General features: G+C 41.8%; 3 protein-coding genes across 3 annotated transcripts; 1 reads left to right on the forward strand and 2 right to left on the reverse strand.

Annotated features, from left to right (window-relative positions):
• The first annotated feature begins 3,181 nt into the window (after positions 1 to 3,181).
• Positions 3,182 to 22,868, forward strand: LOC125764522 (LIM/homeobox protein Lhx2-like). Its single transcript, XM_049428867.1, has 6 exons — positions 3,182 to 3,894; positions 4,009 to 4,143; positions 11,344 to 11,544; positions 11,987 to 12,267; positions 18,804 to 19,042; positions 19,615 to 22,868. The coding sequence occupies exons 1-6, from the start codon at positions 3,818 to 3,820 to the stop codon at positions 19,846 to 19,848; spliced, it is 1,167 nt and encodes a 388-aa protein (XP_049284824.1). The 5' UTR covers positions 3,182 to 3,817; the 3' UTR covers positions 19,849 to 22,868.
• Positions 22,869 to 38,096: 15,228 nt separating this feature from the next.
• On the reverse strand, positions 38,097 to 44,780 carry LOC125764476 (G-protein-signaling modulator 2). The gene is made up of 7 exons (XM_049428785.1): positions 44,021 to 44,780; positions 42,915 to 43,654; positions 42,193 to 42,754; positions 41,422 to 41,616; positions 41,272 to 41,357; positions 40,983 to 41,205; positions 38,097 to 40,911 (listed from the first exon to the last, which is right to left on the reverse strand). The coding sequence occupies exons 1-7, from the start codon at positions 44,063 to 44,065 to the stop codon at positions 40,504 to 40,506; spliced, it is 2,259 nt and encodes a 752-aa protein (XP_049284742.1). The 5' UTR covers positions 44,066 to 44,780; the 3' UTR covers positions 38,097 to 40,503.
• Positions 44,781 to 44,916: 136 nt separating this feature from the next.
• LOC125764528 (S-adenosylmethionine sensor upstream of mTORC1) lies at positions 44,917 to 46,178 on the reverse strand. Its single transcript, XM_049428881.1, has one exon. The coding sequence runs from the start codon at positions 45,949 to 45,951 to the stop codon at positions 44,947 to 44,949; it is 1,005 nt and encodes a 334-aa protein (XP_049284838.1). The 5' UTR covers positions 45,952 to 46,178; the 3' UTR covers positions 44,917 to 44,946.
• Positions 46,179 to 65,468: the final 19,290 nt, after the last annotated feature.

Consider the following 65,468-nt stretch of genomic DNA (forward strand, 5'->3'; position numbering starts at 1 on the left):
TATGATTTACATGTCATGCTAATATAATGAATCATAATTTATTAAACAAAAAAGGATGCATTTCTGACCAGAGTGTTCAAGCTGTGTCATTTGTGTATCGAATTCTTACCCCTATCGATCATTGCATACTGCAAAAGCACTTCTTGAATGTTTGCAGGGGGAAAAAACCTTCTGGCAAAAAAAAACCGCAATCAGTGGTTATCATCTGGACACCCCAGATCGAGCGTTCAAGAACAGCAAATATACGAAGAAGAAATAATTTATGATTTTTAATTGAACGACGTACACTACCGTACGATGCATAACACCGAACGATCTACCGATCCTTCTCCTTCGCAGTGGCAGAGGAAGAGGTTTTTTGTTTGCTTAATTGGCCACAAACATATCACCCCGAAAAACGGGTTTCGGCGGTTTGTTTTTCTTCGGTTTTGCGACTTCCCATAGCAATAAGGGCACCTTTGTGGTAAAGCCGGAAAGCAAACACATATATAAAAAAATGTTCTTTTGCTCTGCTTGTTCCATGTAACAGAACAGTCGTCGTCGATTTACAAGTGTCAAACCCCGTAGGTTCGAAAGATGGCAGCTTCCTAGGCGCCACCTGGCATCATGGCGTGGAAACTCGATGGGAACGCAGCGTGCCATACTAAAACGCGCTGGCAGTGTTGCTCTTTTCCCGATACTGCACAATCTTAATTGATTTAATCTTAACGGTGCAGATACAGTCTCGTGCAGTTCATTCCGTTTCACAGTTTCCACGCTGGCGCCATACGATGCCGTTTTGCGATCGATGGCGCCCCGGGTCCGGTTTTTCCTCTCCCTCCCCATGGGAGGGTTTGTTGGGTAAGTGTTGGTGTTTATAAACACTCTGCGCACATTTTACCGTTCCGGACTGTCGTCGACACTGTGGTTTCATTCATTAATGCCCGGCCACGATCAACTACTGCCAGCCGCGCTCAAGGGGTGTGGGAAATTTGCATTAAATTAGCATAAACGGCTTGCCACTCGTTGCGTCTTCGAGGAAGGAAAGGATGCTGCTGCATCGCGCCGTGGTGGTGGGATTTCTGCAAAGGTGGGAAAAGATAATTCAATTACTCTACTCACCCTTGGGCTGCTCGGGCTGCTGTTTGAAGCTTGGCCAGGGGTAACAGAAACGCCAACCGAGTGTTGTTAAACGTTATAATTTAATAAAAGCTCCCACTCCATACTGCAGCGTGACAAACGAGCTCCATCGAGGGTGGTTCGGGTGCGTTTAGATTAAACGCCGTGTACGTGTTGGGGGTTGGGTTTTTGGTGGAAGTGTCGGTTGATAAAGCGCTTGCAGGCAGGCCACTTTGCACGAGAACATGCACTCGTACTAACCTTCCACCGGCACGCAAATCGATGTGCAAACCATTTAAACGCGACACTGATCGTATGGGTTTGATAGGTTTTGAGGGATTTTTTCTTCCTTTCGGTGTTTTCTTTTGCAAACTAGCACTGTTTCGTTGCATCGTGAATGTATCTTATCATATGTATGACCCTGGGGAAGAATAAGCCTTTCAACCATGATCGGTTTGTATCGATTTGGCATACCGAAAACCCCGTCCAATGCCAATTATTATCTCAATCGATGTCAAACCACTTCGGATGGTTGGTGCGGACCAAAGGTGCGCCTTAAGATCTGCTTTGTCGGATGCATCGTTTTCCTACATATATGCCGCTCGCAATTGACGGATCGAATTGTGCGATCGATCAATCGAGCCTGCCGTACCACTCTGTTCGGCACGTCAACCGGATGGATGGATCGTGAATAGGGGTTTCTGTGCGGTGAATGCTTTTCCGATGCCGCCATCAATGCTGATGGGTCCCCATCCCAAATGGCCCCCAAAGAGTGCCTCCGACTTGTACTCCACCTTGGCTACACTAGTGACAGTTAGTGAATGATTTATCTATTTTCCGTTTTCGTCGTTCCGAAACCATTTTACCAAGCATTCCTGAGAGAGGGAGGGGGGAGGGGGAGGGAATCGGGGACATATTTTCACCACCCTAGCCAAATCACTGCCGATGATTGTCAACGTACGCATTTTATGTTGCAAGCTGAAGTGACGTTTGAATAAAACATTCGCCCCACTTGGAGGAGGGTAGGGACACCTGGGTGTCGTTAGGGAAGGTGCGTCTCGAGTGCTTTCGATTATCGATTTTGATGCACAATGAACATCCACAAGAGAGTGTACGATTTACTGAACTCTGGACTGAGTCCGTACAGAGTGATAAATGTGCATAATGTTGTGGAGAAGTTCGTTAGAAATCGAAGATCACTTTAAGTTGAATAATTTTCAGTACCTACTTATTTATTATTGAATATTGATCATAGAAATTGTTGTGCACTCGCGAATTTCACACCAATTTCAAGCACTCCGATCGAATTTAACAAAGGATTGTTAGACATCAGGATACAATTTCCGTCTGTCTGTCAAATACCAGGAATAGTTCAATAAACAACAGTTCAATAAAAAAATTAAGGATTGTTTGACATCAGGATAGAATTTCATTCTGTCTATCAAATACCGGGAATAGTTAAATAAACCGTCGACTAAATGTTCAATTTGACAAAACATTGTACGGACTCTAAACCTAATCCAAGAATTTACTAGTTCAGTTTAGAGACGAGAAGGAAGTCAAAGTTGAATATAATCGGTGAAATTTATTGAGTTTTTGGCAAAAAGCGCCGACAATTTGGGAAGGATATTCAATTCTATTGGAATGAGTCGAGCATACGCTCTTTTCATGATAAATTTAGTATGTAAAACATTACGAAGCGTTTCGTGAGATACTCTGAAGTCTTGTGACATTTCCTTTAAACTCCAGTGACGGTATACAAACTCCTTGAGCAACAAATTAATGCAAATCCATAAAGATTTCTTGAGCTTTTGTAAACTTTCCATATTTCCATATCCGTTGAAAACATATTCTTCTTCTTCTTCATGGCTTGACAGCATCTAAGATCATGCCGGCTATTTCTGGGATACTTAGTAATCAGTTAGTCGGTCCAGTCGGACAGTCCTTCTGTCGTGTAGAACCGGCGCTGTATATCATAGTTTAACATTTCTAAATAAAAATTCCTAATAATTCCTATCGTGAATCGCCAAAGACTTCTTGACTTATCAATATTATTGAATGTCAGATGATGTACGTTGGTGTTGGACAGAGTCCATACAGAAAAAATATTTCCCTTTTCAAAATGAACAATTTCTGATACTTTCTGGACTTAATGTATATCTGATATTGTTATTGGAGTCAATCGTTGGCGATACTTGGACTGACGGTAGAAGAAAACGAATCAAGCTGTTACAACACGTTAATTTACTATAACAGACCGCCGTAACTTTACCAATTTATTAATCAGTTATCCCAAAACTCCTCTAGTTACCCTTTTATGACCATGTTAACATAGATCAAAAAGACTTCACGCGATTGATTGTCTGGTGTCATTCTAATATCTAAACTTCCTGATTTCGGGCAATAAAGAACACTTCTTTTGACGACTCTTCAGTACACCCAAAAAACCGTTTCTAATTACACCAAATTTATTCCCAAACACTTCAACAGCAGCTGTGTTTTGCAACGGAAACCAAATGACCTATATTACGTGTGCTTGCGCCTACATGCGGTAATTAATTAACCGATCCTGACGGTGTCGGTGTCTGTGCGTGTGTTTGTGTGATAATTAAAAAAAACCTCCAACAAAGTGTGTGACCGCACGTGTAACCGCGCAGCGGCAAAGAAAGTGACAAAACCAAAGCGGAAGTGCAAACACCCTGTTTAACGTGATCGAATCATGCTGAAGGACCTCATCGCCGCCGAAACGGTGGCGCCTGAAAAATGTGCCGGATGTGGCATTTCCATTCGTGACCGGTAAGCAGCAAGTAAACTGAATTTTTGTTTTGTTTTTGCTCTCTCTCTCTCTCGCTTTACCTTCAACCTATTGACTGGAAATTCTTTTTCGAAATAAAATTTCAAAAATTCCAGATACTACCTCCTAGTGGCGGACCGTGCCTGGCACAACCAATGTTTACGGTGCTGCAAATGTCTACACAACCTCGAAGCGGAACTGAGCTGCTACTCACGTGAAGGAAACATTTACTGCAAGGACGATTACTATAGGTACGATGGGGCCATTTTTATTTGCAATTGAAGATGCACCGCGCAAAAGATGCTCATTATGTGGCGAAATATTTTAACCACCAGCAGGAATAAGGAAAGCAAACGAACACAGTTTGTGACAGTGGTTCCGTTTTTTTTTTGTTCTTTCTTTGCCGCGAACCACTTCTTAACTTAACGGACGCATTTTCATGCACCATTTGCACGCGCCTTGCAATTAACGGTAATTACCACATCGCGCGGTCCGCGGTTGGTCAGCGATGCAGGCGAATTTTTATCAAACAGTTTAAAGTAATGGGATTGTTTGCTGCTTTTCGGTGGAAACAAAAACGTATTAAACAAAAAAAAGGGGAGAAACAGTTTTACGACACACAGCAAGTGGAGTTGAACTTAATTTGAAACAGTAATTAGGACAAAATGGTACATTTTGTTCTTTAAGACCACGGGGAGTAACGGTCGAAGGAAAAAAGTGTTCCCAAATTTTGCCCTTAAAGAGCTGTTCCACTCGTGCCTAATGGAAAGGTTGGAGAATTTAAGCTATTCTTGTTTTGTTTTGCTAAAATTCCATAAGTTTTTAATTTTATTTTATATTCTATTACTTATTTATTAAATCTTACTTCTTATGAAGCTTCAAAATAAGATCATAATTTATTTGCTTTGAATGAAACATGAATTCACAGAATATAAGACATTGTTAATGTGAAATTCAACTGTACAATAGGGGAGAATAATTTCTGTATAAAGATCAAACAATTACTTCGTATTTCTGGACGAAGACATCCTTTTTTTCAGTTTCGAGTTCCGCACACATCCATCATAAAGTTCAATTAACTATGCCTATATTCATGCCCGCCGGGGCCACCTCCATTCAATCACAACATTTGTTGCTATCGTAAACCAAACTTATCGTAACTTTTTCTTGTTGTTCGCTTTGAAAAGAAATCCTTTGCCGTTGCTTGTGTCAGTGGAATGAAGATGTTGTTTGGATGAAATAAGAAAAAAAACTAATGAGAAGATTCAAGAGTAGCAAAGAAATGAAACCGTTACAATAATGAAAGTAAAATATGCTTTTACCTGTCGTCCTGTTTTGCTTTCCCCTTCTTTTTTACATCTCGTTTTTGCTGTTTTTTTGTGTGTGTGCTCCTTTTGTCCATCATCAAGCTCAATTCAATCAGTTTTCTTTACCCAACCGAAACGCCAAACCAACTCTTGTTGGCAAACGATTCACCCAACTGCAGACAGAGTTCCCTCCACCCCCCCCAAAAAAAAGGGAAGCGTCCCAGGCTGAATCCATAGAATGCAAATAGCTGTTTGCGTAATGCGGCAGGGATAATGGTGGAAGTGGTGAATACTTCGGAGTACAAATAAATCCGAAAAGAAAATGGAATACCGTGGCTTCATCGTTCGTTCGTTTGCGTTTCATTCTTTCCCGGAGCTACATAAACGCACCCAAAACCCGAAGGCTGGTGAAGTGGACAGAGGACGGCGATGGGAAATATATTATGTGCATATCTTATTTGTTGTTTGGCTTGTCGCGACAGCCACCGTACAGTAATACTCACTGCCTCTTACCGGATCTTACATCGCATCCGAGCCCGGTCCCGAACAACCAAGGATGTGAAAGATTCTTCAAGTTTTGAGTGTATTAAACAAGGGAAAAAAGGAAGTAAAGAGTATGCAAAAAAGAAAAGTTCACCAGGCAAACAATTTACTTCGCATTTTCTTAGTTGTTTTCCTCTCTTTTGCCGTCCATCACACTTGACAACGTGTGTCTTGGTTTGTTGAACCGCGTTTTTGTTTGTGCTGTTGCGTCTAAAGATATCTTTTGGTGTGAGCAATAAAATCCTTCCATTAGGTAATAGGTCACATACAAAAAAAACACCTTTATTTGATGAACTCGTTTTCCACTCCGTAAAACACAATCAAACGTTTATTTGGATTTCTTCAAAAAAAAAATAAGTAATGCATTCAGATACTTTCTATTACATATTTTAATATAAAAATATAATATAAATGTAGCATTTTTTTGCATACTTCAAATTTATATCTTCACACGAACAACCGTATTCAAATAACCAATCTGTAAAAGTGTGCTCAACAACAGCATGGAGACGCCTGGTGGTCCAACCACATACCACACAGGAAGACTCTCTCTCACACACTCTCTGCTCCCGGGTGTCTTTGGCGTCAATTTGCATGCATGAGTTCCTTCGGCATCAGCATCGCGTGAGGATATCGTAGGCGGGTTTTCTGGTAACGATTTGCACCTTCGCAACGATACGATACGCCATCCATTTTTCCGGTGGGCGGTTGATTCATGCCCAACCATTACAGCACCTCCCGTGGTGGGAAGGTTGGGGCTGAACCATCATCGCAATCTTTCATCAGTCCTTCAAACTGTACGACTAACCAAAGCTAGCCCGATTCCGTGCTGCATCGGGCAAAGTACATCATCATCCACCGAAACAGCCACAAGGCGACGGCCACTAGCATCCGGTCGGGGGCTACACGAACGCAAACCAACGGCTGCCAGGACGACAGCGCAAGATGTGTGACCCAGATACAAGGGTGGTACGTGACAAATGAGAGAAAAACGCAAACAGCGATTGCGGACTTTGGTTGAATGCTAACACGGGCCGGGAAAAGCATGGTGGCCTGGTGGTCATCCCATGCTTCACATCCCATTGCATGCAAACGGTTGATAGTTTTGCAGTTGAAGTTACCCGGCATTCACACTCCGGAGGTCTACGGGCAGAGATGAGCCACGAATGATATCCACGAACAGAAGGCGAATGCATGACTGAATATTAATCCGGTGGTTCTGTTCGCAAAACACGGTAGGCAATTGTTTCCGTTTGCGAAACCAGCCTATGATTATCGCACAAAACCACCACGACAGTTGCTGGCTGAACTGGTTAAGGCCGAGTGGCTTAAGCCACCCATACAGACGGATGGCCACCATGCTCTTAAAACCCCCCAGCCCCACGGGTCCAAAAAAACCGGGTGGTTGCACGTGCTCTGCCGGTTGTTACCGTGCCGTCGCGTTCGCGGAAGCGTCGGGATTACCATAAAATTGCACTCGAAAGGTTCTTTTGTGTCGGTGACGATACTCGGTCGGTGACGATTTGCCAGCAAAAGCGGTATGGCGGGATTCCAGGACGGTGCCGTAGTGCGAACCACGTACGCGTACGCGGATCGTCGGAACGCGCAATCGGATGCGTGGCTGCGTGCGCACCATGGCCATTTAAATCATTCGTGGAATAGTTGCCGTTACTCACGCAATGTGCGAGCGTAAGAAATTCGAGCAGTGATCGCATGTGATCACATGGGAAAGGGAGATCGAGTGCTTAGTGGGGCTGAGGTAAAGCTACTAAGAACGATACACTTGATCCATTTGGAATACTTTTGCTGCAACGAGTTACAATATTTTAAGTTAATTTTTCTGATTATTTTATTTCGTTCGTACCTTGTTGTAGCAAGCAACTAAAATTATTGAAAGAAAATATATATTAAGTGTGTTAAAAAATTGATTTCAATTAAAAAAAGATTGAAAAGAAAAACCTTTACATAAAAAAATATGTAATTGTTTAGTTGAATAGTCATATCTATACACCAATGAGGAAAAAATTAAAAAAAAAAACATTGTAAAAGAGACAAGAAATAAATATTTCAAATAATATTTTTATAAATCCTCCCTGATTAATCCCTTCCTGATTAATATACGAGTGATTTAATATTTACCTTTATAAGCCAAAAAAGGCTGCATATTGGATATGAAATATTTTCGCGAGAAAATCACGAGGAAATACACTTTAATGTGTGTTGTTGGAAAAACTCAAATTTGTTTCATTTTATTCGCCTTTAATTGAAGGTTCGAGGAGTTGTACTTTGCGCTATTGACTATATCCACTTGTTTAATAAATCAATTGGTTTTTAAGTTTATTTTTTGTTTTTGTAATTTAATGTATTGTTGATATACTGATTTACAGTTATTTTAAGATGTTTAATGTAATTATAATAAAGTATCTATAAGAGTACCTTTTTAAATGAATTTTCTTTATTTACGTAAGTTAAGGTGTTTTCAAATTCATATTTCAAGTTCAAAGTAAGAAGTACATTGCAAGACTACAAGGCAATTGAAAAACTTTAAATTTATAATGGAAATCATTAAAAATGATTCCAATGTATGGTCAATACAAAATACAAACCCTGTTAAAATAATAAAAATATAAAAATGTTCAAGAAATACAAATATTTTAAAATTTAAAAAAATCTTTAACTTTCCACCAAAACCTCACGAAATAAAGTTTTGTAAAACATTCGAATACGTTTACACATGCTTTTTCGCATTTTGTTGCCTCCTCTTATTTTTATCCTCCACCAGCATCAACTATTCGGTGACCATCGCGGGACGACGACGAACGACAGTCATGTTTCACGATCGATTTTACGCCACCAACGTGCCATCATCACCAACTACCGCCAACCGGTTTTTGCACACGGTACATCGATCGACAAAAACTGATTCTCGTAACCGTATAAATTTGGAAAACAATAAAATAAAATTGTTAAAAAATTCATACCAGCCACCGTGCGGCTCTGTTCGCACACTGGAAACTCAGGCCAAGGATGTCAAACCTTTCGCATCACAAAACCACCCCACCGTACGATTTGGGGCGCTGAAGAAACAGATGGAGTTTGGCGTGGAACGACGACAGCGTTCGGGCAACGAAAAGGGACTCCCAACGGGATGTTACAGCGAGGCAGCACAATTCCATTCAATCCGATACCGGTAAAATGTTACTTCGCTCGCGGTGGTTTGAAGGTATCCGCGAAAGGATACAACCTGGGGAAAGGAAAAAGAAGATGCCACTTTATTCGTTGGCATGACATTTTTGGATTTCTGTTTTTTGTTCTCCCTCTGTGTGTGTGTTTTTTGAATGAGTTTCAATGTTTTACTGGAGTTGCAGTAGAGGAGGAAAAGTTAGCAGACGAACAACAACAAAAAATCGTCCTTTGCCTCGGATCCGGATTGCAATCGCGACAAAACGTTTTTCATTGCCGTTGCTCGTTCGCTTCCTCCAAAGCTGCCTTCCGTAAGCATGAATAGCAGCCAGCAGTCATCCTTTCCTCTGTCTGTCTTCTGATACGGTTTGACCCGAGTTGGCACCGTTTGTGCCCGCACTTGTAGGCTCAACCCCGTCGGTTCGGATCGGAAGTGATTGTTGGAAGAAACAACATGAATACTACGGGCTCCGTGCTTTTTCCGCCCGGCGGAGAATACTTTAGTCTTCATCAAGAAGGAAGAAAGACCAACCATTCGGGTTGCATCCGAACGCATTCGGATACCGTTTCGCTCGGTTAGCTGAGACAGAAGCATGGCCTGCCACAGTGTCCACATGGCTAAGGTGACATCTTCGCAACCATGTAGATCATGTGCGCGGTTGGTGTGTGTCTGTGCGGTGGTTCGCGAAACGATCGTTTGTGTCCAAAAAAGGAAAACTCTCCTGATCGTGCAGTCGCACCCGTGCGAAGCCATTTGCACCGGTCCGATCGTACCCATTGTTTGCAAAACAAGTCGTTCCCGAAACGGGGCTCAAGGAACGACCAAGAATGTCGATTGCGGCATCGACATGCACGTAAAACACACGGTGGCACGACAACCGACACAGTGTCGGGGGTAGCGAGAATGTGAGGAAAAGGAAGCTGCACCAGCGTGTTACGAATACAATGGCGAAAATTTCGCGGAAATCTGAATTGTCCTTCCCTCTTTGGGATGGACCCTCCCCCCTTTTACCGGCCGCACCCCAAAAGCATATCAGCTGGAAAACCGGGTCCAACCAACAGAGATATTCGACAACGCGACAGGCATCGGAGCTCGTTTTTTTTTGTTCATTGGTTTTGTTTCTCCCGTTTGACGTTTTACCTTGGAATCGATTGAATGGACATGCATGATTTATCGGGAATTTTGTAGCAAGTTGGAAACGGGATAAATGGTTTGGTGCTTTTTTCATATTAGTGTACGTTTGGTTGGTTTTTTTGCCTTCCAAAACAAGGGAAATAAAAACATTCAACGAAAAAGCCTTTTCGATTCAACATGGCGGAGGTCACGTTCATGTTTTCAAGCAAAAGACATCTTGAGTGTGTCTGTGTGTCGTTTGATTTTTTGCTACTTCCCTTATTGAATTCGATCGATCGAGTTTCGTTTTTGGTTGGGAGTCGATTTCCTCAGGGATACATGAATCATTCGATTCGAACCACCATTTCCTTCACTCGTTCCCTTTTTTGGTCGGATAGAGAACGTTGACTGGAATGTTGGGCTTTTTGGCTTCCGGAAGTGGCCAGTGACCAGTAGCCTCTAGATGACTGTACAGAGCACTAGCGGTGAGTTTGTCGGTGGTCGTGGTCATAAATGTTTCAACACTTTCAACCGGTTCGATTCCATTTAGGGAAATGTGTACAGTAACGCTTATATCTTACAGAAGAAATCGCGCTTCTGTTGCTCATCCGGGAAAGTCCATGATAAACTGTGACCCAAAACTTATGGAATTCATGATGTGTGCAAAATGTTCCGGATTAAACTTTTAAGAATTGTCGATACAGCAATTCTTATACAGGGACTTACTATCTACATATCCATCTAGATAAGAATCTTCTTCAAAAATCTTTTAAGAAGAACTGATAAAATCGGCATCGTCCTCAAGCTAAAACATTCAGAATTCTAATACAAATCCTAGACGATATTGATATCCTCAGGATGTATCGAAAATGGTGGTAAATCAGCTAGAAACAAGCAATCTATCTGATCAAGGGATTAGACCAAAAGAATCGACGAACTGGATTGTCCGGTTCAAATATTATAACATTCATCAGTACACCAGAACTTCGTCGATAATTTCGTCGATTATGGCAGATATTAATACAGGTACTGGAACTTTGAATATGTGTTCCAAAGACACGAAACAATCGTTGAACTACAGATACAATTTCGTCAATTATCTAAGATACTCATGGAAGTACTGGAACTTTGAATATTGGGACGTCGCAACTTCTTCACTGATTAAATAAATTTATTATTTATTCAAAAGACTCGAAACAAGCACCAGGATAAACGCTTGCTTACTAAAAACATACTATGTGACCTGTTACAGTAATAGCAATTCTAACCAACCATTATCCATCTTCAATTTCCCCTCATTGTAGGCATTTCTCAGTCCGAAGATGTGCTCGGTGTGGCAACGGGATCAGCGCCTCGGATCTAGTAATGCGGGCAAAGGATCTCATCTTTCACGTCAATTGCTTCTCCTGTCTCGTTTGTGGACAATTGCTGCGCGGCGGTGATACCGCTGGGATTCGCGACGGTCGTGTATTTTGCGGCGATCATTACGAGTCCGAAGTGTTAAGGTGAGTATGGACGGAAATTGTACGATCGTGTTTGGTGCATGTGCTAGTTAAGAAAAATGATGATCTTGCTGTAGAGTTAATCGAAACCCTTTCAATCTCACTTTCTTTTCTATCTATTTCTGATTTTTTTGTGTCTCATTTCTTTATCTCCCCCATGCTCTCTAATCTCAACTGTTGCGCTTAAACTTTTCTGAAACTTTTTCTTTAATTTCCCTATTCAATTTAACCCCAATCACCACATAAAACTCGCAACAAAAATTTAAAAAAACCACAATAAAAAATATGATCGATCGACTCGCAAAATACAACCCTCAACTCCCAACACGCGTGTCGTCCAAACTATGTACACGAAAACAATGGACAAATGGCGGCCTCCCGAAACGCTAATGTAATGTACCTTGCTTCACACATTGCCACTGCAACCAACACGAACACCAACCAGTGAACCCGAAACCATTTCACCGCAGTTTTTCCCCGTAACGACGGCCGGCGGTATGGTGGTACAGTCGTCACAGAAAGGACGACCCAGGAAGCGAAAACTCGCCACCCCGCAACCACCGGGACTGCTAGACCCTATCGGTGGTACGGCGCAGCATCCCACCACCAACTGCCCGTCGCTCCAGTCGACGCCAACGCAACCGCAAGCACCTCAACTGCAGACACAACAAACGACACCACCACAGCCGCTCGAGGCACTCGATGCTGGTACGCCTCTACGTTTAGGTAAGTCAATCCCCTCACCCCAAAAAACCCGGTGCCAACCCCCAATGTACCTAAGTTCCACGACGTGTACGCGTATGCTCACGTTTTTCGCCCACCTCACCGGTTGCCGCACTCGATTCGCTTACTCTTATCAAACGTAACCTTCAGCCGTTGTGGTCCGTGCTTTCGTACAGATTCGTACCACATCCCACGGGGGTCAGATTTCGTCACCATCGGGACGAACATTGTTTACCCTTTGCTGTGCGTGAGCAAGCGAGTGCCGTTGTTGCTGTCACGCTCAAGTGGCTCTGTTTTAATAAAAGGATGTTTTTCTTTATTCCTTTCATGCATGTTTATATGTTGCTAAAATACGGGCAGCATGATTGCGCACCATCTTGAAGAGTGCCTGTGTACAAGAGTGCCACAACACTTACGTGACTTTTTGGCAGATAAGTTGCGCGCGATAAAGTGGAACTGAACGAGATTTTATGCGATTCATTGCGGTTTTTGGGGTTGAGGCTCAACAGTACCTCGAATGTATGGGAGAATGTCTGCATGGGACTTGGGATGCCTGCATGAGAGTCAAACATGTTGTGTGTCAAACAATTTTAAATTTTATCTGTTTTAATTTTTATACAAATTGCCCGCTGTTTGTGTACTCCAATCAATCCGTGGAGCGTCATTCATGCAGGTGAAATTCTAGGGATATCCTTGGAAACTGCATTGTCCAATAATGTAAGACTATGTATTTAGGAAAAAAGGTTTAGAGAAAGAGAGAGAGAGAGAGAGAGAGAGAAAGAGAGAGATAGTTTTTAGCTTAAATGGCAAAGTTGCTGCCCTTTCTGGATTCTGTTCAAGTTGAACTGGAATATAGCGAGGAAAGCTATAGAATGCCTTCCACTTCTGCAAGTTTAAACCGATTTATGTTCCAAGCTTTTCCAAATGATGTACTGCAAAATTTGTAAAAAATATGTTAAATAGTAAGACTTTTACCAAGAGACGCAAAAAGTTAAAAGGATTCTAGTTTAACTTGAACAGAATCCAGTAATGGCTTCAACGTTTAAAAAATAGTTTGACACACCTGCACCCAAGGACTTCCACAAGACGATCTGTTCGTCTCCACAAGACTGTCGTGTCGTTCGTGTCCATTTTTCAATGAGCTTCCGATTGTTTCCTTCTTCTACCTTTCCCCCCAGACCATCATATACGTGCCCCGAAAGTCGAGTAGAACGTGTCATTTTTGGTTCTGCCAGCGAAGATGAATCACATTTCGCTTCGGCTTGCGGCCACTCTGGAGCCATTTTTTCTCAACAGCAAACCGTTTTTTTGCTCGAGGCCAGCTTCTAGGTGGCCCACGAGTTCACTTTAACAGGAAAAATCGTAACCCACCCCACCCGGTCCCATAAGCGGTCCCGGTGGAATTGCTTTGGAGTAGCCACCCGCGTAGTACGGTCATATATCTACGAGGTGGCGCCAATCCTCCTGGGAGGCAATCAACGCACGGTTTATTGCAGTGGGGCTTTGCCGAGGTTGCCAGTTTTCTTTGGCATTTCAATCACGTGTCAATCCCCAAGCTCATATCCGGAGCTCAACCGCCCATCGCTGTGCGCCAAACATGGACACATGTTGGTTGGCTTACGAGGAGATTCCACTTTTTCTCCACTGTGTCCGTGCGTTGTCTAGGTGAAGACGATTTCTACAAACTACCGGATGTTGCATGCACCAGGTTACAGGCTATTTGGTAGAGCAATTACAACAACAAAAAGACGCCAGCAACAAAAGCACATTTTACGTTGTCTCGGCTACAAAGCAGAATCTTCCCTCGGGGAAAACCGTTTTGGTGTGTATGAGTGCGTGTTCGGTGTATTATCAAGCGCTAAATATACGGCCCGAGGCGTGATGGTTTCCGGCAATCAGGGGACGCGGTCCGGCTGGAATAGTTCACCCTCAGGGCAACACATCCTTTTGCGGACGGATGACCATTGGCGATCCTTTGGGGATGATCGGAAAGTTAAGTTGTAAGGTAACGCGCTAAGCAGATTCCACGATGGTACGCCGTGCGGTTTCTCTCTATTTGATGCCTTGCTTGGGCATGCAACGATTGGTTTTGAGTACAAGGACCTTTGGCCGTTGTAAAAAAAAGAAGTTCAAAAAAAAGGTCATGCAATGAAATTTTACTGCAGTTTCATCTAAAAGCAAATGAGATATTAAATTCAAACTATAACAAAATTAATGAAAGATTCAAAGGTTCAAATATGGAAGAATTTAAGAATTTAAAATTATGAAAAGTAAAAGAAAATTTTATCAAAAATAGAACAAAATATAATTGTTTCATTGAAGCTCATATTTTTAATGTAATTTTTTGATCATTTTATTGTAAAAATATGAACATTGTTTTTTAGCAATAAACAAGATTTTTGTTTTGTTCATTTTATTACAAAAATGATCATTTTAATATTGGATCTCGTCAGACACATTATGGAGAGGTAACGGACATGTATGATGTTGTTTTGCTTTAAATGTTCAGATTATTTTTTTCTATATTGTAACGGTGTAAACAAATTTTATCTATATTTATTAAGAAATTATATTTATTTTAAGCTTCCTTTAAAAGGGGTTTTCCTTACTAACCATTTCTTACTTTTACTTTCTATGAGTAATCAGCTCCTGTACTAATGTATCAATTTTCACAGGATTTTTTTGGTGAAAAATATATACTTTCTTCACAATGTTATTCAACACATTCTCAAATGACTTTTGAGGAAAAATCTGTTAGGTAATAAGCCTTTAAACAATAACAATTATGATCTTTTACATATGAACATAATTAAATAATTTCCACCTAACTAAATACTGGTTAATCATACGCTGATTATTGTGAAACATAAAATTTAACTACAACCGAGTTAAACCCACGCTGCATTAATGTGATGATCACTTTAAAACGAATAAAAATTCAGCTCCATTTGTATGTCCTTAAACAACGCATCTGATTTACATGACTAATTAGTTTGTTTTGCACTGTTCGTTGCGCGAATGAAAATCGATAGTGTTGAGTAATTGACTTAATATCGGCTCGTCGCCATCACCGGATGTTTCGCTGGCTGCAGCTTCGGAGTTCCAAACCCGATTGCTGCCCAGTGCCCCGACACGCTCGTATCAGTAGCAAATGGCCAATTATGAGTACCCTCTGGGTCATGAACCGAAGCCCCCCAGAAGGAGTCCGCTTCCTTGCGCTTTCCAAATTATTTCTGCTACCTATCGGATGTTAGTGCCAGTGCCAGTTCGTTAGCATTTTGCTTCAAGCGCAAGCTTTTTGCCGTAGCGCTGTGGATGTTGTTCGCGTGCCCAGCACCTTTCAGGGTGCTCCATCAGCTCCAGTGCACGATCCGAGTGCATGTCAGAAAACGGAACACAACACAAGCTCGGGAAGGATGCCCTTTTTGCAAAAGAAAGGCGAAAGAAAACAAAAACACCGAGCGGAACTTTCCGGTGGGAGAAGAAAGAGTTTGCAGAAAGCAAACAACTCCGAACCCGACCGAGCGGTGGAACAACGGAGTGGTTTCATCATTAAATTAAAATAAATCACTCATACTTCCTATTATGCTAATGATTCGTGTATATTCATTCCGGTCATAATTAGCTACGGAGTGCTTTCGGTGCGCCTCCGGGATGCAATTTTTGTTATGCAAAAAACGAACTCAAATAGACGGGGAGGAAGCACCCATGCACAATTTCGACACCACATATATCAAATCACCGACCAGGCGCCCTTTTTTTTGCGATGCTAATGGAGAGGTTGATCGGGATTTATAAAAAACCCAAAACAACAAAACATTATCAAAATACCATTCACTAGAATGAAGAGAACGTGTACTGGTGGCGGGAAAATATTGGCATTGGTATAATGGCAAAAAATCAAGCGAGAAACCGGTAGCGCAAAACTGAACGAAACCTCGGGCAAGCTTTCCTGGAAGTAGCAAAACGGTTTTGCTGAATGTGAATATTGGGTAGCATAGTTTTGCAAAGGCCCTATATCTCCACTGGGGCCCCCCTCGACCTGATGAGACTTATTGGTGGGATGTTTTTGGGCGTCCCACGACCGGGTGGGCGGCCTGGGCACGATCCTCTCTTCGCGTCGGTCGTGAAATCATCATCATCAGGGTAAATGGGGAGATCGTGCTAAAATTATGACCGGGGTCGAGCACGATGGTACAACTTCATTAAAAGGAAATAAATAAATATGAGCTCGTACCGATCCTCATCTCGACGACGTTCTGTGAGTGGATGGATGAAGACGTGATCCAGGGAAACGTCGTGTGGGTGTTATTAAATTTTCCCTTTATGCTGTGGATGCATTAGGTGTATGGAAAATTCAGGAAAATATCAAATTTAATATTATTGTTCACAATATTAGCATGAAAATGGCCAATGTGTTTGAGTTTAATGAGTTTAATTTTGAGTGATTTAAAAACAAATGTTTTTAGTAAAAGCCATCAATGGAACATTTGCAAATGAAAATTAAAAATAAGCATATTTTAACAGCTTACCCATGAGTAAAAACGAAAAATTATGCATGCTTGCAAATCATTAAAAGGAAAGGAGAATAAAAAAACACTATTCCCGTCATAAAACCGACACCCTTTTCGGTCATAACGAACTCCGGTTGGGTGGAATTTTGATGCAAAGATTATTTAACTAGGTAGCACACATCATTATTTTGCATTTTGCAGACTGGTAGAAGACCTTTTTTTCCCTTCATACCTTCCTATACATTTGCACTTAACTAGGTACAGTAATAAGCCACTTCCAAGTGCCCCTCCCATTTGCAATGATGCATTTGCATGCTACTGATGCATGTTGTGCATATTCTGCTCCAAAAACAAAACAAAAAAACACGTTTACATGAAAAGCGCCTAATCACTTCGAACCTTAAGGAAGATAAAGAAAAAATCCCCACGGAGGTAAAAGGCAAACCACCAACCGAGAGAAATCACCACACAAACGGTGGGAGAACAAAAGTATAAAACAAAAAAAAAATTGGTTTAAAAAAATGATCATCTTCGTTGCCGATTCCAAGAACTTTATACTGAGCTTCGCTAAACGGTTTTTGAACCACCGAATGGTACCGAATGCTTCCACCATAGTGAGAAACCCTCTAATTCCGTACGCTAAACAAGCACCCAGAACTCGGTGGCCGAGATGCAATCGCGCGCGGGGGGAGCAATTTTTTTCTCCTCTGTTAACAGAGCCAGCGTGCAGCATAACAAACGCTAATTTTCGATAAATATGACCACGCCAGCATAAACCCCGGACAAACACAGGGGAGCACAAAACAACAAAACAACCAGAGAGGTGGACGTAAAAAACATGCCGCTGCAGCCAATCAATGCAAATCTACGAGGTGCAGTTTTGCCACCCCCGTAAAACGCCATGCTGCAGTGCTATAATGGCACTGCAAACCGGCCTGAAGTTATAGCATCTCGTTTCTTATGGTGGAGATTGTTCGTTTACCGGCCGTTTTCTGAGAATATTGAACGAATGAAATGGAATTAAAAAATAGTTTTTTTATCTACCCTTTTAGAGTGTAAGTAAGAAAGAGAGAAAGAGAGAGAGCTTAAAAAGCTACCCTTAAAGAAGGGAAAATCGTTCGTCTTGCGCTCTCTGTTTTCTTGCTTGCATATGCATCGTAATGTGCACAAGTTAAACTTCACTCAAGATGCACAATGCAACATATTTGTATGTAAAGTATGTTTGCTTCAATACCTCCACCGCCCCTTTTTCCCATTTCCTCCTCGCCATCAAAATTTGAACCATTTTCTAGAACGAAACAATAGATATGTTAGTGGGGGGAAACCGATTTTTCTCGTCAAACCGATGGTGAAAAGCGAGCAACAATTAAAACAAACTTGCAAATAAACAAAACCCACCACAAGAGAAAGCACTGGGCTATAAAAGGCGTAAGGGAAGAGGAGAATAAAAGGGGGTGATTTGCACATCCACCCTCCCCCCCGGGAGTGGGCAAAAGCCTCCCAATCAAACAAAACAGACCGCCGCTGTGCGGTCTGTCAATGCGGTCGTAAATTTTTGCATTTTCCGCGCAAATCAGCAATTATTTAGCAGCATGCCAGTTCAGCTGCCACCCCCCGTTGCACCATTACCATCCCAGTTTGAGGTTTAGTTGTCGGAAAGTATGTTAAACACATGCTCCGGTCGTGAAGGGAACGAGTGACAGCGTGGAAATAAATCGTTTTGTTGTCTCGCGCCTTGCATTTCCGCGCCGAACTGCATACGGGCGAACATTACAAAAGTTGGGTTGGCGGAACACGGAGACGGAGCAGTGGAGTGTGGCTTTTCACTTTAACCGTAGCGAAGATGTAGTGGGTGACGAAGTACGAGTTGTTGGAAAATTAGTCGTACGAGCGAAAAATTTACGTTCCGGGTTCCGCAAAACGTACACAGAAAGGGTAGCCGATTTATAAGCGATCGTATGTAAACGTGATGGTGATCATAATTTTTACCATACTTGTTTTCTTTTCTACCACTCCCACAAACAGAACTGCTGCACAAGGAGCTGAGCGTGAACAGTTTGGATCTGTCCACGTACGACGGTAGCCAGTCGCCCGGATCGGGCGGTGCACTAACGCCGAACTGTCGCACGAAGCGAATGCGTACCTCGTTCAAGCATCATCAGCTGCGCACGATGAAGTCGTACTTTGCCATCAATCAGAACCCGGACGCGAAGGACCTGAAGCAGTTGGCGCAGAAGACGGGCCTATCGAAGCGTGTGCTGCAGGTGAGTTCTCTTTTATAGGTTTAAGTGAAATAATCCTTTTTTTATTAACATTTACTCTCGGATCAACATCGAGACATCAACACGAGAGGTCCTTAGGTTACTAAAGAAATCTTGATTTTTTTTAACCTTTGGAGATCGTGTGCTACAATTCTTATGATGTCCAGACTTCGTTCTAATCTCCAAAGTCCTTCAATTACACGATTTGAACCTTCTTCTATGGGATTGCGTGAAGTAAAAGACTGCAAGACACTTTTTCTGTGACACAGATAGAAATATATGAAGATCCTTTGGTACTTCGATTCGTGACCGTTTAGGGAGTTCATAATGAGAATCCTTAGATGTTTGAAGTTTTGGATAGAATATTGCACTACACACTCCACTGAACACAGAAAATCCTAAAAATCCTGGAGAATGATGGACAAGACCTTTTGACAGGAAAGGCCTCGCTATCCCTGAGAAGACTAAGATCAGATCCCGACAGTATCCTATATTTAGTCACTTATAGCTGTTACCCAATTCTTTTATCATGCTTACTCATTTGTTGCTCTTTCTACATAATTTCTCTCAACCAGGTTTGGTTTCAAAATGCACGCGCGAAATGGCGCCGAAACGTGATGCGCCAGGATGTGGGAATGGGCAATCCAGGTCAAACGTTGGGCGGCCTACCATCGATCGGTGCCGTCACGCTTCACCACCACAGTGCCAATGGGCCGAACGGGCCGAACGATCCGGGCAGCATCGGCGACCTTTCCTCGACGCAGGTCCTCGAGGAGATGCACAACATGACGTTCGCCGAGCTGTACTGACACAATCTGATGATCAAGAACATGATCCTGTCGAATGTGATAAAGCTGTCGCGCAATCAATCACCCGCCGGTTCCTCAAGCCATGCGGTGGTTGAGGATGCCGCTGAGAATGTCCACTTGCAACCGCAACTAGAACACCACACACGGGGCGAAGATCGTATGGGACTGCTCGATGACGATGGGCCCTTGCTGGATGAAATGACGCTCGAAGCTTCCGCTTCCGACGGTGGTTGGACGCCTATGGGTTGTCTGGATGGCGCAAGTTGTACTTCTTTGCTGGACGAAGCATAAAAGCGGCAAAAGACAAATGCCAATTGTAATTAGTAGAGGTGTTATGTTAGGATAGTAGCGAATTCTCTAAAACCTCACCAGACGTCATACACGACCACTCGTCTTTAACATCGCCTTGGCCTGGGTTGTCGCCTCGTTAACAACACCAAATGGGTCACGAAGAATGGTAATTTTGTAGCCACATGCGTCAAGTAAGTGGTTTACTGTTTGCTTTTTACCTTTCCTCGCTAATTGGTCCCTTCGGATGCGATACCGGCATTCGAGCTACTTCACCACATCGTCCTCATCGTCCTCATCATCATCGTTATTATCGTCAGTTTCACACCAGCGTTGCAACAGAAAAAAATATGCATTTTCGCGCGATAACGAGCAAAGCGGGACAGTAGGGAAAAACAGTGTAATTCAAATTGCAAACGATGCATCGGACCGTTTGGTACAAGTGTGTGCAAAAACGTTGAAGGTAGATGGGTGTGTTTTTGAGCGTGCCATACACCCATCACCAAACCCAATTTCCGGCCATTTCATAATGAAAAGTAAACTTTCCAAACTGCACTTTTCTGCATTCCAACCACACCAACCCTTTGTTTCCCGCTGTTAAAGAACTAAACGGTTTCCATGCTACCGCACTCAACCAACTGGTCCGGATGATGGTGAAGTGTTAAATATGTTCTGCACTTTGCACCTCCTGCTTTGCCCGACCTTATAATCATAGTCCGCTGTACCGTCAGTGCTTGTAATTAATTAATACGATAAACCAACAAACGATTAGTGCGAGCGAAAGTGTGAATATGCAGGCAAGTTGCTCGTAGTGGCAATAAGGGCATCGTCATTTGAGGGTAGAAAGGGGAAACGATTGTGCGAACTCAACAACAACACTGTGCAAAACAAAATGGCCTCCCTGTGGGTGGCCACCGCACCGGATGTGCTCCTTCCCTTCCAGTGCGAATGTAAAATGGTAATTGATTTAATAGTAGGTTTTTCGGGCAAAGCGTAGAACAAACACGTGTACACAATGTTTCATTACTGTTTGTACACATTCCCGACCCAATGACGGTCAGAGTTGGGAACGATGGAAGCAACGATGGAAGGGTGGAGATGTTAATTGGAAAATGTGCTACCGAACGACAGAACACTATTCTTTTCGATTAAATTAAATTGGGTGCAAAACGGCACTAAACGGGCCATCATCAAGCTGGATACCTCAAGAAGAGGAGGATCTTTTTTTTAAAGAAAAAGAAAACACTCGCAACGGTACATCTTTTAATGGCAATGTTCAACACTGTCATCATTCGCGCGTCTAGTCGCATCAAACGAAAGACTTCTACGCGCGCGCAAACAACGAACGCGAATATAATTTTGCGAACCCTTGGTGAATGCTTTTTCTCGTCCCCACCAATGTTTCCGTTTGTTGTTGGTTTTTTTTGAATTCAGCAAGTTTTGTGCTGTGCCATGAAGTTTATGTTTAATCGATCGAGCGTAACACCGAAACTTAATGATCGTTTGTTACCGGTTGACAAATGTGAACGATCGCAGTCCCATCGGGTACAAATTAGTGGTACAAATTAATTTGCCATGCAAAAAAAAGAAACGACACACAACACACTTCATTCGCCCTAGTTCGTGTAGCAATATGTAAGTTCATTTTCGAGCTCGATTGTTTCTTGGTGCCGTCCCCAAGGTGGTGGTCGGCAAATGTAGAAGGTGCACCAATTACAATAAGTTCCCTACAGCATAACAGCAACTGTTCTTATGCCCGTACGAACCTTAGTGCATTCTCCATCCCGGAGGAGGGGTTAATTATTTTGCTTCGATGCCACCCTTCACCCCAAAAAAGGGTCCCCAAGCGCGCACACAAACACAAACACAGCGGGACGCGAATGACACTGTGTAGCGTTAATGAACTGGTACACGGTTTGCACTTCCACAGCTGATGAACTTTACTTTTCTCGGTTTTTTTTCTGCTGTGTGATTTGAAAAGTGTATTAATGATATTCATTACAGCACCAGGCGTACCGGTTGATCGTCGCGACTCAAAACAAAACACCCAAACATGATCGTTTCCCCTTTTGGTCTGACCCGGCGGTGCAACCAGATACAAATCTTATTATCCAATTAAAGACCAATTATCGGCAAGCCAAACGGCAAAAAGGGGAAAAAGGAGACATTGCACACGACAAACGAACAAAGTGTGAATAATGTCGTCCCGGTTTGGATTGAGATGCAAAATCACGGTGACAGCGACGGTAACCCCGGTTTGTACCGCGTAGGTAAGTGTGCGGAATGCTACACGGAAGGCTTCACACTATCGTGCACCGTGACAGGTGCAGTCGAAGCCAAAGTAAGTAGCGCTTTCTTCGTGCCTTTACTTTTCGCATTAAAGACAAACGAGCAGCAGCGGCATGATTAATGATCGTACTAGAAGTCTTGGGGACACGATTAGACAGACACTAAGTGTGGATGGAGATACATTAACGGACAGTTTAATTTTATCGGAATGCTTTAATACACATCTGGTCACTTAAAAGGGCAATAGATTTATTTATAAGTGCAATAGAGTGCATTGTTACGAGTGTTAAAATTACATCTTAACAAACTGATCTTTAATGTCATGTTTTCTTCCTAAATTATGCAACAAACTCTCGAGATATAATTCAATGTTAAACAGATGCATTACTATGCGCAAAATCAATGTCATCATATTCCATAACGATGACAATTATCGTTAATTGCACATCACATCGGGTATTTGTTACAAAGAAGCAACAAAAACACATTTAAGCACCTATAATTTCATGTAAATTCTTCCCCATCCTCCATTTTGAATACCCCGAATACCCTTTTGCCATCCTTCCTGGGAAGCTGACTTCATGTCAAACAAATGCAATCCATTGCATTAACATTTTTCGAATAAAATACGCAAATTATAGCTTGTTAATGGGAATTCACCAACTGCAACGCATTCCCTGTTAGGTACAACCAAAGAAGCTGCAACATGGTTAAATCGTATGCCCCGGGGAACCTGTTCCCCGAGTTACAGAACCGTTTGCGAATAGTTTACCAAATAGCCGACACCGATAAAATGGCTTACTTTATGTTGAAGCATACTGAACGTTTAATTCGTGTCCATCGTGGACAGTAGCGGATCTAACGGTGGGCGGAGTAGGCGGTCGCCTAGGGCCCCGGCGTTTGGAGGGGCCCTGAAAGACGACAGAGCATTTCATACGTAACGGAACCCGAGCAGAAGCACCCCCCCCCCCCCCCCCCCCCGCTCATCTACTACTCATCGAACTCGAACACCAGAGGCCCCTTTAAAACCACGAACGAACGATTTCCAAGGAATCATATGCACAGCCGAGGCCCCAGCGCTGTGAATGGGTTGTTCTTCCTTGAAAACCATATGCACAGGGTTGCGAGTGTTTTTTGGCTAACGGTCACTGAGCACCCCCCCCCCCCGTCTTCATCGTTTGCGGAGTTGTAGGGGCCCCGAGCACGTACAGTAGGGGCCTCCAAAAATGACTCCCCCCCCCCGGTCAGCACTTTTGAAAACAGTTTTGAAAACAGTTGTTTTTTTTTCAAAATTCAGTTTCACGACAGTTCGACTATACTTTTTTGGGCCCCAATTACCATTCCGCCTAGGGCCTCCGACAAGCTTGATCCGCCACTGATCGTGGAGATTCTTCGTATCCACGCTTTATCCGGATCGGGATGGATGCGATCGTGCGCGATCCCGTAGACATGCGTCACCGTTAATCAGTCGCAAAGGGCTTGTCGCACGTACGGACACGCGTCTCGGTTGGAATCTGAATCTGTTCTGTGTGTGTGTGTTTGTGTTGGATGATGATCTTCAGTCAGGATGGCACGCAACACGGGTTGCGTATAATTACTACCCTTAAGGAGTGTACAGAATGTACCCCGCCGAGAGTTGGTGGTGTTTGAGTCAGAAAACGGTACGTGATGGTGCCATACTGTCGGAGTACCCAGGCGTGTTTGGAGATGCGATGGAATAGTGGCTGGTGGAGAGCGTTGACGAGATGTAATAAACCAAATACAAAAGAGAAATGTAAAACAAAACCATGTAGAGCGCTGTAGATACGAGACGGAAAGATATGCTATAGAAAAACCTCAGAGGAAAGTTGATAACAAGCTAGTAACATTTTGTAGTATTATCAGGTATTATGCGTAGTATTTAGTGTGAATATTGATGTGATTGTAGCACAAACAGTAAAAGGACAAAAACACGAAACAATTGAGAAGAGCGAAATGAAATCAAAAGTAGAATGTAGTGGAGTTGAATAGGGTGTGTTGGATAATGTGCTGTGTTTCTACTGACAAGAACCACAAGCATTTTTCCAACAAGAACCGGAACGAACTGTAGAGCTGTGTACATTGTAGTAGAAGAATAAAGTAACAAGTCTTAAAACAAAAACAAAAATCACCCACAACACTTAACACCATTGTTTCGTATTTCTTGATAAGAGTTGATCCTCATCTGCAGAATTTTTCTGCTTTTTTGGTTCGCAGTAAATGCATCCAACAAATATGCAACGTGCTGCTGCATTTTCCCAGTTGAAAAAAAAGATGCCACCAGCACGATAAGCGAAGGTGCAGAACTGTGTTTATGTTGTACAAATATTTCCCCGAAAATCAACCAAACTTCACTCCCAACTGTTACCGTTATCGTGGTACATAAATCGAACATCATGCAGCAAAAAGGAAGCGACCTAATATCCTGCTCTGCCATGGGTTTTTGTGTTTGTTTTGGTGGCTAAATATCCACATCCAGGACGAGATCAGCAGCAAACCTTAGCAAAGCAACTGTCGAGGATCGTGGCCAGAATCGTGGTAAAAATTCAATATGGAATTTGCATCCAATTAAGGAATACTTTACTTCTACCGGGTGCCCGGGATTTCGGGCACCATTTCCACCACAGGAATTGATTCCTGGTAGGGCGATCATCCGCCACCGATTGGGCAATTCCGAGTTCGTGTTCCCGTCACAACTTCGGAAGCGGATCGGATATGTGCGAGGATTTGTGAGCCACGACCAAAAACGGTCAGGCTGTCGTGAAGTTTTGCACCAACCGCACCGAGATGAGTCTGGTTTGCTAAAAGAAAAAAAAACAATAGAGAATTATTGTGCACGAGGTCAGCGACAGAAGCGCACCAGTCGAAGTAGCGCTTCCGTTCCTGTTGAATGCAATGAAGCTGATAAAAGTTCCGTAAGAAAAGAAAGAACATTTCGATCGTGTCGAAACAATTCTTTCTTTTCTTTTTTTTCGCTTACAATGATCACGTCCTTTTACGTTGTTTTGTTTACGTTCGCACCACCTACGCCGGAGCGCAACATTGGAAAATGCTTTAAAACCATCGCGATGAACACTGAGCACACTACAAAAGAATAAAAATAGACTTATAAAATCGAGTCGAAAGAAACATTCTACAAAGTTAGCATCAAAAAATAAGAATAAAAAAGAAACAACCAAAAAGCATCACAAACCGAAAGAGAAAACACAAAAGGTGGAGAACAAAATATGAAAGAGAACAAATGAAGATTACACACGGATTCTGTGGAGGAACTTTGTCTGTTCGCAAAGTTTCGCTATGGAGAAGTTACAATCCTTTTTGTTTTTACTTTCTTCTATCGTTGTATTCTTCAAACCTCTTTGTTCTTTGTGGTATCGGGAAATGTTTCGTTCCTTTTTCTTAGTTTGTTTTGTTTTATTTTGATCGTTTATTCTGCTTCTGCAAAAATGCGTTTGTTTTGTTTTAACCGTTGATTTGTTACACACTTTCGTTTCGGCTTTGTTTTAATACTATTCTGTGGTTTTTTTTCTTCTTCTCATGCAGCTTTTATGCAGTTTCATTTTGTTGTTATATGCTGCATCCCTTTTGCTTCTCTCGGTAAGCGTTCCATTATTTACATAATTGCCAAACAATCTAAAACGCGAACGTTTATGTATGGAAAGCAAGCAAAAATCAAAATATGAAAAGGAGGGGAATTGAAAAAAAAAACACACGAAAGAAAACATTCAAAATGGAGACTTGTACGATACATGAAGGCAGATATTATTATTTAGAAGCGAGTTTTTGTTGCTGTAAATTTAACTAAAATATATTATTATTTTAAAATAACACTCAAAATAATTTCACCAAGCAAAAGCACTTTTCGATCAACCCAACATAAGTGGATTATCAGCGAGCAAATGGGGGAACATGCATTTCGAAAATCTGTCGAAAAAATCACTACCGAACAAAGCAAAACCAGACCAATTAGCGAAATACCGAATAATTCAATTTCACGTATTTTTTTTTTTCATCAAAATCTAGCCCCAGATTGCGGGACAGAAGGGCGATCAAAACGTACTGTAAAATAACAGCACTACAACTATAGAACAAAACCCGTTTCAGAACGAATGCATTTCGGAACTACTCTGCATGGTATGTTGCAGACGGCGACGACACACGATCGATCGAAAAGACAACAAAACGCACACAAAGCAGATCACTTTCTGGTCGGAAACGGTCCAACAGGATGATCTTTTTTTCACCTTGGCGAGTCAAAAAACGCACGCAAACCGTTGTGACTCGGTCCCTAATCGGAAGGATATCATCCCTCACCGGCAGCAAACCGAACGGAAGCCCAAAATTATGACAAATTATGGCGACCTGATTTGACGCAATTAAGGCATTCCGGGAAGCCCGTTTTGGAAATGGATATTTGGCCCGTTACAGCACAAAATAAGAAGCGCGGTTGGATTTTCTACACAACGAAAAATAAAAAAACACAAAGTTCTTAACGGCGCAGTGCGTTCCATTGCGTCCCATTTACGGTTCCATCATGCCGTCCGTGAGCTACATTAAGTTGTACATTGACAGTATTTAAAATGTAACAAATTTGATTACTTCCTTTTCAGGTGGGCTGGTGGTGGTGGTGCATTTTTCATTGTACCGACTCGGGACAAAAATTAATAAGTGGTCGAATCATTTTCTTTTTTTTCCATTTCCCATCCACGTTCCAGGGATTTTCCCCGTTTTTTTTTTGGTCTTCTGCTACATAAATCACCGAAGACTCGTGGCAATTTTGAGAAACTCCTTTTCACCAAGCGGTTCCGCGTCACATGGTCGCGATGCGGCATGCCGACTAGTGATGGGAAAAGTTCCAAAAAAAAAAAGGAACGGTTTGAAAACGTTCACTCCAGGAAAGGAGCGGAATCACTCCAACAGGTTTTTGGACCTGGTCCTACAAAAAAAATTTATGAGCCTGGATATGTGCTGACCGGGGGGGGGGGGGGGGGGGGGGGGGGTTCCGGTGGAGCGGGGGGGAGTAATATTGCTTTCGGACGTTGTCAAGAAATATAATATAATATACCGTTTAAGTTGTTTTACATGGAACATTCATTCTTAATTCCTTCACTTTTAATTCCTTTTGAAACATTATTCCTTTGCTTGTATCGACAACTCGGTGATCTGTGCTTGTTAATATATGAAAATCGTGAACGAACGAAACGAGAATTAATTTTTACTAACAAACTACATTTTTGCAAAACTCTTACCTACCATAATTGTAATTCAGAAAAATCAATTCTTCAATTTTTTTGGATTTTAATCTATTTCTACGCTCGGTGGAAATTTGCCCTGTTTTAGAGAAAATTCTCTCACATGGAACGGATGTAGCTGGAACACACAACCGTTTCAGCATGAGATTATATAAGTTGGGATAAAATATTTTATTTTGCTTCCACCAGTTAAGAGGATCACCATTTCTAGTAACATAAATATCTTTCATAAAATTTTCTACCTCTCGGGTTACACTGGCTCCAGGATGCAACGTTGTTTCCCTATTGCTTAATTTTGAGTCGTAATTGGCCCACAAGCGATTAACTATTTCTTGATCAGGTTCAGCAGAGTTTGCAGAACTAATTTGTACGGGTTGGTTTTGGGTTTGGTCGTCAATGATTATTTGTATTATTCTTTCGTACGTTTTTTTAAATAATTCTGCATCTTCCATGAATCCTTCCTGCTTATATCTAGGATCCAAAAATATCGCTTCCACCACAATATCATTATCTTTTACATGTCTTAGCCTCTCCAAGGTTTTCTTTAACAACGTTTGAACCAAAATTCGCACTTCTTCAATTAAATTTGGGTCGCTCTGTGTTTTCCTTAACTCTGCAATTAAAATTCGACATATTACACCCATTTTTGAAAGAGTAACTGTTTTCTCCGCAGATACTTCAGTAGTTGCCAAATTAAACAGCTCTAGTACCGAAATTGCTTGTTCCATAATAACCCAATCTTTTTCTTGCAACTTGCTATGAATATTTAATATTGCCAAACAAGAAAGTAATGGTTCTTTATTTTTTAAAAATCTAGCAAGCATGTCGTTTGTGGAATTCCACCGAGTTGCAACATCTTGCTTTAGTTTTAGAACTTGACACTTGAGATTTTTCTGCATTTCCTCAAGTTTTTTGGTGGCCTTAGAACTTTTTTTAAAATGTCTAACAATGGACTTGACTTCATCAACAGTGGGTTTTATTGACTTTTCGATTCCTTCCTGCACAATAAGATTGAGACAATGTGCAAAACAAGGAACATGACTAATTTTGGCAGAATCGGCTGTTGATTTCATATTCGATGCATTGTCTGTTACTATTGCAATAATTTTATCTTGTATCCCAAAATTCGACAGAACGGTTTTTAACCATTGTGCAATATTTTGACCTGTGTGGCTAATCGAAAATTCCGAGCATTCTAATAGAAATGAACATAAATGTGCATCATCATCGATGAAATGTGATGTAACAGCATAGAAGCTAGTGTTGTTGATATTCGTCCATCCGTCCATAGTTAAAGAAACTGATTTTGCAGAAGAAATTTTAGATTTTACTTTGCTTAAAGTTTCTAAGTACATGCTAGGAATTAAAGCATGAGAAACTGTTTTTCTATCGGGCAAATCGTAGCTTGTGTTTAACGTTTTGATAAAATCCTGAAAACCTGGCTCTTCAACGATTGAAAAGGGATGATATCCAGAAAAGATCATTGCGGTTAATTTTTTATCTATTTCTCGTTTCGTATTTACAGGTAAAGGTTTTTTTATATATCTATCCATCGTATTTGGTAATGAAACTGGTACAGAAGTCATAGAAGAGCCGCTTGAAGTTCCTGGGGTATTGGATGTTACATTTGAAGAAGAAGCAGGTGTAGAACTATCCTGTAAGTTTTCAGTTGTCCTTGTTGTAAGAGGTACCGTAGGATGTTTTCGAGATAGATGCCTTTTCAAGTTGGATGATGATCCGGAAGTGAAGGTTAATAATTTGTGGCAATAACGACATTTTGCTTCATAACTGTTCTCCTGCCGTTCAAAATGTTGCCAAATGTTTGATTTCAAATTATTTCTTTGTGCCATTTTTCTGTAATAAACAAACCAAAAAAATCTGTTGACAGGGCTGAGAATAATAGTGATTTACGTTTGTCAAAAAAAGTAAAATAATAAAAAAAATTTCACATTCACCTAATCCTAATTATTCAATTAATTTAAAGAAATAATACGAATTTTATGTATAAAAGATATTTTGTAAAACAAGACAGGTTTGTTTGTACGAACGAATTTGTATTAACATATTCAATAACCGTGCAAATTTTTTAAAGTTTATTTTCTGGTTTCATATCTTGCGCTCATATATATTCGTGAAATATAATCACTTTTAAAAACACTACCTAAATTATTAAAAAATCACTTACCTTTTTGATATTTGTTGAGGATGATGATGAGAATAATTGTTATAAAAACTTGCAATTTCAAATGTAGCTCGTTGAGATTTGCGTCTACGTCTTAACCACAGGTATGACAAAATTTTTGTCAAATCTGTATTATAATAATCTTTTACGTTGTTACAGATTAAACTTTCACTCCTTTTGTAGTTAGCACTAGTGATGCTGCTTTTGTCAAACGAAATTAGTCATTAAATGAGCACGTGACAAAGGGACAGTTCACACTACATAGATCGATACTCGTTCAGTTGAACGTAATGTCTACTTTATCAGTTATCACTCCCTTGTACTTAGGATAAACTTTTGCATCAATACTGAATTCCACTTGTACTTTTTATGTAATTAGCACTGTTGATTGTGTTTTTGTTTTACGAAAATCACATTTGGATGCATAAGGGTCCGTGCACTACATTAATGCAAGTGTCAATTCACGTTCATCTTTCATTTGAAAATAATTCTGTGCTTTATCACATAACTCTTATGCACTCAAGACAAACAAATGTCTTCTGTTGCTCGTCTCATCTACGCCACATTAATATAATGTAGATTACATCACTTCATCACATCAATTTGCACCACTTTTAACACGCTTAAATATGACTTCTTGAACAATGACAGAGCTATCGAACGATGTTGCCGTGACAGATGATAGATCGCAATTGATCGCCATACCAGCTTGACGACGTATATGTAATTAATTATCCACACCAATTTTCGCAAAGAATCAAGCATACAAAATCATTTCGAAAGAAATTCTTAAAATTTCGTTGCTCGAACGCTCGATCTACATAAAAAAATCCTTTCAAAAGAAAACTCGGCCAATCCATCCGCGCAGCCGAGAACACTTCCTAAAATCTTGTTGCCCTAGCGCAGCTCCCTACCATTCCCCCTGGGCGTAACCGCATCGACGCAGTCAAAAACAGTTCCTAGAAGAGACACTAACGCGTGCATATCCACATAATATACCGGAAGTGCGAGCGAAACAAAGAATGATTTTCTGTCGGGCTCGGGCCCATGTGAACGACGTGCCGCTCAACGTGGTAAACAATGCATATGAGTTTATAATTTTCGATTCCGGATACGAATTGTTATAAATTTCTCAAGAAAGAAGTAGGTAAGACAAAAATGTTGCGATATTTTGCATGACACCGCCGATACGGAAACGACCCATGAACTGCGCAAAACAGACCATCCAGCAATTGGAAAAAAATGCAAAGGATAATGTTGTGGGACCTTAGAAGAAGGGAAAATCGCAAGACAAGTGCCGGTCTTAAATTTTAGTGCTATAAGTTGTATTGCAAACACACACACACACCCACGGAATCACACACACACACACACACACATATTTAAATATATTTATATATTTATATATTTTTATATAAACATATTATATGTATCACTATTATTCATATATTTATACATTTTATTTATCTTACATTTATAATAACTTAACATTACTTGGATGCATTAAATTTATTTACTCCAATTAAACTCGTATGCATTCATAATCTTCATACAAGGTTCTAACACGAAGATAAATTTCACAACAAAACCCACGAGTGCTAAATTTCACAACAACAACAAAATGCACGGGCTAGCTTATAAACGATAACGACTGAAATTTGGATCCGTTCCTAGGATTGAAATTCGATACCGTTCCTAGGAGTGAATTTTGGTACCGTTCCTAGGAGTGCAATTTCAAGCCGTTCCTAGGAGTGAATTTTGGTACCATTCCTAGGAGTGAAATTTCAAGCCGTTCCGAGGAGTGAAATTTCGATCCGTTCCTAGGTATGAATTTTGAAGCCGTTCATAGGAGTGAAATTTGGTTCCGTTCCAAGGAGTGAAATTTGGTTCCGTTCCTCGGAGTGAAATTTAGAGCCGTTCCTAGGAGTGAACTATGGAACTGTTCGTAGGAGTGAACTATGGAACTGTCGTAGGAGTGAAATTTCGGAGCCGTTCCAAGGAGTGAATTTTTGAGCCGTTCCAAGGAGTGAATTTTGGAACTGAGGAGCAAAATGTTTTGAACCTGGTGTCGTTCACTCCAGTGATGGAGCGGAACCGTTCCACCAGGTTCGTTCATATTTTCCCATCTCTAATGCCGACATGCATGTGAGGATCGATGGCTTATTTGGTGCCGCCATCGTGCCGGAAGCAGTTGCGAGGGTTTTACGGAAGATCGTTTCTATCCTTATGCGGTAACCGTGCACGTCGGCACGATTGTAATAGAAAAAGTGGTTAGTCGTGCCAGTTTGTTTTGCTTTGAGAAAAAATATTATAAAAGTTCAAACAGATGAACAAACTTTCAATTAATTAGATGCAGTCAGCGCAAAAAAAATAAAAAGAAACCTAAATAAATAAAAGGTAAACGTTCAAATGGTAAATAGATACAACTAGCACGAAATAATTGATAAAGTAAAGAAAATTAAAGTTATATTTTGAAACAAGATTTTTATAATACTAAATAACATTTTTGTTACATCACCTTTATACCTACTATTTTCAATATTTTTATGAGTTTTCTACTCTTAACTATTGTGTAATCAATTGTATGTATTTTGTATCAAGTTATAAAATGTTTCACATAAGTGAGCCCCAAAGGAAATAAATACTTCAATAGAATGAGGTTATTCGCGTAGTATTGGGAATTCTCTCTATCTATCTCTCTCTCTCTTTAATTTAATAAGAGAAGTATCTTAGAGATCGTGCCATCCATTTTTGGCTTATTAGACTTAACAGACGCGTAACAGGATAGTGAACCCTTTTCCTTGATGAATTTGATACCCGGTCCTATCGTGTCGAAGATAAATAAATCTCTTCCACGTTAGAACCGTATCTATACAGGTAACTGTCTTCTTCGAAACTCTATTTTCTTCACCAAATATAAGTATCACCTTAGTGATCTAATATGAAGTACCTGTTAGTAAATTACTATGGACAACTTTACGAAAATGTGAGTCAAAAGGAAGATTTTAAGCTCCCACCTTCCTTTTTTTGGGACTACGATCTGCTTTAGATCGTTCAAGAGGTTCAGAGGTTGGATTCTAACACACAAACTATAACTATAACTAAATTATATTGAAACATAACTAGGCTTTTACTCCTCAGAACTGCATTAATATTTAGCTGTTTAATATTTATATAACTAAAACATAAACATTAATTGATATAAGTTTAATCCTTGATGTCATGAACAACTTTCCCCGCAAAATCTTTAATTGAGAAACTATCTGAGAGCCATTAATTGCATGACTTCTTTATAATACGTCCATTACGTACTATTATTCATTTTCTATAGTTTTAGTATTATATATCTTATTTTTTATTATTTTATTTTAGTTTATTTTTTTGATCATGTTAATTAAGGATTATCACATGTAAAAAGTTATTCAATAGTGCTCATTTGATTAAAATTCAACACATTAGTTAAATAGCAAATGAATGTTAATGCTACCGGTTGTTCCTTTTAAAGCAAACTACAACACTTTGCTGTCGGTAGTAAACTAAAGCAAGAGCACATATTTTACAAAAAAAAACGTTTGTTTGTTTGCTTTTCGTAGCGCCATAAATCTGTCAGCAAAACCTAAACCGCTGTTGTCTACATAAATCCTCCCTAGACAGGAACAAGCGTGTGTCGATCGTCCAAAAATGGGATGAAAACAACTCAATAGTACCAACCGGTTGGTTGCTTACCCACACAGACACGCACTGGTGGCTAGAAACTGGGCTGGTGATGTCCGAAATAAGGAACCAATATTCAAACTTCAAGTTCCAAACAGAGGATTGTAATACGGGGCGGACGTTATCTTTCATCCACGATTAAGCCGAACCGCGGTACGGAAGAGAGCAGTTACGTCGATGAAATACCATCCCGACATCCTTCTTCTCTCACGCTGTGCCAAGACGGCTTGGTGACACGGCGATCGCTTCTGTTCTGACGGTAGCGACGAACCCGCTACATCATTCCCAAAAAAAACGATAGCTTGTTATACCAAGGATCTACCAGAACATACGGAGAAAAAACTGAACCAGGAGTTCAGGTAAAAATCGATTTCTTAATTTATAACGCTTCCCATCCGTTTTGGTCCAGTTTAAACCAAAACGAAAAAAAACCGCCGGTTCACAGAGGAAGCTAGCCATACATCATTTCCGAAGATACTTATCTTGCGCCTAAAGATGCTACCGAAAATAGTTCCCGAAAATGGGACACAAAACCGAATTCGTACACCAGCAGCCGGCATTCCTATCTCACGGGCTAGTTGTAGAGATCGATCGTCAACCCTACCACAGCAGCAACAGCAGTCCTGAGAAATCTTCTAGCACGTTTATACCACCACCAACGCTGTCACAAGGCAACTCTGTCGTCCCGATAAACAAAAAAAGGGGATATTTCCATGAAATTCGGACACATATTCAAAAATGTCCACTGAAACAAACAAAAAAAGCATCCCAAATGCTAACAATTCCAGTTGCAAAATGATCCTAATTAGTGAGAAAATAGCCCTTCAATACGTGGGATCATCCCGGGTATGGTGGGAATTAGACCATTTTATTTTTTTGTTGCTTTCGTTGAGCAAGCATCCTTAGAAGAACCCTAGCAAATGATTGACCGCTTGTAAGGAAGTGATCGCGGCTACCTGCTCTGTCATTAACACGCTCTCGAGGAAGTATTTATCTTGCGGGATGGTTACTGCTCTTCCGGTAGCGGGTTCGTCGCCTAACGAAAAACTCAATCTCTCCTGTCCAGGCGTCTGGATGACCTCGTGCGGACACTGTACGGATAGGCATTTCCTTCTTTTTCCAAACAACAGAAAAAATACTTCATCCAAAGGTACACCATGCCGGATCTTGACGTCTTCGGTGGCGGACCAACGCCAACCTTCCCGAAATAAACGTAAGTCAGCTGAGTCACCATGACTCCCAGACGCAGCAAGCAGTCAGCGTTTGCGATCTTCGTCCAATCGATCGATTGGTTCTCGGGGTTTCTCGTGCGGCACCAATCATTGTTTCACATCGTTATTATGTCGATTATTCAATTAATTCGCTCCCCACCAACCGCCGCGTATTGCCGCGTTTGGTTCAGAAATTCTTGACTGTTGGGCTGTTCGGTTGTCGAACGGAAAAAAGGGGTGGAAAGTGAAATTACACAATGAGAAAATTATAGAGCTGAAGATTGTTGGTCTTTTTTTCCTCCCCTTTTTTTCTACTGTCCAGTAGCTGTTTAAGCAAGTATTATAAAGCGAGAAGAACCCCGGTACGGAGAGGCAACAGAATTTTAAATCATACACGAGCCGATAATTTTCAGGTGTCCGCCAAAAAACTTCCTGGCTACCATATTCTGTCCGCCCACTTCCAGAAACAAACAGGGAGGATTAAGGGATCGAAGGGCACATAGAACGGAAAGGGGTTGTGGTACATCGGGAGGTGTAATTCTACAAATTAAGACAATGAAACAGCAGTATGACGAAGCAAGCAATCGGCGTTAGAACGGAAAGCAATTCCGGGTTGCTGTCGTACGGAGCTGGAGAACATCCGATGTGAAGATGGCCCATTGGACATCGAATTCTTTCCCACACCGTACAACTGTTACACTCCTAGACGAATCGTACTGTCGGTGCCATGCTGCAGGAAGGTCATCCGTCTTCAAATCCAACCAACTGCCTTCTCAGTGTACCACCGTGAAACGATCGATTGCCTGGATCCCGATGTTGGGGCAAACATTCATCAGAACGACAATTTGTTCGTTAGTTTATTGAAAATTGAGGTGTTATTTATCGATAACAGATCATAAATTTCTCAAGCATGTAACTTCAATTCCCGGGTCAGGTGCAATGGTGCGCGAAGAGAGAGAGAGAGACAAATGAATTTCACAACACACACAAACACAGCTCGCACAGCTCGTTCTGCAATAACATTTGCATATCTGCCACAATATTACCGTATCTTCCGTACCCCCGCGAGCAGCGTGTGGGAAATACCTATTTGAGGGAGGAAATTTATGATTGCCTCGTGAGCTGCCTGCGCCTGCGCTCGATCGATTCTCACCGGGTTTGCGAGTGTCAGTTCCTTTGGTGAAATTTGTTTTCCGAAACCAAAACCGTTCCATTCAACCTCTCGGGTGAGTAGAAATGTGTGAATGAAGTGCGATTGCCTGGGGTGCAGCCTTGATGCAAAACATGCTCCTTGTTGCCTTTTGCTTCCTTATCCCCTAGAGTGGATGAGCTTGTGGAGATTAGTGTAAATAGGGAGGAAAATTAATGTTGTTTAACGAATATAAAGACATAATAAAACATTTTTTTTGGAATATGAACAAAACAGTGTAGTTTTAGAAACACCTAATTTTAAGAATATTTATGTAAAATTATAATAAAAGGTATGAAAATTTCAGTACCGAAGGGAAAAATATAATTAGGTAAGCAAAAAGGAAAAATATAATTAGGTAATTAGGTAAGATCTCTAAAACTGAAGTAATATAAAATTGAAAGATCGCCTAAAGAACTGGTTATTTGGTCCCATGTCTCTGACTATGGTTTAATGTACTGAAGATCGTGGATCAAATCTCAACTAAACCGAGGAGTCCTCGTAACTACTTGGAGCAAAAACAGTATTTTTAAGTTATAATGTTAAAAGTTGTAGCCATTTTTTCAAGTTGAAGTGGAAAATGCTGACGTAGTTCTGGTATTTTTCCTCCTTCTTACAAAATAGAATTCAAAATCCTAATAAAACATTATAAATAATGAAAACCTCTAACAAAGAAATAAAATGCTTTAAGTTAAAAAATTGTTAGATTGTTTAAGCTGACTAATAATAATAATTACTATTATCACCTTTATCCAAGAAACGTAAAAGATTGTTGCCACAGTTCCAAAACATTGATCGGTCACGATGGAGCACCGAACGGTTATGTGCACAAAATTGAAATGGATAAATAATCCATCGGACAGATCGCCAGCGCTCAGAGCGTTCGCTTTGCAAATATTGAAAACCTTGCGTCCCGTGCTTCGCCTCATCCGTCCCAGGTCTCTTCCAATCGGAATCGGAAGAGAAAACAAGGTTGGAACGAAACGGTTCATTTCGATTTTATTATTTATTTTACCTATCCCCAACCCACTGCACCCGAACCATGGGTGAAAAAATCAAATCGCAACGGCGAACGGCTTTGTGGGAGGCAAGTGAGGTGTTTTTAGCATAATATATTGATATTACCACTCGAATACGTGTAAATTGTTTTATCCGTTTGGGGCGCTTTCGACCCACTGTCTGTGTGAAGTAACTGTTGCAAACTGCGAAAGCGCCGTTGGCTACCATCGTCCACGGGGTGAAGGTGACGTATCGATTCTGGTTTCGTTTTAGTATCGGTTTGTGTTTTTTTTTTCTTTTCTCGTTCACCCATCTCTACACCCAAGCACTCAGCGAGGTGATAAGCGAATGAATCAATGCCTGCGGGATGCATCATGCAGCTGCAATGCGATCCAAACCAATCTGCCCAGCGGCGTTCGGCATTCATCTTGCGCACACCTTATGTTTGCATTGGCAAGACAATCTCACAAAAGCTTGGGCAAGTGAAAGAGATGCGACTCACCGAACTGCCTATGGGAAGTGGAGTTTTAATTTTATTGTTTGCTTTAAGCGACCCGATTGGAAAAGTAATTGAAGCATAAATCAGCCAAGATAATTCAAACAACCGGTTGAGATTTATGCGCACCACTTTTGTAGGTGCGCGCGCGTAAATGATAAATTCATAATTTAAATAAATATTTACATTTCAAACAGTGTGTTGGCTGTTGAAATCATAAATGCTAAAATTAGGAGGCAATATTTAGAACCAAAAAGGTTGGAAATAGTTATTTAGGGTTAGAATTTATGTCAAGCTATTATACTTCTTACCAAATCAATTGATAATTCCTAAAAAAAATTAAACAGTTGAAACGATCTCCAGATATAATGCTCGGCTGTACTGGAGTAAATAAAGTATGGAAATATTATATTACCAAAAATAATATTATATTTCCATTTAATTACTAAAATCTTGTTGTACTAAATCTGTTGCCTTTGAGTGAAAAACCCTGCAATTGTTGTCCTTAAATTGAAGTTGTTATACTTTCCCGTAAAAGTAAAGAAAATAAAAATTAATATACAATTCGGAACTGATTACGATGCACAAAACAAAATCCTCTCTGTTCGTATCGTATAGCGTAATTGGATTTGGAAAATTGTAGATACTTTATTATCATTATTTTCATTTAGCAGCTCGTGATAATGTCCAATATAGAAATAGAGCTCTGATTGGTATTGATTTAAGATTCGTTTCCTTTCGCTGAACATTGTTATTCGAGCTTTGGGGGGAGATTTGTGTCTCTTTCTTATTAAGTTTCTCCATAGTTTCAATCATCTCCACTAAAGAATCCAGCAATAAGAACCATCATACAAATCATATCATTTAGTATGCTGTGGCAATCATACCAACTACCCAAAAAACGTAAAAATATTTGTAGAAACTTGCCTAGCTTTAGTACCACTTCAGAAACATAAATTAACAGCAGATTGTATTCTACTCCACAAACAACAAAAGCTATCAAAAGGCGAATGATATGAACGTTGGCCGGGTTTTCACACTACAGCAAGCACTAAACCATTTCGAATTTTACTATAAAATTACGGAATCGTTGAAATATGGCATTCAAAGGCCGATTGTACATCATAGAAATGTGAATACATGCATGATTTATGTTTTTGGCAAACGCACACACTTAGTGCTTTTAGGGAGGGGGAGTTTGGAGTCCGCATTCCGCGGGCCAGTAAAGATATCGCAATGGATCGGTAGTGTGTATAAATGGTATGTAATATGTATAAATTTCGTATATATATCAACAGATAACGCTGCTGCGTACTCGAGAGCATATTAGGCGGGACGTTTAGATTTCCAATGTTATCGTTTTTTTTTTTTTTGTTTAAATGAGATGTTTTAATACCTGATTAGTAATTATGTTTTGTTCCTACCGGTAGAGTTCGCACGTTGTATTTGTTTCGTTACGTTGGAAGGTGTTACACGTTACTAGTTACTATGTTGGCTGGATCGTCCAAAGGATCCTCTTTCTCCTTCCTTCTTCGGGGTCCCTCTTACTATTTAGCGGAATGATAATATATCATTTAATCCTACCCATTCGGAAGCGGAGGTAGCAATACGAGAGTGTGCTTGAATAGCGCTTCCACAGATCATTCGAACCGCTGTTTGCTTCGGGTTTGTGCAATGCTAGTGGTGCAGTGTACTCCAATAGGAAGTAGGAATGGAAGATTTGTGTAGCATCGCGCCACATATTTGTAAGCCACATCTAACGCGGGTACAACGCATGGCTGTATCGTTTCATTCTCTTAAATATTGTGTTATGTTCATTTATTTTTTTACTTCAGAAGAACATTTACTGCTAGAATTTTTATCAATCTGTAAAAAATAAATCAATAAACATAGCATAGATAGCTTCCCAACCAAACCTAAATCAGGTCCAGTCTGGTTTAGTTTTGCTAACCCATTTTAACCTGTTAACTCTTACACACTACCAATGGCATACGGTTTGCTCTACTGCTTACTTAAACATTATATCGGGAGGGAGAATGTAGCTGGCAATCATATTCATTCAATAAAAGTGCACAATAACTACAATAAAAAGTGTCATACGAAACCGAATGGTGCTGCTACCTTTTAATTACACAATAATCAATCCACCGAATATATTGCAAAAAGAAATTCATTTAAAGCATAGCTCAGTGCGTTACTATTAAAACAATTGGACAATAGTTTACAAAGCACAACTCACCGTAAACTTAAATTGTACTTTTAAGGTCCAATAATTTAGGTTACATTCATCATTTGATTAATTTTTTTCTGAAACTTGGAAAAAAATCACAGCTTCCGTACCAGGGGGTAAAAATAGTTATCAAATATAACAATAATTTTTTAGAAATATTCGAAAACAACACACGCTAAAAAGTGGAGCTACACAAAGAAAAAGCTACTTTGAAAAATTTCTGAAATGGTCAAACAAAATCGTTTGAATCAACCAAAAAAATTTTTTTGTCATGCAAAAACTTAAATGCTCGCTTATAAATGGACGGGACAAATATAGTCGCACGGGTATTCGTACATACGTACATCGACTTAACTTCATAATCATCGATCTCGTTCTCATCACACGCAATTGTCTTTCAAAAAGTTATTGAACGCAACAGTATGCTGATAAAACTAACCAAAAAAATAGAATTACCATCTTTCCACAATAGAATAAAATTTTCATTAAAATGTTGTCAAACGCCCACCCCAAAAACATTTGATATTGAATGATATGAAATCGTGGGACATGCTTAAAATGCTCCAATACTGGAGTTACAATTAACTGTACGCTTTTCTACGAAAGATTAAATTTACGCACACAAAAGTGGAACCTTCAAAAAAGCGATTATCCATTTTCTGTGTGCTTAAATAATATGTAACACCAATCATTCAGTTTTTTTTTTCAGCTATAAAGTTGACAAAACTGCAACCACTTTGGTGACCGCTAGTGACCCATTACAGCACTAACGATCGAATGAGTAAAATCATTTTAAACTTTTCCCAACGCTACTGCCACCGCTGCTACCGGTGCCACCGTTCGGTGCATTCCCGTTGGTGACGTTACCATTGTTGGCAGTACTGTTTGAACCGTTACCACCGTTATTATTATTAACGCTACCGCTACCATTAAGACTGCCATTGGAATGGTTGTGTTGCTGCTCCTGATTGCCACTGCGATTAAGATTATTGTTCAGCGGTACGGTGGCACGTTGATCTTCCATACGGCCTCCCTGAAGGCGCATGATAAGCGAAAAGAAATCCTCATCCGGTACGGTTGCGCCACTGTTCGAGGTGGCTTTTGCTGGTGCGACTACCGGTACATCACTCGCCTCAGCATCGAGCGTTATATTTGGCGTTGGCAGCTCCGAACGTTGTTCCTCAATCCGTGAACCCTTTGCGTTGGTAAAATACACAATTAGATTTTACTGTAAGAAATATATTTTACAAATAAAACACAACTCACCTGACATCTCATCAGCATATCGAGGAACGCATCGTCCGGTGGTGTACCGAGTGCGACCGGATCCTCTTTCGCGGTCGATCCGGGTGCCGACTCGTTGTTATTCGTGGGATGGCTCATATTGTTAGCATTACCAAGCGATATCCGCTTCAATCCAGGCAACAGGGCTCGTTGTTCATCCATTCGTTCCGATTGAAAATGTGCAATCATTTCCAGCAGTACGTTCCTGTGCCAATAGAAGAAAAGCAATTAGTACTTATAGCGCCAAAGTGGGATGATTGAAGTTTCATACCTATTCTCTTTGCCCGCCGGTGGGTTGTTGCTGTTATGTTGTGTCAAAGGTTTCCTTGCAGAATCAACACTTTCGGCATGCGTTAACTAAAAACAAAACACAATCATTAGAAATAGAAGGAAATAAAAGCAACTACGTCACGGTACTAACCTTCAGCGTGCAACGCTGATCGTCCATACGCTTGCTCTGCGATCGTGTTAATAAATCGAAGAAATCCTCGTCGTTGTTTTTGAAGCTGTTTTCGCTCTTTTTCACCTTCGACGGTTGGGACGGTGGTACCTGCGCATTGGTCGTTTGATTCTCCTGCACGTTATGTTGGGCCAGCTTTTTGCCATCCGGCGTTAACTACAAAACCAGAAACGAACTCATTAGTCACTCGCATCCAATAGAGATTAGACAACGTTAGTTGCAGAGTTTTTTTTCCACGTTCCCCCAGGGAAAGTAAAGGGAAATTTTTGGCAACATTTTCTTATCTCACCGGTCTGATAAGACTGCATTATTCTGTTTGTTTTTTTTTATTACTGCCCAGCTGCTTCACCCGACCAATATGTGACGGATGATAAAACTACATTCACTTGCACCGTTCGATACGAACTTTACGCAAATGAACTAACTCCACGAACCACGAACCAATCAAAGGGTGATGTGGCTAAATCGGGGGAGGGAGTTACCTATCAATCCCGTTTCCCATGTTGCTACCGAGACCCGGTCGTTACGCATTCAACATATTCCCATCGATTATCATTGTTTGCCCTTGATTATAGCTGCCGGTGGTTGTTTTTGCGTTGGATAGACCGACCGACCGGCATTAGCGATAACGATCTCGTACACACCCGGCCAATCCCCACCACCACCTCACCTCCCCCTCATCTCCCCCTCACAGTGTTTACCGAGTGTTCGATCAAACATCGTAAAGCATACCTTAATTAGGTCTAGCTGTTCCATGCTTTGTCGACGTAAGCGATGCTGTTTGCTTGCCGCTAGAGACGCCACCTTTGCTGCTGTCGCATGCGTTTGTCCATGCAGCGTTTGCTGATTACGGTGCATGGTTCCTGTTTCGCTGTCGACGCCATCCGAGGGTCCCTTCACTACGGTGGCCGTATGTGCACCAGCATCACTACTCACACTGTCCGTGTTAAACAGCTCCGGCAGGCCAAGCATTCGGCGCAGATCGGATATGTTCATGCTGGCCGTATTTTCGCCTACCATATCGCCCAACTCCTTCGCCAGCAGGTAGTGCGAATTGGCGTAGTGTAGCGCTTTCTCGTGGTTTCCGATTGAGGTGTGAGCATTGCCAAGGCTCCAGCAGGCACGTGCCTCCCCGATACGATCGCCCAGCTCCTGCGCAATGGCCAGATGCCGCTGATGATAATCGATCGCCGTGGGGAAATCGCGCAACAGTGTGTAGGTATTGCCGAGACTGTAACACGCCTGCGCCTCTACCGCCCTTTCCGTGAGCTCGATCGCTAATGATAAAGTACGCCTGGGAAACGGAAGTAATAGGATAACATGAGTGACTATAATCGAGCAACAACAAACACAATTTTCGTCTTAAAAAAACGTTAAAATACTCCCTCTCGCGTTTCAATAACAAAAATGATTTTCCTAATACCTAATGCTTCCGATTAACCTCCACTACTCACTTGTAATGATTAGCCGCCTGCTCGAAGTGACCGAGAAAGATGTGAGAATTGCCCAGATTACTGTTTGCTCGCCGTTCGGCCGCCTTATCGCCAAACTCGCGCGCTATTCTTAACCGCTCCTGATGATGTTCGATCGCCGTCTCAAACTCGCCCAGCAGATAGTACGTGTTGCCGAGATTTCCGCACGCCCGACCCTGTGCACCACGATCGTTTAGCTCGCGCATTAGCCGCAAGTTTTGCTGATAAAAGTCAACCGCTTTCAGCAGCGAATCCTGCACCTCGGCCGAGAAATCGCCCGGATCTTTCTGGCCGAGCTGCTTTCCCTTGGCATGGTACACATTGCCAAGGTTGTACAGAGCCCGTCCCTCCGACAGCCGATCCTCGAGGACGCGCGCTATTGCCAGATGACGCTGGCAGAAAATGGCCGCTTCATCGAACCGACCCATCACCTTGAGTGTGTTGCCCAAGTTGCCGGAAGATTTAGCCTCACCTAACCGATCGTTCATCGAGCGTGCGAGCGTGAGGTCGTGCTTGTGATACTGCATCGCTTTCGTGTAATCGCCCAGGTAGAAGTATGCGTTTCCCAGCTGACTGTAGATGGCACTGAGCGTTCGCAGATCGTCCGTACCGGCCTGGATAGCGGCCTGGAAGAATGCCACACCCGCTCGACAATCGCCAGATTTGCACAGCCGTTCACCCTCGAGCGCCAACTCGAGGCACATCGAGGAACCATCGTTATTCTGTAGAAAGAACGGAAAGCGTACGATGAGAAACGACAGCAAATACAACAGTTAATTGATCTTGGCGCCCTTAGCGTACAAACGCTGCCATTCATCTGCACCCTGCTGCTTTCAACTTTCTTCCCCCATCCGGACGATGCCTCATGCGTTCATCATCGGCTTACAACAGTACCGTTTATGATTCACTGCGTCTTTATCGGATCATACGGGTGGGAGAGGAGTGAAGGATTTGAAGCAACAAATGAAAAACAGACTAGCGGCTTGTCTTTTAATTAAGCGCATCTTGACATCGCGTAGGAACGTTTCGAAGTGCTTTGGAAACGTACAAAGCAGCAACAAAAAAACTGCATCCATTCGACATATTACCTGATCGCTGGATAAATTTTCAGCACTCGCCGAAAGTGACGACATCGTACGGGCGTGTGTTGATTGGAATGTTGGAATCTTTTTTTTTGGGGGGAGACGCGTGCGATGCTTTCCAGTTGCAGCTGACGATATTCAATTTGGCAACAGCAGCAGCCAACGGCACGAAAAACGTTTCACGTTCACACCGAAAGGAAAACACTTTCCCTTGCAAGAGACGATGGTGTTTTGTTTGTTTCTCGTCTTCCGTGCGCCTCTCTTGTTCGGCTCCCTTCAATCGCTTTCTCGTTCACTCCTATACCAAGGCATTGCCTACGGCAAACATCTTCAGCAGCAACTTGTTGTTTTTTGGGGAGCGACCGGATGAAGATTCAGCTATTGCGATTAATATCGATGACGAGTATTCTAATACGCACAGTCTTTACAGTTTGTTGCACCACTCCTTCTCGTTACACTCTCAGTGCGGGGAGTATTCTTGTACCAGGTGTAGTTTACGAACACATCCTATTCCGGACATTTGATGCTATCGATGCGAACTTTGCAAACTGCTCCGAACAGAAGCCACATTCACTGTTTACGTAAAATTACAATAGCATACGTTGCGGGACAGTGGCCGCTTCCGATAGCAATCCGTGACATTCCTTGTAACATTCGCACTAGAGTTGCAATCAGCTTTTGTAGATTCTTTACACTAAATTATCGTTCAATTTCTACCAATAAACAACTACAACACGGCACCATGTCAATCTCGCCGGCCATCGATGATGACAGTTCGCTGACAGCAGCTTTAAAAAAAAGATAACGTTATTAATTTTAAATTCATTTCATTTTTAAATTGCGAGCTAATGTCGAATAAAATTATTGTTCCCAAAAGAAAACTTTTTTATATTAAATGAATAAACAATCGTTTATTTAATAGGTTCCTATTTTCATTCTACAAAAGGCAACCCAGCAAAGGCTTCCCTTATTTCTCCGTCGTCCTCCTCTGTTCGTGGCACATCCATTGGACAATCATCCTTTTCCTCCAGTTTCGTCTCGTTAAAGTCTTGCGGAATATTCAACACTGGTTCCATGTACGCTTCTCGATGTATATCGCACCATCTTTTACCCACTGCTGGAAATATGCACTTTCGAAACACCATGCAGGTTACATGTTCTAGTTTTTCGATTTTTATCCTAGAAAATCCCATCAGTCCAAGCGTGTAGCGCCAATTTTTCATCAATTTCGCATTCGCTCCCTGATGTCGGCTGTCCGGTGTTATGATAAGCAGGATTCCTTCTGGTTTTAACAAATCATACGCCTTCCGGCAGCATCGCAAACGTTGATCCGATGAGGGAAGATATTCTAGCAGCAAGCTAAAAACAATCGCATCGTAATGATCACTAGGGAACGCTGCGATGGAATGCTGTTCTTCTGAAGCAAACGGATTAGCCAGGGTTTGGTTCACTGATGCTTCTAGAAAATCACAATTCCACACCGACGAACATGCCGGTGCAATATCAATGGCCGTTACATCGAAATCCGGGAAGGATGAAAACGGATCATAACAGCTGCCTACATCAAGCAGCTTTATTCGTTCGATCGAGTACGGACGATGTTCGTAATGGTATCCAGCATCGATGGCCTGCATGACTTTATCATCCTTCTCGCGAAACAGGTACAGGAGTGGTGTTGCACCGTGGAAATAGCACCGGCAAGATGCAACAACCCATTCGATGCGACTGTTGGATCGTTTGCAACTCACTTCCATCGTCCGATCCCAGTAGCACGTGGCCAGCTTGTGCATTGCTTCTGCGTAGCTTTTCAACAAATCTTCGTCACGAACGTGTTCCTTCCATACCGTTTCCGGATCTTGTTGCTTCGCCGAATCACGCAACCGTTGATGAACGGATTTAATTAGCCCGGATAGTTCTAACTGTTCTTGCGTAGCCATCGCAAATCAAACTCGAATGCGTGTTCAGTTGGTTTCAATATGTAAACAAACAGTTAAGCCATGGACAAATCAGTCGATGAAAAATTTTGACATATGATAACAACATGAAAATTTTCACTTTAATTTTTTAACTAATTTAAGTTTTTAGGACTATACTTTAGGAAACACAAATGCAAAATTACTACTATTAGAAAAAAAATACATTTCTCAATCACTTTTTCGCAAAATCCACTACAAAGAGCGGGAATCGGCCTTGGTCGATCGAGCTTTCTCACTGGCGTGAGAACAGCTGCTCGAAATCGTTGAATTTGCTCGAATAAATTTCCTGCGCGGTTTATGTCTTGGATAAACTTTAAGAGAGCGCAAGCCCTAATGATGGGTTAAATGTTTGTTTTGCCCTCCGATTACCATCCTAACCCGGATATTAATATGGAAATGTTTAACGCCTTTAGTGCATTCGCTTTGACGGTTTATAAAAAAAAAAAACAAGGATCTGGACAAAAATGATAAGGGAAGCAAAGCAAAACTGTTTGAAAAAGCTCGCGGAAAATTCGAGGAAAACTGTTCTAACATCAGAAGAAAATTGAAGAAAATTTATTCAGTACTTCGCGGGGTTTTAACAAAAACTACAAATAAAAGTGTTAGAAAATTCATGGAGAACTGCTGGAAAACGCTGGAAAATTGTTCCAAAACCCCTAATGAACCCCTATAGTAATCCTTAAATTGATAGCTCTGAAGACAATTTTTATCTTCTCTTTGAGCAACTGATCATAAGTGCGTGCTATATAAAAAACTAGGTGTCTGGAGCCTACAGGTGATCTATGGCAGGTGTGAAGGCTAAAAAAAACAAAGTAACTGATCATGCGTCGCCATGCCTCTGATGTCACCGGTTAGCGATTTCAAGATGGCAAAAGATACAGACCGCCTCCCAACTATACACGGTAGGTGTGTACTTTAACCGTTTAGAGATGAGGCTGTTTAGGCATGAACGGTAAGGTGTATTTTTGGTGTTGTGATCTACTCCTGCATTACGATTATGCCATAGCACTGAATATGAGCCGAAATTGGAACGAATTAATGCTTCTTTTTTTCGGAAATACTGAAATCCTTTTTTATGAAATACAGCACTGAACACTACAAACTTTTTTCCTTAGATGGAAAGTTCACAATAAACTCAATCTGAACTACCCAGTCATTGTACTACGCAATGGGTCCCCTCTTCGGTCAGCGAGACAAACATTATCGTCACTGTATTTGGACGGCTCAACGGCCAAGCTTTAACCTGCCGTTGTTTGCCATTGTTTCGGTAGTAATGTGCTGTGAACGCTTGCATAATATGTGCACCAAAAGTGACGGTAAATGTGGCTTATGGGTGAACAAAAATTTCTGTCATCAGCGTGAAGCGCGAACACCTCAATCTGCAGCCGTTTCATTAGCTGTGCTAAATATTGATTTAACCAAAATCTCCCTTTAACGCAGCAGGTGTTGTTGAAGATGCTGGACACAGTTCTCCGTCCCTAGCATACCTGCAGTTTTGTGAAAGACTCAACCGTATGAGTAGATCTACTTCGTACATACTTTTCATGGGCGAAAGACGACGCAACATCAAGAAGGCTATACACCAAGGAGCAGCTACACACTGCTGCATTCGTAACGCAGCCAACGCAAAACAAACACGAACGCCAACTGTGAAATCAAATCTTCAAACATTGCCGCCCATGGTTTCGCTTTCGTTGTACGCTGGTGGCATGATATGCATAATGGAGTGCATTGTTGGAGTGCGTAGCATCAGCCCCACAACAGCCGATCACCGAGAAGCGAAGGATCTCGTGAGACCAGCACTACGCTGATTGTACCTTCGTCTAACAATAACTCTGCCCTCAAACCTTTGTTAGAGTAAATTAATTTAACGACCAGCACACACATTCAAACTACACAACAGCAGCATCATTACAAGAGGGAAATGTTTTCCTTTCACGCTTCTGCGTCACGTGGAAATCTGGAGCACATTCTTAACTGTTGTCACAACAAATCGGATTTAAATTGGAATGGCAAACAACAATGGTATATCGCTCGCTCGCGAAAATAATACCATTACAAACATGGGTGAAACGAAAGTTTTTGAAAATACGAGCGCATTTGTTGCGTTTCACTCGCCGTTTGACAGCTGTCACTGAATATCTAAGTAACACGCGAATCGATTAGTAGACATCCACTGTCATTTCGCCTTATGGAAAGATCCTTTTTTCTTTTGTGCAATTCTGATTGTGTTGCTATTGACACCATATTTGAACCAACCACCAGTTAATGATAATCAAATTATAAGCCTTGCATCGAAGATCCAGACCAAATGCTCAAATGTTTTCTGCATTAAAGTAATATATTAAAAATATATCACATTTCCATGTGATCCGTTGTGCAATAAAAATAATGTGTAAAAAAATAATGTTACAAATTTGGGACCAACACTCTTTATAGGTCATCTACGTTAATCAATGTATACTAGACGCGAAACATGCGTTACACAGCGCCGGCCCATAAAAGCGTTTCGATTTGTTTACAGAGACAAGTTATTATGTTTGTTATGATAATGCTTGCTTTGCATCATTTCAGCCTCTTTCGGGGACATTCTTAATGTGACGTCGAGCTGCCGCTAGTAACAAATCTATGTCATCCAAACAAAATCACGAGACGCCACTCGCGCACCGCACATGTTTCTCCGAGCGTCAGCGGAATGGTGCACCGAAATTAGCATAAAAGAAATCGATCACCACCTTCTAGTGCTGTGTGCAGGTTGAGCGGTGAGCCTTCGCAACATATTATTTATCCGTATGGTCCGTATGGTAGTGTAGCAGCTCGCCAGCACCCATATCCCTGGGTGGGCGTTTCCGCTCGACGATCTCTTCACTGCCTGCCTGCTGTGTAGGTGTTCCCGACCATCGTTGGTCCGGGCGTCCCAGCCATGCCAAATGTTGCATGCTTAGAAGTGGAATTATTAATAGCGTTACGCAAGGTGACTCGAGAGCGCACCAGTGGAAACGGATGACGCATCGGTAACCTGGCTGGATTGGATCGGCCGTAAGCGCCTCCGCCACCAGATCGTCATAATCGTCGTCGTCGCCATCGATCGCGTGTCGGAAGGAGCAGTATGAAATAATAATCGGCCCCAGTGCGAACCGACGTCGATGTGACGATGACGGTGTTGATGGAGATAAAGTGATCGAGAGCATGACTTTTTTCCTACCAATTATTGATTTCTTTCACAGATCGGTACCGCGCGAAGCAGACGGGGCGCGATGCAACATCATCATCGCCAACATTCGTACGGAGGCACATGTACAGCACGAGAATAACTCGAACTATAGTACGGTTGTGCACTGTCAGAATTGCTCGCATATAGTACCAGAAAATGCACGAAGCAAAGCGTTAGCCGCCGTATCGATCAATCGCGATCGATCAATCGTAAAACCACACAGCGAGGCCGATTATTGTGGGAGGCATCGTTTGTCTTTGATCGTTTCGAGAAGCTATCATTACCGAAGGGTGCGATGGTTGAGGACCAACCTTCGAGCACGCTATACGACAGATGACAGTGCATCCTGTCATTTGCAGTTGCAACCAAAAGTGCCTCAAGGCGCATAAGCATGATTCAGACTTTGGAATCAATAAACTTACTCTAATTATCGGTCGATTCATTAGGATCCCATGCGAATCACATGCACCAAATTGGCGGACAGGCAAATTAAGCCATTTTGAATTTGTTTTAAGAAAACTTTGCACCAAACACATTAATGTTGGCTTCCTACAGTTAGTGCACCACATCAAACAAGATACGCTAATGTCATTCCGCCATCACCGATTGCATTTAAGACCCGGCGTAAATCATCACTAACTGCTGACAGGATGCACATTATTTTGAAACGGGTTATTCCAAACATACACCATACTTCGGAAGATGAAAGGGTTGTGGAGGTGAGATAATTCATCAACCAAACGAATCAACCGACACCGAGCGCCACAGCCGGCAGATAAATTGGATCAATTTGACTGTGGTTGGTGCGGTACGAGATTTAGTACCGTAGTTAGTAGCCCTGCGGTTGATCCCATCGATCAAGTTCTTAGCGCACTAGTTGTGTTTTAGTCACCTTTAGGGTTCTTGAGCATATCGAGAGCAGTTTGGATTGGTTTGTTAAATGTTAAAAGTATCTACAACGAGTTGTGTATTCTAACGAGTTCAATTCCTTATAGAACTCGTTTGACCATTCCCTAATATGCTACTTGACACTCATAAGTCTACTAAGTTCTGTGCGATGGGTAATTGCTCAAAAAGTGTTTTTGTTTAGCTGGGAAATGGAACCTTTAATCTCAAGAGAGTTCCTTTCATCATCACACTAACGCCGGTTGATTGTATACTCATCAATAGATTGTCAATCTGACAGTGTAGTTATTGATAGTTCGAATTGACAGCTCGTGTCAGTTTGAAATCTCGATACGTCAAGAAGCTACTTTCAAATTAAACCTTACAATTACAATTGATGCAAAAATCTACAACTAACTCTCATGTGTTTCTGCAATCTTAAAAAACCCCAATGCAATGTTAACCCATCAGTTACGCCTCGGTGAAGGTCGCCCTTTCGTTATGCGCCCGTTATGATCCCTTTCTGGATCAAGTAGTGTACAGCAAAAAAAATACAGCGCCCAAACTGCTTTGCATAAAAATTACGCGTAACCGACTAGAAGCCATTGGGAATATTTATGTTTTTTATGAGCTTTTTTTTCGTGCCCCCTGTCAACGACCCGTACAGTCGAAATGCTCGAAAGGGTTCTATTTGGGTGTAGTCAGTTGGAAAGGGAACAGGTGCAATCATACATACGTGCAACCGTACTTTATGGTGCCGGCCCATTCGATCCATTCCCAGGAGCTAGCTGTGGCTTCAAACATTCAACAACCCGTATTGCTTCACGTGACTTTAGACCGCACGGCACGGGCACTAAGTTTTGATAGTGCACGGTGCCACGTTTTGTCGTGATATTTATAAAATGGCAACAAATGGCTTAATTAGTAACAGTATCACGTACCTTCCCGACGAAGCCACGCTCTTTCCTACCGCGCAGACTGGGCTGCCGTTTGTCGATGCTGTTTGAATTTCGTCCCTTCTCTCGACAGCCAGGGGGTTTCTTCTCCCCCCAACAAAAAAAAAACCACTTGGTGCGAGGAACTCAATTAGAGTCTTCCCGTGCTGATCAAAAACCACAGCCCCAAGCTTGAGTGCTCCCGCCGAGATGCCGAGAAACACACTAACGGTCAGAGACGCTTCAATGGCCAAACGCGTATAATTTATATTTTGTGCAACCCGGCTCACCGTCATCGTCAGACGGTCACATTCATTACGGTGTGATTTGTGACAGATCATTTAGTCCTTTCGCGATGGAAAGATGCCGGGGACGTGACACGGAGCGGATGTCTCCGAGAAAATAGACACTCGTTTCGGGAGGTTTTTTTGTTCGAGTCGCACGCCTGGGACATACTCCTACGCGAACTCACCCCATCTACTTGGACACAGTGGCAAAGTAACTGACTAACTTCTGTGATTTCTTGAGCAACTTTAGCTTCCTTGCTGGGACCATCCCCAGTAACCATTTCATGCAGGTAAACTGCGATCGGAGCGTGTGTTTCGTCACCGAGGATCGGTACACACAGCGACCAGGCTACTGGTGTTTTTTTATTATCATACGCACTGAAATTCGTCCCGCATTTCGTCCGAGAGCGAACGAGTTGATGGAAGGAAGATTTTCACTTTCACAGCTACGGACGTTGGGTAAATGTTTGAAAGTATATTTGAACCGTGATGGATTGAAATTAATGGAATGGATTTTTCATGCAGCCGTGATGCGTTGGTACACGCGACCCATGCGACTGTCACGACACACGGCAAACACGGCCGTGATGTTAAGGTATACTTTACTGTTGCGTTTTTTGTTAATGTTGGCAGTTAAAATTAAAACAGCTTTCCTTTGCCAAACTGTTTGATGGGCTACAAAAAGGTAATGTTGGCAAAGTCGTAAACAGTCGCCCGAGAACCATCGAAAGAGTGATCAATTAAATGTACATTTTTCATCACCCATATCGAGAATGTGGGGAGTTATATTTCCCGCCTCGAAAATATTCCCCATTCTTCGATTTTACATCTTCTATCGAAGGAAATTCTTTCCCTTTCTCTCTTTCTGTTTGTGACGCTTTATTACGGTAGTAGTTCTTGTGTTACGGTGACTTAATTCGGTGTTGAATTATAGTGTGATAAAAGCACGTCCCGTGAGGAATAGTAAACGGTACCAGCTGTCCTACTGATATTCAATACGAAAACCCGATCGTCATGCTTTGACTACTACCTTACAACATTCACGCTGACTGATCGGAAAATAAAAACATCATTATTAGCGATCAGTTTCGTCGCTTAAGAAGCATGGAAACAAAAATTCCCCATAAAAAAAATATATTCCCATTGACACGTGTGTGGGTTATATTTATTATTTCACTCTTATTTACTGTTAAGCTGCCAGGAAGTGGACTAAATTTAGGTTGACCTAAAATTAAATGCTACTCTCGCACGCCTAACGACATCGGTTCATCTTCTGGCTTCATTTGATGTGACCCCAGTTGAACCTGCGCTTCCTGGGAAATGGTAGAAGGAAATGGAGGTATCCGTTCCGATGTTGTTTCTTTTGCTCGTGAAGCAACGGCTGCTTGCCGGTCTAACATTACAACATGCCGCCCTTTACCACCAACGAGGACCACAAAAGCGGTAAAGGATGACATTTCTTAACGAACGGTATTAAAAGAATATTCATCATTTTCTCAACAGAAGATTTTCCGTTTTTAAAGTGACTATTTAGTGAATAAAAAGCGATCCCACGATCTAAACTCCTTCTTTTTTTTTGTACTCCCTAACTGATTCCTAATCCCTTAAGTAAACGTCGCTGAATTCACATCAGTCACTTCTAAAAATGGGTATTTCTAAAGGAATAACAAAACAAAACACGATGACACATTCCGCACAGAAAACGCACACCGATTGCGAGTACGGCGACAAAATCATTAGACACAAATTAACTAACGGATGAGGCAAACTTCCGAGTCATCAATCAACCGCGCGGTTTCCTATTCATCTTGAATCTGGCGTGCCGTGCCTATGCGGTGCATCAGGTGTCGAGACGCTGCCAATGATCGAACGGTTCGCAGTTCGTGGATTTACGGATCTCTCTCTCTCTCTCTGTCTTCCTCCATCTCCGGAGTGGGTGCGGCTTTCCAACTGCAAGCATGCAACGTGCAAAAACCCATCCCCTCGCTGGCGCAGTGCTAGGTGCGGTCAAGTCGATCATCTTACGATCGCGATCTTCATCGCAACACGTACGGGTGCCGAGGCCAAGACGGACATGAGCAAGATGCCGTGAAGCTGGCTGACAGTTTTCACATCTAGAAGGCAGAAGGGTTTTCCAAACCTTTGCCGCCGGTGGAAAATCAACATGCAAACCAGTGATTCAACAGGACGCACCGTAGACGCGCTCAACATTGATTTCGATTCACCCGGCGAATAATTGAATCGGACAGACGAGGCTCATAAATTTTAGCGTTAAATTCAAACGGCATACGATCATGCTGCCCGATGATCGGTAAGGCAATTGCTTCGGATGGACATTTCGGCAAGCGGTGAAATTTTAATGACGCTTTTTTATGTTGGATGCATGTTAGAATTGCCAGTAATGCTTCGTTTGATGGATGTCTGGGATATTCGTGTTTCGGTTGGTGTGATCAGTGATTGACAAAGTTAGTGAAAAGGGCAGATAAAATTGATTACGGTTTTACGGTACCTACTTTTTCTGTTATGTTGTACTGTATTTGGTTTATTGGACAAACTGGACGAAATGTCACCTTTTTTATCACCATTGTATGAAGACTTAACAAAAGTTCAGTATCGTCACCTATTAGACTAATTTATTTCCAGACTCCTCAAGTTCTCAAGGCAAGTAAACGAAAATTTGTAAACTACTGTAACTCAGCATACACAACACATAAAATGTGTGGCGATCCCCTTTTTTTGTTCTTGACATCTACCAAAAGGACACACCAAACTACTCCTTCCAAACATACACAAAATGAGGTTCCAAGGTTTTTCTTTTAATTGTATCATAATCTGTTTTATTTAATGGGCCATTCCATTAAAGGGAAAGATTCTTCATCTAGCTAGTTTATATAGCACCACAGAATCTGTATCAACCCGTGTGCGTCACTCCCTGTCGTAGCTGGCATTTAAATTCATCCAGTGCTTTATCGGTCGAATAATGGCTGTCAATATTGGTTTATGTCAATCGTACTATTCAAGCGTGCCGAACGATGACGCTAAAGTGAAAACCTCTTAAACCACAACTAGCAACCAACGGCCCTTCCATCCCTCGTGAGCGATGCTCTAAAATCTTTAATAACCCATCAAGTCACTCTCTCACCACTCGAAACGTTTTTGTGGAACATTAAGGTCGCTTTCCAAAAAAATGCCCCCTACACAGTCGATGGACCTCATTCGATATAAATTGATCATTATTGGGTGAGATAGGGCCTTCGAGTTTGTCAAATTAAGGCATAGGAAAAGATAAACCTTGACTGTAGTGCAGAAGTGCAACTGCCTTTCGAGCCGCGTTAATTCAAACCCCATCTGTATCCGTGGTGAGACACCAATTCCTGGTCGCATTTTAACGAGATCAATATTTGTTTATAGTCGCCCACCATCCGGCCTACCTTTGCTGTGAAGGTCCTCGACTATTGTACCACCCCCCCCCCCCCCCCCCCCCCCCCCCCATTTGGAGCTCAAATTGGCTGCCATATTTCCATTTCTTCCTGGTGGGTGCTGGTGTTTATATGACTATCAGACTAAACGACACAAACTGCATCACCACCGATTCGGCGTTAAGGGATTGCAAAAGGGTACAGTATGGTCACTTCACGCGCGACCCGTTACCGCGAGGCACTGATGTGTATCCAATTCTTATTCCAAACACTCCCAATCGGGCTATTCACGACCTCGAGAGCATCTCAGGACCAGGTAGCATTTATGTTAATGAGCGCACAGCAAATTGGTTCACACGCTTAGGGCACTGGGGTTTGGTAAGTTCAGACTTGGACGTTAAAAAAAAACCCTGGGGGAAAAAGCCCAACCAGTGAACGCGACAAGTTGAGTTCCTAGTTGCATACTGTGCACAGTGCCTGTCCTCGAGTTCGGTGCACTCGAGCAGTAGGGATTCACGTTCATTACGGTAGCCACTTAAATCTGTTTTGCCCCGTACCAGTTTCACACCGCCATACATACGAGAGAGGTCGTGACAGATTATGATAGGTGGCATGGGTCCAAAATTGGAAGTAGTGCACTATTTCAACTAGAGCCATCAAAAACAGCCACTTTAGATGGCTCAATTTTTAAACCCCATTTATTGCAGCGGCCCTTTTTTGGGGTTAGGTTGGCTGAGGGATGGGCTGTTTTATCTATTAGGAAGTTACCTTTCGGTGAACTTAATTAATGACCCCAGAAGTTGATAGAAACAATAAAATGTAAATATACTTTGGATGAAAATCGATTCACATTTACAATTGATATTAAGGAAAAGAAGTAACTATTTAAAAACAATAAAAATAAAATTTGGGGATCATGCGAAATTAATGTTTAACATTTTTAATGTATAGCTCATTAACAATGGTAATGTATCGACCAGAGAGACCTCACCAATGTACATATATTACAGCCTTATATTACATTTTTATTGAAAAAAGGTGATTACTGTGTATATTGTTTTTAAATCCGAAATTCTTCTCTTCTTCGAATAGCTGGCTTTCAGCCTTTTCAGTACTTTGATCTATATTTAAGATTAAGGAAATTTTTTCAATCGAACCGTGCTTGAGTCACGCGGAGCGAAATAAATCACCTTGCTCATTCAATGATCGACGAAATGCATCATCACCACCAACAAAGTACATCATTAAGATCAGATTAATCAACGTATTAATTAAATTATATTCCTCCTGCCCCAGGAACGTTGCCCCAGTGAACATGTGCCAATAAAAGCAGACATTTTGTTGGCAGTAATAGTAGACATCAATAAGTTTTTTTTCTTTCTTGTCAAAAAGATAGAGTGAAAAATACTTGTTTATTAACTCAGTAACTATTTTGTAAATGTGCGCATTATTATTTTTAATACACAAAAAAATACAATTTGTGGCACATTGTTTAATTCAAATAACCTTAACAAAACGTCCAAACACACATATCACCGCCCGTTGACGTTTGCAATGTTTCAAATTAGCTTTTCGCTCTCGTTTACATCTTCAGCCCAACCATGCTTGCCAGACATGTGTTCGAGTTTGTTGATTTGAAATCATTTTCGTCTAGCTGTGATTGCAAAATACACAAGTAAAAAAAATCACTCACTTGCTTACACCTATCCGACAAAACCCGCCAACGTTCCAACCTGGTAACATCTGTACGTTGGTGCAGATTGGACCGTGGCAAACAAATTATCTTCAAACACAACTGTCAAAGTGATGCTGAAGCGTCCGTTTCGTCAGTTTTAAGAGAAAATGCGTCCGAAAACTAGACTTTGTGAGTAACCAGTCGGAGACACGGACACGGTACTGACCGCTTTAGGTTCAATTTTTCATAACTCGATAAACAAAGCAAAACGTTTCGGACTCCGCATTTCAGCAGGACCGGACATTGGACCGTGTACCGTGAAGTAATCAACGGTGTAATCTACCGCCGAAGGTTAAGGGAAACTACACAACTGTGGAACATTAGTCGTAGTTGAACATTTCGAGTAACCGGTAAATAAACAATTTGTTCACCCACTAGCTTTTAAAGCTAGCCCCCGAAGAGCGACGTCACCACATGCGTGTACTGATCATTGCCAAATCAGTATTACTCAGTTGTTTGCCAGTAGATGATTTCCCTTTTTTTCCCCAGTCCAGGTATGGGGTTTTCTTCTCTTGTTGGTAGCTGCTTTCATGTTTAAGACACACATTTCAATCGTTGTCCCAAAGCAGGGCTCTCCGTTATGAGCTCCCGCATACTACTGAGGAAGTGTGACTTGCCTGAGTGAGGTGGAAATCGTGTATCATCCACATTAGGGTTGTGATAAAACTGTGAACTCTATGCTAGCGATGCGAGAAAGCCTTCTGCTGCTGTTTCTTTACATCTCCAAGGTAGATCGGTAAAACTCGTGACAGTACATAAACGTGATCGAATAGCATCTTGGCGTAATAATTACTTTTTTATTCATAGCATAGATCGGGCTTTGTGCGATCATTAGCAAAGGGTTTAATATATTGTAGAAGTTTGAAGAAATACATCCGATGCTTGATATTCTACTCCCATCGTTGCTGTCAGACACGATTTTCCCCGAACAACCAGCGTACCCAGTGCTCATTACTGATCATCTCTATGCGGTCAGTATTGGTGAACTCCAGACCGCATATGCGTCCGATTGCGAAACAGTTCCCACCAATGCCGAAATAAACATGGCACGCCGCCGACAAACCTAGTCATTGACCATCTAGCCCCGTCTAGATGGAACAGATGGTGCGGCTTTTAAACAAACAGGGCCCTTTGGGCATAGGCATGATCTATCATCATGCTTGACCAATCGCTCCGGAATGTGCGTACGCCGGACATAATGTTAGCGACCGTGGTAGAAACTGTCTATTCGTGGCAATTTTTTTTCTCTCACTCTCTCTCTCGGTGTCTCTCCTTTCCCAAGCAAACTATCACAAAACCCTACGAGCGTGAGCGACCATCTTCGACCTCGTCACCAGCTGAGATTTGGAGTCTACTTTCCGATCCGATCCGACTTTCCGGCTTTGCTCCGACACCCATATGATGCTTCACTCCCCTTCACCGAGAGAAGTTTGTCAACCAATCAAGGTCTCTAATGTGCCGCTATCCGCTACTCTTTACCGCCACCGCTAACGTCGGGTGGGAGGAGAGGGGGAGTTGATTTGCAATCCTACCGAACCGTCCGCCAACGCCACACGACGGTTCGGTGGGTTGACATTAGCCGGGCACACCTGTGCACACTAATGGCCATTTCAAGGTGATCCACGTCGGAACAGGTGAATTTATCCAGACCAACGAGTACCACGCGTTGCAACGCAACCGATTGCACCATTAACACCTTCCGTGTGACGACGGGGAAGACACTAAACGTGTCCACTCCTTTCCGCTTATAGTGCTCTCGGTTAGTGTGCACATTCTTCGCTAGATGGCGCGTTACCTGACACCAAATGGGAAGGATATAAGCCGGCACGGTTGATCACTCCAACGGTCATCTTAGACAATTACCTGGCAGATAATTTGATGATAGTTGCCACTAACCAAACAAGGCCCGGTAAGCCTATTCTGCATAGTGGTACATGTCTAAGAATGCCCAAAACTGGCATTTGTACGGACGGAAAAACATCGTTGCAGGTTAAGCGAATAATTTTCGTCACGCTTCAAACCAGAAGGGGACAAAATAGGTTTGCTCGAAAGGGTTTGTTTTTTTGTTTTTGAACGACACGGTATGTTGGCGTAAAAGTGCTGTAGGACGATACATCTCTGGAGGGTCTGCGATTAAAGGGAAAGTTACACAGATCGCCCGACGCAATGGGGACGAAATGGCGGTAATGTACTAAACATAGGTATTATGTCATGTTCACAAACGTGTTTAGCTGCTTTTCTTGGTGTTTCTCCCGAAAACGGTCATCATGAATAATGGGTACCGATTACAGAGGCTTTCGCTGGATTTAGACAGATTGTTTTGCCGAGTTTTGCCACCACTGGAAGTGATTTCTATTTAAAAATATTCGATGTCATCAATGCGCCTAGACAGCGTAACAGATTGGATGCATATATGCCTACGGTATAGAAGGACGATCTTGCCAAACATCTCTTCATAACTTCAACAAGTACAATCATATTCACTTATCTTGTCAAACAGGTTAAACTCTATCGCCAAAAGTCACTCGATTTTGCATACATTTTTATTACACGTACGAATACACTTAAGAACCAACGCAACATCCCGATCTGATCATTTGTCTTCGGTCCAAACTCCCGATGCGGTTCTATATGGTCAGGATGAATATTAATCGATCAGCCAAACGGTCGACGATGGTGACGACATTACCAAACTCGGCATCCCGTACGGTCCCGCCAGTTGACTTTAATTAACGATCGCATGTAGGAAGCGTTAGAACGGCGAACAATCTGCCATTGTGGCTCTAGTTGTCGTTGCCGTCCGGGATAAGGAACATCGAACCCATATTAGGAGCCCCGCCGTTGGGAGCCTTTTGTGGGAACTAGCCCGGGCGCAACAGCTTCAAAGCGGAGAACCCTTTTTTGGAGGTGAACCACAGACCGTGTTCTGAGGCTATCCCTGGTACCGGACATACTGTATCCCACCCGGACAACAGCTGGCGGGCGCCAGCTCGGGGGATATTCTTCTAGGCAAACGGTGCGCATGGCGAAACGATATCGATTAGTCAACCCACATCGTGGCATTGTGAAGCCCGAGCTCTGGATACTTAGAATCGTACTCCACCTACGAACAATCCCCAACAAAAAGACGGAGCACAAAGCAAAGCACTACGAAAAAAAACGCACCAACAAACCTAGCAACTGCTCGCACCAAACGGGCCAACGGATGCCGTGGGTTGATCAATCAAGTTCAACCTGGTGGTTTTATGAATGAAATTCCAGTTTTACTTTCTGCAGCTAGTGTAAGTAGCAAGTGTGAGCCGGCCCGATATTCCGTGCCCCGTAAGCTACCCCGTCGACCACGCAGGTTCTTGAATGAATTTGCGTTTGGCATTTGAAACGAGTTTCACACCGACGGGTGACAGTTGCGAGCGAGGTTTTATGGCTGGCTCGTTGGTGGCGGCTTTCGAGGTCCTTCTAGTCCAGCGATGAAAAGGAAATGAGTAGGATGCGTTTAACAATTGACTAATGCTGTGATTAAATTATGCATTAATTTAATTTATTTGACGAGGTTACACATAAAAGAATTGAAACTTGAAGCTATTACAATTATATAAATTTATAGTGAGGTAAAGTCTGCTGATGTCACATCATTTATTGGTTTGTCCCTAACATCTAACGAAAGAAGACATAAAATAGGTACGGAATTTTTCACACTCCATTCAGATCAGAGAATAGACGAGAAAATAGACACATTGAAACGATTATAAAACTTCATAATTATACCCTTAGTGAATAGATAATCAAATTAACAGTCACCATAACAAATGACTATTCATAAAAGGTCTTCATTCGATGTGTTATATGCATTCGATTCCCTTACTTTTGGCCTTAATTCATTATTTCCAAATGTGATCCTCTCACTCAAGTGATTCCCCACATGGTAAAATAAATTTTAAAACTTCATTACTAACCGATTACCTCACTCAGTAACTTATTTCTTAATTTCAATCGCTTCGTAATCAGCATCATGGAATGCAATCGTGTCTGTATTATCAAAGAGACGGTTCACTCTTGAAAAAAAAATGTCTTATGATGCACGTATAGAAACCATCATGACCTCAGATGACACATGCTTCAACAACTCTTTGTCCCTTATCAGTTGAGTCGGAGGTCATATGTTTGGGGGTGGGATGTCCTATGTGATTTACAGCTACACCCTTTCCAGTGCCGAAGACTGTCGGGAGACATAAACCCGATTCGTCCTTGACGAGCCCTGCCCGGTGAAATAATTGACCAAAACAAGCGTAACGCTGAGATCATCGTCGAGTGATCTCACAGAGCTGTGAGGATTCGTGGATTGTGCGCTGGGTGTGAGATTACGTGGTAGTAATAAAATTTAACTGATTTTCCATAAGCCAGTAATCGTTCGGAAAGATGTTTTACAACAATTATTAAATAAAACTCCCACCAAAGATATCGACAAGCATTAGCTGTTACACGTTAGACCGTCTGCTTGGTTTGGCTTGAGTGTCGGGGTGAATAAAACTTTAATTAATGTATCGCGTATATTGTCTTTTTTCTTTCGCAATACATCCCTTTCACATGCTTACCATCATCCAGCCGTCACGGCAATCAACCGTGGCAGTTTGCAGAAAATGATCAAGATTAACTTTGCCATTCCACATGTCAGTACCCTGTCCCTGGCCAATTCCGATCCGCTTTTACGCTTCTCCCATTCACTCGGTCCGACCATAATGCAAACGCTGAATGCAAGTGCATTCCGGCCTCTCAAGTGCCGGCCGAGTGCACTCCATCAATCGTAGCAGGCGGTGCGATACCGACGTGTGCCCGAGAGCGATCACTTTCCAGTTTGCCGCCCAGAATGGGGTCAGTTTTCCCACATTCCTTTCTAGCCGAACCACTTCCAACTTTGGCTGACATTTCGCGCGATCGGTCGGACCTGATGGCGATCATATTTTCCTCCGTCAATCATCCCTGGTCCGCTATTTTTCCACGGCCAATTTTCCAATCATTTTATCGCATTACCGATCGTGCATCGAAGGCGATCGAACATTACTAGGTGGTGTGTATTGTAAGTGCCGTAAAGTACGGTGATATATCACCACGTGTGTGTATTATGCGATTGGGAAGCGAGAACTCATTTAAGGGCATGTATTAATGGACTCGATCATAGGTTCACTTCAAATGTCAATTGTTTGTGTGAAAAATTGCATCCCGATCTGCTCATCAATCAGCTGTTGATTAATGGTTCATATCATCATGGGAAAAAGCCGAGTTAAAATAGCATCTACTTAGTTATTCCTCTTTGCAATAGTGCCTCAAGCTATCAGTAACATAAAAGATCAGTAACATAAAAGATAGATTATCAATTCCTTCTTTACGCAGTATGTTGTTTCCTTTATTTGACGGGCAGCAGGCAAACATTCTGCCCGAAAGCAAGCAAATTTTCTAATGGAATTATTTCCACTCTGCAGTGCACGCTGCCAATGCAAATGCATCCGTGGGATTTCCCTGCCGGCTTGAGGATGGGCAGTAAAAATGAAAACCATATGTTCAGCACATTCGTCAGGGTAATGGTAGAGCGGTTTTAACCACCACACGGGTTTGGCATACATTTGACAGGCGTACATCTTTAGAAGAAAACATTAAACAGCATATGCTGTCCTCTTTGGCTATTTTATGTTTCTTACAGATCCCGTACTGATCTTCAGAAGTTAACATATTTATTTAATTTCGTCTTATAGAATTAACTGTGTTTTTTTTGTACATTTTCAGCTCTACGTGTTTTTGTATTTGCTCCCTCTTTTATTTTCCCTTGATTGATTGATTTGATTGATTATGTTTTATGATTTTTTTTGTTTTTGTTAATGTTTTTTTTATTGTTTGTGTGTTTATTTAGTCATTTATTATTTTAATTATTAAATCATTTCCACTTTGTCTTCTTTACTTATTTCCCTTTAGATATTGTTTTTATCAGATAGTAAGTTATTTATCAAATGTTTTATATTTTTTTCGTTTTTCCTTCGATTCTTATTAACATAAAAATTATATTATAATCCATACTTTAAACGACAGCTTTCACTGAAAAAAAGTTTCCATACTAAATTCTCGGTAAAACACACACGATAATTCGAGGCCGGTTACAATTGCAACATTGCGTTCGCACGACCGTACACGAGCGTCACCGGGCCAACTTTTGCTTTCGCCCACATGTGGCCGCGTACTTTGTGTCCACTCGGTAAATATGACCGGATTGCAACACGCACGTGTGGGTGCGGATGAATATGAAGACATTTTTAAAAGCGTTTTTAATGCCTCCGAATGTTTCCACTGACCTAGGATCAATCAGGTCGGCGGTTTTAAGGTCCATCCCCCCGAAAAAGTGAGTCATTTTACGCTCCTGCGGTGCTGTATTAAACCATCCATAGATGTGCATATGTGGTGCCAATGGTTCTGTTTTAAACACATTTTGCTCCATTTTCGTTTCAACAATTGCCCCGTTTGCCGATGGTCAGTTGCCTTAAAGAGTGGGCAATTAAGATAAATTGTCTGGCTATCTTATTACCGAGAATTAATCTTTAAACCGCAACAATTCACCACCACGACACACACGATGGTGGAATTTTTTTTGGGACGAATGAATCTTCATAATGTACTGGGAGGAAGGTTGCATTCGTCAGATGTAATTCAATCGGGATGTGCAGTTTAATACTTTGCTTTGAAAATGGGAATTTTATTTGCTACTCGCTATGCTCACACATCTGAGCATCTTGGCTTTTTGGGAAGATGATTTATGTTTTAAAACTGCATCCAACCCCCTTGATAACCTTCAAACTAATCTTCATGACTGATAGAGAGCTAAGCAAGAGATACATGTTCACCATAATGGGGTGCGGCTGCCGAAAAAAAACCACTTTGAATGAAGAAGGCAAGATAAATTTAACGGTTGAACACACAAAAAGAGGAATGTTTTCACCGAAAGTTCAAGGCATGATTAGGAAACTTTACTCACATAAAGCAGCAACATGATCGAAAACAAAAATGTAATAAACACTGTAAAGATCACATTTCAGAACTAAACAAAAAAAAATCGATTCGTTCCAACGCGTTTTTAACAGCTTAATTATTTTGCCACCAAATGGAATTACCCAATCTATCGGCTATTGATATTCTTAATAGCATTTCGTGCCGGATATAATTCGTTTGCTTACCGCCGGAACGGTAATCAATATTCATTTGCAATCGCTAAATGCGGAGGGATTTCGTAACCTTTCGTCCTACGATCGCGCCCATATTACGTTGCGGCGATCTCTCACGTTGCTGCCATAAAAGGAATGCTCTACACAGATCAGGGAACCGGTTGCCATGAATCATAATAGGGTATAGGAGCACCATTGGTACTGACGCTGACAGCTGATTTGATTCTAATATCTGGCTCGTTAAAGTTTGCTCCATTAAATCCAAAAACCCTTGTTAGTTGAAGTTGACAATTTGTTTGATCAATCGGAATGTTATCGGGGCGAACGATCCGAGTGACAGTGATCGTTTCATTAAAATGTTTAGTACATTTTTTATAAATCTTTTTTCTTTACTGGAATGGTTCTTTGGTATGTTTCTGAGTGACATTTTCTATTATAAAATTTGCAATAAATCTGTTTTATTAAAAAAAATTAATCCACTGTCCAATATATGAAGATATCACTTTGAAACAATGATTTGAAGACATGTGTTCATCAGTTTCGCTGCGTATCACACTAATCAGAAGATCAGCATCGATCGAAAGTGAATCTGCCCAAACAGATGGTGGTGTCGGTGCGTGGCGCTGCGTACTGAGACGGTATTTAGGGCGATCGAGCTCTAAACGTCCCAACAAAGTGGGAAAAGAAATGGGAACCATGGGGAACGCGTAATACAGTTGTGACGATTGTACCTATTTTCGCTGGCAACTCTTCCCCCAACTGCTTCGTGCCATATCTATTTGAATCTTTTACAATGTACTGACTGACGAGTGCTCCGATGTAGAAGCAAGAAAAGAAAACATTACATTACAGTGTGTGTCTATTTTTACTACCATCATGAATTAAGATAGAGTTTAGTTTAAAAAAAAGGAATTAATTTACCGTTTCCATCAAATCCATCATGATTCAATTTCAAATTTATATTTTCTAAATATTTTTATTTCTCTTAATTTATGAATTAAACAAAAGTGAAAATTGAAACTGATTGTAAGCGAAATTAATATTCCACACCAAGTGGAAACACCATCCAGCGACGGTGAGCGACCACAAACCGGGGATAGAAATGCAACTTCTCCTCATTACAAAGGGTACCTCGGCACGATTCCGTACGCATCGTGGTGGTCGTTGTGCGAATTAAAGTACGAAACACCCTGTGGAATGCACAAAGTGAAGCATTCCAACTGTGCCAACAGACAGACGATGGTAGTGGCCACAACAACATTGCGCCTTAAGATTACCGTTGCGATCTCATGCTGCTTCTGCCGGCCCCTTTTTGGCCTGCCCGCGCATGTAATTGACGTGTAATCGTGGGACCAACGAGAGGAGTGGTGCTGATCAAAAGTGAAAAGCTGCATAAATTGTGCGGCGACGCTTTATGACCGATTCGCCACTATAGATGACGCCAGCGAGATATGCTATTTAAATCGAGAGTGTGTACTGGAAACGGTTGGAGCAGAGATGGGACGTCGTTTGTTCCCTTCGTTTATTGCCGGCGTCTCACCCGTCGGTCACTTCCGCAATCACTGGCCACAAAGACTGGTAAATCATTGTTGTTGCTGGTGGCCCATTTCGCGACCGTAGCTCATGGTAAAGGTGGCGCTTGTATACGTCCAGGAAGGAGAGAAGCTGAAGCATAGTTTCCTACAACAAAGAGGGTTTCGCACTTTCTTGTGCGAACGACTTTCGTGTTTAGAGGATTATTGTCCCAGCTTTAAATGGTGACTCGGCCCGATTTGCATGGCAATGCAATTGCAAACAGAGA

The sequence above is a fragment of the Anopheles funestus genome, chromosome 2RL (genome assembly GCF_943734845.2).
Source record: "Anopheles funestus chromosome 2RL, idAnoFuneDA-416_04, whole genome shotgun sequence".
In the NCBI taxonomy this organism is placed as follows: Eukaryota; Metazoa; Arthropoda; class Insecta; order Diptera; family Culicidae; genus Anopheles; species Anopheles funestus.

Coding starts and splice junctions, on each gene's coding strand:
- LOC125764528 (XM_049428881.1), bottom strand. CDS start 45,951: ATGGCTACGCAAGAACAGTTAGAACTATCCGGGCTAATTAAATCCGTT.
- LOC125764522 (XM_049428867.1), top strand. CDS start 3,818: ATGCTGAAGGACCTCATCGCCGCCGAAACGGTGGCGCCTGAAAAATGT. Junction 3,895..4,008: donor GGCATTTCCATTCGTGACCG/GTAAGCAGCAAG, acceptor CAAAAATTCCAG/ATACTACCTCCTAGTGGCGG. Junction 19,043..19,614: donor TATCGAAGCGTGTGCTGCAG/GTGAGTTCTCTT, acceptor TCTCTCAACCAG/GTTTGGTTTCAAAATGCACG.
- LOC125764476 (XM_049428785.1), bottom strand. CDS start 44,065: ATGTCGTCACTTTCGGCGAGTGCTGAAAATTTATCCAGCGATCAG. Junction 43,655..44,020: donor AAAATTTATCCAGCGATCAG/GTAATATGTCGA, acceptor TTCTTTCTACAG/AATAACGATGGTTCCTCGAT. Junction 41,617..42,192: donor AACAGCTAGACCTAATTAAG/GTATGCTTTACG, acceptor CTGGTTTTGTAG/TTAACGCCGGATGGCAAAAA.